Genomic DNA, 71,718 nt, shown 5'->3' with positions numbered 1-71,718 from the left:
ATGGCTCCCAAGTTTTTTTTTAGAACGAAGGCTCAAGTCCAGCCCGGCTTTGAAGGGACTCCCCAACAGATAAGAGGCTTTCTTTCTTTGCGAAACGGGAGGGCATCGGGAGTTCCATGAACTCCCACTCACTTCGGCGTCTTTCCCCTCCGAGCCGGTGAGCCCCCAGCAGAGCAGCTAAGCTGTTCAGGAAAAAGTGCTTTCGCTTCCGTGTATTATTTTTCTTCAACAAATGACCTTTTTTTAGTTGAAATCGAGAAGAAACGGAGGAGGAGCACACACTTGGCATGATGGCATCTACACAATCATGATACACACAACCAACAAGAAAAATGTAATAAACTAAAAACTAAAAACTTGTTAGTTTACATATTACACATAATACGGCAGTTACAAACTTGTTAGTTTACATATTACACATATTACGGCAGTTAGCGGACATACAAATGCACAATCGGTTCATCAAAAGATCATAGTCGGATCATGAAAGATAGCCAAAGTTCACATATTACACATAATACGGCACACAAGTTCGAACTACAACTAAAAACTTGTAATAAGGACGGATGTTCACCACTTCACCACCGGCCCTTTGCCACTCGGTCGCCGGTGCAGCCGTAGGAGTCTGTGACAGGAGTTGGGTCCACGTCGGAGCTGTCGAAGGAGGAGGAATCGAAGATGACGATGAAGCATTGCAAGTGCCGGACGACGTGGTCTTGCTGGCGCTTGAGCTTGGCCACCCTCGCCACCTCCCTCTGCCACCTCCTGCTTAGATTGCTCAATATCGAGCCGGAGCTGCTTGGCCTTGAGCCTCCGGAGCCCTCGGGCATTTGTCTCCGCCTCAGTCAGTGACCGGCGGCACGCCCACTCGAAGAGGCAGTCCTCCTCGTCGGGCACCAGGCGGCGGCGGGCAAACTACGCAAACCCGTCGGATGCGCCCGCCATCTCCTTAGCCATTTGCCTCTCGCGGGAGAGGGGGGGGGGGCAGCTCGTGCCTCCGATTCCGGAGTCCGCATCCGCGACGTCAGTTGACCGGGCACTAGAACCCATGGCTGCCCGTGCGAAGCAATGACCGGAGGTGGAGGAGGGCGTCGGGCGGGAGGAGCAGATCTGGAAGGACTCACTGATCCGCACGAGGCGTGAAGGGCCGGTGCGGGCACGACGAGCGACATGGGGCGTCGCACCGGACCCGGAGCTGCCACCCGTATCGACTCGGGAGCGCTCGAGCGCGATACGGAGCGCCGGCTCCTCCTCTTCTCCGCAGTTGCCATCAGAGTGGCTGCCGATGCTGGACATGGTCGCCGACGCTAGGAATTTGGCAGATTGGGGAAATGGGACCGTCGAGAAGGGGAGGGAAGGGGAGTGGAGTGAGCTAGGGTTTCTGCCGGACCGGGGTTTTTGTGGGGTCGGAGCGGGCGAATGGTTGCCTGGGCTAATGTGGCGCCCAGACCGCCTCATATCCGCTCTACATTTGGAATGGATATGAGGCGTGCCGGTCAGCGCGGGCGTTTGAGGCGTGTTTAAGAGCTTCGGCTGGGTCGGTATTTTATGACCGTCAATGACCGGACGACCTGCCCAGATATATAAGACGGATATAGAGTGCCCAGTTGTATATGCTCTAAGCTCATCAGATGTCGTCGGACCTGAGATCCAATGGCCTTAGCATGTAAGCCTTGGGAGCACCTGGAACTTTACCATACCACATCGATCTTAATCTAGACCACAGACATATCCTAGTCTAGTTTTATGTCATGTCACACTTTACCACGAGTAAAGTCAGTCTATGGTTGCCCCTAGCATGGCGTTGGTGACATGCACACCACACATGAAAATGCACTCGCTAGCTCTCCCTTTCTCTCTCCACGCGGATGCATACTATTACTCCGTGCCTTTGTCCTTTTTCTTTGGACTCACGCACACACGCCACTGGGCATTAACTACGCTGGCTAGTGAGAAGTTGCTGGAGTGGTCTAATCAAACAATAATAAATGTACTCAAATACAATGCATGCATGCGTGCATGTCGTGCTGCCTAACCTGGCGTATACTTCCTCCATCTCTTTTTACTTCACATAGAAAATTTGGTCAAAGTCAAACTGTGTAGTTTGACTACATTTATATAAAAAATATAAACATTTATAATACTAAAACTATATAGTATGAAAATACACTTTATGGTGCATCTAATTATACTAATTTCACATTGTGAATGTTCATATTTTTTAATATAAAATTAGTCAAACTTTATAAAACTTGATTTTGATCAAACTTTATATACAAACTAAAAAACAAAGGGAGTACATCCTACCGCCAAAGTCCTTGCGGGTAGTGTAATTTTCATGTCGAAGAGATCATGATGGTGCAGTTAAGTTCTAGCCATTGATTTCTAGATAGAGTATGTAACCCTATCGTCAAGGACAGCGATGATAGGAAAATATTCAGACTATGATTTTTTGTTCAATCAGGGCCAAATCGTTCTTAAGACTAGCCACAATGGGAGTAACTTCAGCAGTAACATCGTGTTCAACTCAACAAATTTGCTTATGTGGCAATGAGTTAATGAGGTGAGAGGTAGTTATAGTAACTTAGCTAGTTACTGTAACATCGCATGTCCCAATACAATATGAGTCTATAACCTAATAAATGAATCTTTACATATTATCACACTGAAGTTACTACCCACTATGAAAATAGTAACATAATCTAGGAATATGTGTATGTTACTAGTATATGTCACTCTCCATTATGGTTAGTCTAATAAGTTTAGAAAAAGGGTCAAAAGAGTGAATTCGGCATCGACCGGGGCGTCGCCAAAGAAAACGTTGTGCATCTGCAGGGTTGGCATGCGGCATGTGCCTAGCCTGGCTTCGAGTGGTCCCAAAATAGCACTGGTGCAGAGATTGTGCCGTTGCACTGAATACGTCCTCCCATAGACGTTAAAGCAACTCCAACGGGCTGACCTAAATGAACGGCGATTTCGTCCGTTTTTTGTCCGTTTGGGTCGGCCGCCCGCCCGGCGTCCGTCCTATTTTTCATATGGGTCGGTAGCGCGCCCAACGCACCGACCCATATGTGCAGGTGTGGCCGGCTAGCCGCCCAATTTTGCATTGCATTCAACATATTGTGAAATGAAAATTTAACAAACAAAATAGTCCGCCCAAATAAACAGTATAGTTTACAGGCGAAATAAAAATAAAAATATTTCACATAGTTTTGCAAACGAATAAAAAAAGATACATCTATTGGTTGCCAATATGAGTCCACATATACTCAACCAAATTATTTTGTAGTTGCACGTGAGTTTCCCAATCACGCATGTCTTCATGAAACTGAGTGAACTGCTCAAATGTTGCCGCTACTCCATGCTCAGGCACAACATTCTCACCCTGAAACTGAAAGCCTTGATCGTACAGACGTTCCGGGCGCTCGTCTTCTACAATCATATTGTGCATGATCACACAAGCAGTCATCACCTCCCATAGTTTCTGTGTGCTCCAAGTATTAGCAAAATACCGAATGATGCCCCATCGAGATTGCAAAACACCAAAGGCACGCTCGACATCCTTTCTAGCACACTCTTGCTCTTGGGCAAATCTTTTCCTTTTCTCTCCGACAGGGTTGGGTATTGTCTTTACAATAGTGGTCCACTGAGAATAGATACCGTCACCCAAATAGTACCCTTTGTCGTAGTTGTGGCCGTTGACAGTAAAGTTCACCGATGGGCTGTTGCCTTCGGCAAGCCTAGCAAACACCGGCGAGCGCTGAAGCACGTTGATATCATTGTGTGATCCAGCCATGCCAAAGAAAGAGTGCCAGATCCAGAGATCTTGAGACGCCACGGCCTCTAGTATGACAGTGCAAGCCCTGACATGTCCCTTATACTGCCTTGCCAAGCAGAAGGGCAGTTCTTCCACTCCCAGTGCATGCAGTCTATACTGCCAAGCATCCCCGAGAAGCTCCTGCTAGCATTCATCGCCAAAACGGGCTGTATCTTCAGCTGTCAGCTCTCTCAAGTACTCAGGGCCAAACACAACAATCACAGCCTTGCAGAACTTATACAGGGACTCTAGGCATGTAGACTCGCTCATACGGACGTACTCGTCAATGAGATCATCAGGCACTCCGTATGCAAGCATTCGGATGGCGGCAGTGCATTTCTGATAAGAGGAGAAACCAATCTTACCAACGGCATCCTCTTTGCACTCGAAGTAGTCATCATAGCCGACCACTCCCTCTCTAATACGGTTGAAAACATGCCTACTCATACGGAACCGGCGGCGGAATTTGTGATGTTTGAACAACGGGTTTGTTGTATCAAAGTAGTCCTTCCAGAGAAGGAAATGCCCGCTCTCCCGGTTAGATTCAACGCCGGAAGGTGGCCCGGAATGGAGCCACGGAACAACGGCCGCTGGTTGTTGAGGTGGTGATGGACCAACACGGCAGCCAATATCTCCTCCTCGTCGTCGGACGACGAATCCTCGGAGTCGCAAAGGAAATTGTGGAAAAAGAAATCATCGGCGGAGTCCATTTTCGTACCTTGGCAAACTGTCGAACAGCTTGCGGGCGTCGAAGAAGGAGATGGCCGGCGAGGGGAGACGCGGCGCCCACAGACCAGCTAGCTGCCCGGCCGGCGTCCGACGAGTGTGACGGCGTCCGACGAGCGTGCCGGTCATATGTGGTGGGGGCGGCGAGGCGTCTTCTTGGTCGCGGGCGGCTGTGCGGTGGGGGAAGCGGCGGCGGGAACCAGCTTGCTCCCCGGCGGCAAAACGGCGGCGGCGGGCGACTCGGGGGCAGGGGCGGTGTTGCTGGGCGGATGTGAAGGCGGCGGCAGCTGGAAGAGTCGCCGGCAAAATGGGCGGCGGCGGCGGTGACGGATGAGGCGGGGGCGAGGGTTGCTTGTTGGCCGGGAGGAGGGGAGGCCAATGTGCCACAGACGAGCGGGGCCGGAGACAGGAGTAGGCGAGCGCGCGCGCGTCAGTCGCGTGTCCGCGCCGACGCAAATCAGGCTCAAAAATGGACCGGGAATGGGACGCCCGCGGACGAAAAACGGACGCACGTCCGTTTGGGTCGGCACGTTGGGCCGCCTTTTCTGTCCGCGCCGACCCAAACAGATGGCCACGAACGAAATGGGTCGCCCCATTAGAGTTGCTCTTAGAGATAGCATATCGCTATCTCAGAACTTCACTTTGGCCAATCCACATGGTGGGTTTGAATCATCAAGCCTGACGGGGCGTCTTTGCGAGCAGACGAGTATACTTTCCCCTGGCGGCCTGCTTTATCATAAGAAAAAGGTTACGAAAAAGGGTTTTCCCTACTTTATATTATAAAGCATATCACCAAGCATCTAAAGTCACAAAGTCAAGTACAATAAGTCATAGAATCATACTGGAGGCACAGCAAGACAAGCCCCAAATAAAGCTAAAAGGAGACTCTAATCCGGCTCAAGAGGAGGAGGTGGTGGCGGTGGAGGAGGAGCAAAAGACGCTGCCGAGGCACGAAGACCTGCCATGATGTTGTCGATGACGCCGCGGTCGCTCTGCTTACTAAGTGGTCTCTAGAACTGTAAGAAGCCACACATTTTGTAGATCACATCAGTCACGCGAGACGGAATCACTCGTTCGATGACTAATTTATTGCGGGTACACCAAAGGGACCAGGCAAGGGTACCTAGCGCGACGCAAATAGGGGCGCGCCTAGACCCGGGGAGCCTAAAAACCTCCCCGAACAAATCTGGGAGGTTGTCATGGCACCACGTGCCCCCAACCACCTCCCGGAAGCAACTCCATAAGAACTGAGCTGCCGGGCACCGGAAGAAGATGTGGTTGCAATCTTCCGGTACCAGACAAATGGTGCAAAGACCATCCCCAGGTCCATTACGCTTACGGACCTCAGTGTTTGAGGGGAGGCGTCCTCTAACCCATTGCCATAAAAATATACGGATCTTCAGGGGGAGTTTGATTTCCCAAAGCACCGCTAGCTCCACTGGACTAGAAGTGGGAACAATCGCCTGGTAAAGAGATCCAGTCGTACCGCTTGGCTCGAGGTGCCAAGAAAGTGCATCAGGCTCCAGGGAGGGGGAGTGTAGGGCAACACACTCAAGTAACTCCTCCCATTGCGCGAGTTCAACCGCCCCGAAGGTGCGGCGGAAGGCAATCGCGCGTAGATTCACTAGGGCCGCAACCACAGAGATCTGTGGGCGTACACAGACAGAGAAAAGCGCAAAAAAAAACGATCTGCAAAGGGGCGGGAACCCGCCCATCTGGCCAGCCAAAATAGGGTGGCATCATCGGAGCCTATCTAGATGGAGGTCCCAATGTGCAGGACCGATAACAGAGGGATCATCGATTTTCAGAATTGGGAACCTTCAGACCTAGACGCAAACGCAAACGATTGCCCGTGAAGGTACTTCTCATGGATAATCTGAAGCCATGACATTTGAGTCACCATCCATCATTGGAATCGATCGGGCTGGAAAAATCACCATCCAACTTACAGAAAGATAGACTACATCATGTTCCAGAGCATAAGCATACTTCATTTCTCATGATGGCTCTGTCTCTCTAATCCTACCCCCATTTCTCGATGTAATAGTGTTTTAATCTTCTGGAGGATTCTCATTGACCCGTATGGAAGCATGATACTAGGAGATGACTGGCTGCCAATCAGCACGAGCGTAGCTGGCGTTTAGAAGACGGCAACAACCGCAGTGCACAGGTTTGACTTTGACGAACAGGCCGCAGCCGCGCGGCCCCAATCACGGCCGCCCGTACATTTTGAAATCTCGGGTGTGGGATCATGGCCCGATCCAGACGCCATTGTTCCACGGATCAAAGGGGGCGTCGAGATCCGAAGAGTTAGTTGGCCGGGCCAGGTCGGAGCGGCCGTAAGATTCAAAATTGACCGAGGCAGCGCGGCGCGGCGCAGACCAGAGGACCCGGTCGGTGGAGGAGCGGCCGGCTGTGATCGGGAATCGGGCAAGGGGGGAAGAGAGAGGAAGAGACAGTAGGGCGGAGGTACCTGCGCGGACGCCGCACTTGCCGGCGCGCATGAGGCCGATCTTCTTGAGGATGAAGCCGGCGCCGATGAAGGCGCTGGAGGCGACCGCTAGCGCCAGGCGTTTGGTGTTGTCCGACGCTCCCATCTATCCCTAGAAAACTTTATGACGAGGAAGGCGGGGCGGGGAAGAAGCGAATGGCATGGACGGTAGCCTGAGCACGGGGGCGAGGCACTCGGCAAAACGGTCCCCAAAGCGGCGAGGACGGCGAGGCAGGCCCGCCGCGGCCGCCGCAGCCTCGGCCAGGTCCTCCTCAGCCGCCAGATCCGCCCAGCAAGAGCAGTCCGAGGGCGGTAGCAGGAGGAGAGGCGGCGAGCAAGGGAGGGGGGACGCGCCACGGGGGATGCACTGGCGGAGGAAGCGGGTGGGAAGGGGCCGGCGGGGTGGGGAAGGCCGGCGTCGGCGGCCAGCGCCGACGCGAGCGACAGCCGAGGCGAGCACGCAGTCCCTCGATCCGTCATTTGAGTACCGGCCCGCGGCCATCCGAGCTTGCTCACAAGAGATTGTTGATACTCTTGTGTCATAGAAAAGGTGAGTACTTGCTCCGTTTCGAATTATTTATCGCAGGTAATGGATGTATCTAAATGTATTTTAGTTCTAGATATAATTTCTACGACGAGTAATTTGGAACGGAGGAGGAGGTATATCACTACTTCACTCCTCAGTCCTCGCTCCCCAGCAAAGAAAGTAGCACTCACTAACCACTTCACTCCTCACTCCCCATCAAAGAAACCTGCAGTGGCAAACCGGAGGGGAGGGGCTGGCGGCGGCGACGGGGCTGCGAGCGGAGGGTGACGCTGTGCGGCCTGCCGCAGAGACGACCCTCAGGAGTCGATCGCGGTGTGGTGCCGACTAGATTTGGCAGAGCGGCACACCAGCGAGAGGTTGAAGACAACTCCAGAGCCGATCATTGGGTGGTTCACACAGTTATGAGGTATCTCAAAAGAGAACCTATTGATTTCCTATGTCTTGAGTTCTCATATGCTGCGATTTCTAACGAGAGAACGAAGAGCACCTAGCTAGCTTGGTCAGTGGTCACAGGGACGTCGCCATGGGAAAGAAGAGAAGGCATGAGCACAACGGGTGAGTTGTTCATCTTATTTCATAACAGAATGCACACACACGTACATCTGATTAATCTTAGTTTGGTTCTTCATTTTGTTCTTGCTTTTTTTTAGAAACACAAGCATAACAAGAGATGAGACGCCTCTGGAAGGGTCTTCGGTTGCCCTTCCTTCTTCCATCTGTGACGTGCTAATCCAGTTTAAAGACATCATACAGGTAGGCATATTGATTCAACCACAGTGACATTGGAAACCTGATTTGGTGAAATAATTAGGCATATTGATCTAGTCTTTGTTTGTTCAAATTCTTTATGGAGATGGAGCACATGCATAATTGGAATTCTCAACCTATTTGATTAGGAACTATGTGCACCGTTGCATTTGTTTCTTTTGACAGGTTAAAGTGAACACAGATGAACGAGTACAAAGCCTTGAGAAAAAGGTTAAAAAGCTTCAGGAAAAGGTGAAAAGGAACAAAAGCGAGGAAGTTCACACGAAAGAGCGGATAAACAAACAAATTAAGGAAGATCTAAAGACAGAGCTGATAAGCGAGTTCAAGGAAGCTTTCAAGAGAGCTAAGGAAGAGCTGAAGTTAGAATTCGGGCAAGATATACAAAAGCTTGAGGAAACTGTTGAGAACAAAAGTAAGCAATATTTCAGCGTGTTCAAGGAAGATTTCAAGAAAGAGCTAGAAGAAGTGAAGGAAGAGCCCGAATCAGGGATCCAAAAACAGATGCAAAAAGAAGTATATGCAAAAGTACATCCTTGCAATGAATCTCGGTCTCTCAGGTATTACATTTCCTTGACTATGATTGATTAGTTGAACTACTCTTCTCAAAAGGTCATGACGCTCACAAAACGATTTTACAGTTAATAATATATGTTCTTGAAGTGATTTAAAAATGGTGTAACCTAAAACAGTAAAATGTAGGTTTAGGCCTTGGACAGCGTAGGCGTATTGATTGGAACATATATGTTGGCTGTTTGCCAATGGGCCGCCTGGTCCAGATGAAATGGAGTACACTCTTGACGTGACAGAAAGTAGTTCCTCCATATTTAATTCATTTGTTTGTGCGTCGGCCAGTTCCTTTTCAAGTTGCGTGGTGGGTTGTGATTCTGTCTCAATCATGTGACTAATCATTCACTTGCAGACGTCGAATCTGCCGTGTGATTTAGCTTTAGTGAGAGTGTATTAGTTTCGTTAGCCTAACGAGTGGTGTGGTATTGGTCAAAAATAAATAAATCATGTTTGGTAGTATGATTGTTTAGTACTGATTGACTATTTTTAATTCAAACAACCTTGGCTGTTACCAGCACCTTGTTAGTCACTACTACTCCAGTTCTTTTTCTTTTGGCAAAAGCACCTTTTGGCATAGTTCTGACCAACGATGGCAAGTTACCGTAGAACTATTGTTCTACGGTCAAGGTGTCAAAAAAACGATGGCAAGTTACAATTCGGCTAATGGGCCACATTACATGGACCATTACTAAAGATGATTTCTTGTTCTGCCATGTGATTGCATATCAAAATGGTAAGTAGATGATTTTCTTTGGGGGAGTGAGTCTAGCTCAACTGATTGAGGGTGGATGTACAAATCCAACACCTGGCTTCAAATCCTAACGGAGACGGATTTAGATTCCTATTTATTTTTTTAGGACCAGGCTTTCCTAGTACTCACACATTTATTGAGGATTAGGCGTAAGTGAATGGAAAATCCTAATACTCATACTTAAAAGGCCGTATGCATCCTTAATTGATGCAGAGGCAAACCCAACACCTGGGTTCAATTCCTCACGGAGGCGAATTTAGATTCCTATTTATTCTTGAGGACCAGGCTTTCCTGGTACTCACGCATTTATTGTGGACTAGGCTCGCTGCATAATCAAAATTAAAAATCCTAGTACTTATATTTAAAAGGCTGTATGCATCACGTTTGACCCATCCTTCGTCCCCTCCTCCCCCGCATCCCTCTCAGAGGCGACACCTGGGTTCCTATTTATTTTTTTAGGAGGAAGAAGAAGGAAGAGAATCTGATGGCCCGTGTTCAGGGCCGTCTCCAGAAATTCGGGGCCCGGGGGCAAAAATCAAAATTGGGCCCAAAATTTCAAAAAGAGTCATATCACAGAAGAACTAATAGAGCTCATTCGTACTCTCCATTTATTACACAAATCCACCATGATTTCTTTTGCATAATATTTAGACATATATCAAATATTAATGCTAAAAAAAGTATATAAACCAAAGAAATTTAATGATTCATTATTCAAACATGAAATTTCCTAATTAGTCTGAATAAAAATATAAAGACTTGTATAACTGATCAAGAACAAACTGATCCTACTCGCTACTCCTAACTAGGGCCTGATCTTAACCTAGGTCAGGGAGATCAAATTTTGAAACATACCAAGTACAGGGATAAAATTAAGTATACCTAATGGCAGCCTGGGCGATCGCCGATGGTGGAACCGCGGATGCGGAAGGCAGCAGCGGACGACTTTCCGGGCGAGCGGCTGGCGGAACCTTGGGAAGCAGCAGCGGACGGCGTCTTGGGCGACTAGCGGAACCAGCAGGAGGGCGATTGGCGGAAGGCAGGACCGCAGGAGACGAGACGACGTCTGCTCGTGGAGGAAGCAGGCGAACCGGCGGCGTGTTAGCGATCGATGGGATTCAGGAACACTCGATAGATACGTGAATAAGCAGTTAGCAGGCCTCGTGGGCTGGATTTTTATTGCTGTGTAGTGTTTACGCTGCTTAGGCCTTGCCGCTGGATTAATGGCAAAGTGTGATTAAATATGTATACATAATACTACTAATACCTAGTAATTTGGGGGCCCCAAATTTTAGGGGGCCTGTGCGATCGCCCACCTTGGCCACCTCCAACGACGGGCCTGCCCGTGTTCTCTACTACAGAAGGATCTGTCCCTCTCCTCCGGAGCCGAACACCTCATCCTCGCCCGCTTCTCGCCGGAGCCAAGGACAAACGCCACCAACCGCTCCTGTAAACTCCCCGCGGCCATCAATACTTACAACCTCCAGCGGAAGCAGCAGCCCTGCGAGAGGGGAAGTTTAAGACCATGGTTCATCCGAACCTATGCTCGACACTGTCTGATCTAGTATTATTTTCATGTGGATCCGGGCCTTGTTAGCATTCAAATTTCCTTCATCTTGCACTGTTTGCCTTGATCCATCTCTTCATCAGGTTGCCAATAGCCCTATTGAAGGCTCTTTTAACCGTGGTGGACTGGCACACTTATCAATATACTGTAGCACATGAGCCCAATCCCTAGTGTTCAAAAAACATTATTCTGCTCATGCATGTAGTGTGCATGCAGATTTGGGTTGATGTTCTTTACCCTCACAAAAAGTTTTAGAAAATAATATTGATATTTGCATGTTGTACAAAAAACCAAGCAGAAGCGGTCAAGTCATTCAAATTTATAGAAACACAGCCGAACTTCATATTTCTGCACAGATCACATCCATTTCAATTATTTTATTTATGAAAATTTGTCAGTTCATTGAACATTTAGATTGGTACATGTGTGATTTTTTAACAAACAAAAAAAAGCTGAATTTTATTTTGGCACCAGTACTCCATGCATGTTTTCGGGCAAGCTGAATTTTATTTTGGCACCAGTACTCCATGAATGTCTTCGGGCAGAGCTAACATGTATTAAACACATTAGGCTTTGTAGGCCTCACTGGTAGAAAAAGGGACTGTTGTCCCGGTTCGTAAGGGCCTTTTGTCCCTTTTCCTGAACCGAGACTAAAGGGTCGGTACTAATGCCTTGTCCCTTTAGTCCCGGTTCAATCCAGAACCGGGACTGATGGGCCTCCACGTGGCCTGTGCGCGGAGCCCAGGCAGGAGACCCTTTGGTCCCGGTTGGTGGCACCAACCGGGACCAATAGGCATCCATGCGTCAGCATTTCTATGGCCGGGGTTTTTGTTTTTTTTTTGAAAGGGGGGGGGTTGGGGGTTTTTGGGGGTTAATTTAGGTGTTTCATATATTGTGTTAGCTAGCTATAATTAATAGAGAAGTGTCCTCTCTTATGTCCGTGCTTGGTCGACGCTACGTACTATACATACGTATAGAGAGGACTAGACACGCTAGCTAGCTAGTAAGCAAACGAAGGAAACGGAAGATCATCATGAACATATATGCATACAGAGAGAAGTGATATCGACCACCTCTCCTTCTCCGAGAGATTGGTCGAACAACAAGTTCTCGTATATCTATCCGACACTACCGGCTACATATATACAATAATTATCTCTTACAAATATAATCATACGGACTCATGGTCCACATAGTATTCTCCGTCTTCAGCGATCACGTGGTCAAGAAAGAATGTCGCCAATTCCTCTTGAATTGCTCGCATGCGAGTTGGTGCTAGGAGTTCATCCCGCTTCCGAAACATCTAATTTGAAGAAGGGGGTTAATACATATATATATGAATGAATGAAACTTAACACAAATGATGGTAATAAAATAAAATTGTGAATGTTGTTATTTACGTACTTCATATTGTTCGTCAGTGTAGCCCCGCTCACAGGTCGTGTGGCGGATGGACTCGCAAATGTAGTATCCACAGAAATCATTCCCTTGTTCCTGCCACAACCACTTTACAAGAAATAGAGGTCAATCAAACTGATAAGCAAGAATGCCAAATCAATAGGAGATGCGCGGAACATGCTACTATAGTACTTACTTTCGGGTGTCTAAATTGCAGCTTCTTCGGGAGTCCTGGAGCTTTTTTGGAGAATTTTTTCCAAACCCTGCAGACAAAAAAACAATTACTTGATATATCAGGAAATGAACAAAGTTGCTGATATGGTGGATAATGATCGATTTAACTTACTTCTCGAGCATTTGAGTCATGTCCGCATAGTCCTGGGGATCTTTTCATCTTGAGTCTAAGACGGTTACTAGTCCCTGCTCAAGCTTAATCTCTAGGAGAATATAGTGGTAACTGCACACGCATGCATAACTCATCAATTACATTACTAAAACCTTGACCAATATATAAGGGAAACCGAATATGCACAAGACAGTAACACTCACTTGAAGTTGTAAGGAAAGAGTATTATATCTTTGTTTTCATTTATTACCAACGATCGTAGCAAGTTGGCCTCGGTAGCTGCAGCATGAAATTTAACCTGAGTTGCATCTATGAGATATGTGTTAATGAACCCAATATCACCGACTTGTCTTTTCTTCAATTCGGCGATCTTCAATCTGCATAATATAGTGAGGATGATTATAAATACATGCAATGAAAGAGCTGAGCTATATAGAGAGACTTAATGACAGAAGTAGTACTACTTACAGACAGTAGCAGGTGACCGTTGTTTTATCGAGGGCCAATTGATTGAAAAACTGAAAATACTCCTCAAATGGAACAGGCAACAATTCAATTTCAACGAGGTCATGCTCCTTTTTAACTTTCACATACAAAGCACTCCTCCCCCCAGAGTCTCTGCAGATTTTCAAGTACCAATCATGCAATATTCGCATCATCGTTGATAGAGATCTTTCATCTTTGATGAGAGGCTTCCCGTACTCGTATCTTTGTATCTGCGCCTCCATGAAATCATAATGTACATTGTCGGGCAGGTAATCGCCAAGATTGCTATAACCGGGCACCATCCTCGGATCATTAGCGACGTTGTCGATTGGCACCTTGAGCGGGGGGCACGATTGCTTTGCTTGTTCGCCGAGCTGGGCAATTTTTTTCCCAGCTCGTCGTTCTTTCAGCCTTTGATCACTGACAGTACTTCCCGACCGCTCCGCTTCGGCAAATTCCTTTCCAATAATGCGCTCATAGTTTCCTTTCGGCGGAGACTTGGGTGGTTTTGTCAGGGCAGCCAGAGTGCGCTTCGCTTTCACCGGATCTACCTTCTCCTCCGGAGGTGGATGTTTCTTTGGTTTCACCCCTTCAAAGTAGTTCCTCACTTCTTCTCGTGCGATCTCGGCGTTCTCCTCTGGGGTCCTCTCGTATGGTAACTTCTCTGGAGTCTTCAGAGAAGGACCGAATCTGTATTTCCTCCCGCCTCTGGCTGTACTGCTAGACGCCGGCAGAGCAGACGGAGCGGTTGTCTTCTTTACTTGCTTACGAGGCGGAGGAGAAGGACTACGACGCACCGGAGCAGCCGGAGCGGCGGCAGGTCTCTTCCGCCCTTGCTGACGAGGCGGAGAAGGAGGAGGCTGGCTGCTCAGGCGCGTCGGCGCAGGCGGAGTGCCGCCACGCGTTAGAGAAGGAGCCGGTCGAGTGCCCTGATCGTCACTCGCTGGAGGAGGAGGCGATGGAGGAGGTGGGGTGCCCTGACTCACCGGAGGAGGAGGCGGTGGAGGAGGTGGAGTGCCCTGACTTGCCGGAGGAGGAGGAGGAGGAGGAGGCGGAGGCGTCCAGTTCGGAAGGTTGATGAGATCCTTCCGCCATAGGCATGGAGTCTTCAGAGCAGACCCCAACCTAGTCTCCCCTTCACCGGTAGGGTGGTCAAGCTGGAGGTCCTCAAATCCCTCCGTTATTTCATCCACCATCACCCTAGCATATCCTTCTGGAATCGACCGGCAGTGAAAAGTTGCACCGGGTTCAGTAGAATAAACAGAGCCAACAACCGCCTTGACCTTTAAATTCATCCATTGCGTCATAAGGTGGCAATTTTGAGACTCCGTGATAGCATCCACGGGATAGCTGGCAGGAGCCGTCAAGGCATGCTCCGGCTGAAGCAGCTCGGTGGAAGCCACGCTGCTTCTCCGCTGAGATGGCGGGGTAGCTTCGGGGGAAGCTTCGGCAGTACGTTTGCTGCGATTTGCTTCTCGTTCCTCTATCGCTTGTACCCTTGCTTGCAGCGCCTGCATTTGGGTCTGCTGCAATTTTTTCCTCCTCTCCTGGATTTGTAACCGCCTGCGTCCGGAAACCCAACCTTCCACGGAATGGAGCCTGGCGTGCCTCGTGTCCGTCCAGGGTGCTCAGGATTCCCGAGGGCCATTGTGAGCTCGTCGTTCTCTCTATATGGAAAGAACGTCCCTTGCTGCGCTGCTTCGATATACTGCTGAAGCTTCCTGACTGGTATGTCCATTTGATCGTTCGTCCAAATGCACTTCCCTGTTACAGGGTCCAAGGTTCTGCCAGCCCCGAAGGACAAAGACTTAATTAATATGTGTACATACCAAAACAATGAATGCATCAATTAGCTAGCCAGCAGAAGCTTAACTAATATATATACCTGGCCGGACTCGGTTCGGTCACCGGAGACGTCATCACGGTCTCCTTCTTGCACCGGCATTGGGTCACCGGAGCCGTCCTCACGGTCTCCTTCTTGCACCGGCATTAGGTCACCGGAGCCATCATAATCATAGCCAGCTGCTTCGAGACCATCGGTGTCGTTGAGAAACAACGAGACGACGGCATCACTTCCTCGTGCGATTATGTCCCCCAACAACTCTTCTTGTACTTCGTCTCGGGCGGTGTCCATAGTTTCTACAAATATTGACAACATGGCAATTATTATTCAAACATCACAGATGGATATATTAGTGGCAAACGTAGAACTAATATTAATTAATGGCCTCGACGCTGCTTCTCTAGGGCTTGGGGTGGCCTCGACGCTGCTTCTCTAGGGTTTGGGGTGGCCTCGACAAAGCTTCAAGGATAAAAAAAGAAGAGGAAGAAGAAAAAAAAGAGGAGAAGAAAGAATAGAGGAATAAGAACTCCTCTATTCTTTCTTCTCCTGTTTTTTCTTCTTCCTCCTCTTTTTTTATCGGAAACGAGGGTCGTCGAGGGTCACCGAGCGGTAGAGGAAACCCTAAATAGCAAGTATCGTGGGTGTGAGATACATGTGGCCGTCGGTGTCGGACACTACATCCACGTCCCACAAGTGACGTGGGCGTCGAAGCCCGCGCCACTTGTGGGACGTGGATGTAGTGTCCGACACCGACGGCCACATGTATCTCACACCGACGATACTTTCTATTTAGGGTTTCCTCTACCGTTTGGCGACCCTGACCCTCGACGACCCTCGTTTCCGATAAAATAAAGAGGAAGAAGAAGAAAAAAAGAGAAGAAGAGAAGAAGAAGAAAAAAAAGAGGAGAAGAAAACCCTAAATAGCAAGTATCATGGGTGTGAGATACATGTGGCCGTCGGTGTCGGACACTACATCCACGTCCCACAAGTGACGTGGGCATTGAAGCCCGCGTCACTTGTGGGACGTGGATGTAGTGTCCGACACCGACGGCCACATGTATCTCACACCGATGATGCTTGCTATTTAGGGTTTCCTCTACCGCTCGACGACCCTCGATGACCCTCGTTCCTGATAAAAAAAGAGGAAGAAGAAGAAAAAAAAGAGGAGAAGAAAGAATAGAGGATAAGAACTCCTCTATTCTTTCTTCTGCTCTTTTTTTCTTCTTCCTCTTCTTTTTTTATCCTCTTCTTCCTCTCATGTTCGACGACCCTCGACCCCTCGGCGACCCTAGACCCCCTCTCGACCCCCTCATGTCGAAGTTATCAGGTAGGGGGTATATCGACAACGACATACCCGATACATACATGCATACATACATATCACATGCATCCATACATATATGAACAAAATTAATATCTACTAATTAACAACCTAAATAAGAAACTAATACATATAGGAAGAAGAAGAAAAAAGAAGAGAAGAAAGAATAGAGGAGAAGACTTCCTCTTCTTCCTCTCCTCTTCTTCTCCCTGTTCTTCTCCCTCTTCTTCCCCTTCTTCCCTCGACCCCCTAAACTAGTTCTCAACCCTCGACCCCCTAAACTAGTTCTTGACCCTCCCTCATGTCAAAGTTATCAAGGAGGGGGTATATCGACCCCCCCTCATGTCGAAGTTATCGGGGAGGGTTATATCGACCCCCCTCCTGTCGAAGTTAACGGGGAGGGGGTGTATCGACAATGACATGCATACATGGAAAAAAATGCTATCCATCTAGACGTACATAGCCACATACATATATACATGGAAATAATGCTATGAAAAAAATATGAACAAAAAAATGCTATGAACAAAAAAAATACACATAAACAAAAAAATACATATATGAACAAAAAATGCTCTGAACAAAAAAAATAATACACATATATGAACATCTATACATACATATAGCCACATACATATATACATTATATATACGAACAAAAAAATGAAAAAAATGATAAACAGGTGGCGGCGGCTCACAGTAGCGAGGTTGACCGGCGAGGGCGACGGCGGGGGCGGCGGTGAGGGCGGCGGCGAGGGCGGCGGATGGCTCGGGGAGGAGGGCGGCGAGGGCGGCACGGGCTCGGGGAGGAGGGCTTGGGGACGACGGCGAGATCGGGGGCGGCGCGGGCTTAGGAACGACGGCGAGCTCGAGGGGCGGCGTGAGCTCGGGGAGGAGGGCTCGGGGACGACGGCAAGCTCCGGGGTGGCGCAGGCTCGAGGGCGGCAAGGGCTCACGGGCGGCGCGGGCTCGAGGAACGGGCGGCGGCGGCGACGAGGAGCGGGCGGTGACGGCGATGGCGACCTCGGGGCGGCGACGGCGAGCACGGGCAGCCTGGTGGCGTCGTTGGGGCAGGATCGAAGAAACTGAACCAAAATTTTCACAAGTGTGGCTTATATAGACGGAGCATTGGTCACGGTTCGTGGCACAAACCGTGACCAATGCCCCCCTTTAGTCCCGGTTGGTGCCACCAACCGAGACCAAATGCCTCTTTTCAGCGGCCTAAAGGGCGGGAAGCGGCGGCTTTTGGTCTTAGTTGGTGGCACCAACTGGGACTAAAGGGAGGCATTGGTCACGGTTTGTGCCACGAACCGTGACCAATGCCCCCCTTTAGTCCCGGTTGGTGCCACCAACCGAGACCAAAGGCCTTGTGCGGCTGCTGCGTCAAAAGTTTAGTCCCACCTCGCTAGTTGAGAGGGGTGCGCAGTGGTTTATAAGCCCCACTGCCGCACCCCTCTCGAGCTCCTCTCCATTGCAGGCTTACGGGCCTAATTGTCACTCTATGCCTGTGGCCTACTGGGCCTCCTGCGGGCCTGAACCCTGGCCCTTGGATGGGTTTCTAGTCGTATTCAGGCCGTGGGGGCCCAGTAGGTGGCATTTGTTTTTTGTTTTTTTGTTGCTTTATTTATTTTCTTTTGTTTTTGCTTTATTTTTTTAATTCTTTATGCTTTTAGTTTTAGAAAAAATATAAACTTTTTGTTAATGCCATTAGTTTTCAAATTTGAAAACACTTTTTTGTTTTTTGTTTTCTTTGTTGCTTTATTTATTTTATTTTGTTTCTACTTACAACAAAATACTTATTGTTGCTATTTTTTCCAGTTTTTTTTGTTTTGTTTTCTGCATTATTTATTTTCTTTTGTTTTTTGCTTTTAGTTTTAGGAAAATTATAAACTTTCTGTTAGTGCCATTAGTTTTCAAATTTGAAAACACTTTTTTAGGTTTTTTGTTTTCTTTGTTGCTTTATTTATTTTATTTTGTGATTAACTTTACTATAAAAATAGTTTTTTCCTGTTTTTTTGATTTGTTTTTTGCATTATTTATTTTGTTTTGTTTTTTGCTTTAATTTTTAATTCTGTTTGCTTTTAGGTTAGCAAAATTATAAACTTTCTGTTAGTGCCATTAGTTTTAGAAAAATTATAAACTTTCTGTTAGTGCCATTAATTTTCAAATTTGAATAGTTAAAATTTGAATTCTTTGAAATTTGTGTGAATCACAAGTTTGTGATTAACTTACTAAAAAATGAGAATAGATGCGCTTATAGAGAAAATTCAACCTAAATTCATAGTAAATTTCTATGAATTTCAGAGAAATTCACTATGAATTTAGGTTAAACTTTTCTCTATTAGGACATCTATTTTCACTTTGAGAGGAGCTCAACAAGGCAGAGAGGGAAGGGCTTATAAACCGGTGTGAGCCCCCTTCGGTTGGCGAGGTGGTACTAAACTCTACCCGCAACGAGGACCAACCCTTTAGTCCCGGTTTGTGGCACAAACCGGGACTAATGGTCATGGGCCAGGGGCGAGGAGCAAAATTATAAACTTTCTGTTAGTGCGATTAGTTTTAGAAAGTTGAAAGTTGGCATGGGCCAGGGACTAATGGTCATGGTATTACGAGGGCCGAACCATAAGACATTAAAGCATTTCAAATGAACTCTGAAAAAGTTGAAAGTTGGCATGGTATCATAATTTCACCCACATATCATGTGCATGTACAAAACGGACAATGGTGGCATGTTCGTGTGTTACAAAGTTGGCATGGTATCATCATAATAGTTGCGGGAGAAAGTCGTCACTTTTTCTTTGCTTGTGTCATTTGCTTATTGCGCCGTAACCATGGATAATCTTCATTGTTTATCAGGATGCTTGGGTCAGCCTTGACATTGAAGGGAGGAATTTTATGAAACTTTTTATAATCTTCAGACATGTCTGTCTTGCCGTCCACTCCCAGGATGTCCCTTTTTCCTGAAAGAACTATGTGGCGTTTTGGCTCATCGTATGATGTATTCGCTTCCTTATCTTTTCTTTTTCTCGGTTTGGTAGACATGTCCTTCACATAGATAACATGTGCCACATCATTGGCTAGGACGAACGGTTCGTCAGTGTACCCAAGATTTTTCAGATCCACTGTTGTCATTCCGTACTGTGGGTCTACCTGTACCCCGCCGCCTGACAAATTGACCCATTTGCACTTAAACTAAGGGACCTTAAAATCAGGTCCGTAGTCAAGTTCCCATATGTCCACTATGTAACCATAATATGTGTCCTTTCCGCTCTGGGTTGCTGCATCAAAGCGGACACCGCTGTTTTGGTTGGTGCTCTTTTGATCTTGGGCGATCGTGTAAAATGTATTCCCATTTATCTCGTATCCTTTGTAAGTCAATACAGTCAAAGATGGTCCCCTGGACAACAAGTACAACTCATCACAAACAGTGTTGTCACCTCTGAGACGTGTTTCCAACCAACTGCTGAAAGTCCTGATGTGTTCACATGTAATCCAGTCGTCGCACTGCTCCGGGTGTTTGGAGCGCAGACTGTTCTTGTGTTCATCGACATACGGGGTCACCAAGGTAGAGTTCTGTAGAACTGTGTAGTGTGCTTGAGACCAAGAATATCCGTCCCTGCATATTATCGAGTCTCTTCCAAGAGTGCCTTTTCCAGTCAGTCTCCCCTCATACCGCGATTTAGGGAGACCTATCTTCTTAAGGCCAGGAATGAAGTCAACACAAAACCCGATAACATCCTTTGTTTGATGGCCCATGGAGATGCTTCCTTCTGGCCTAGCGCGGTTACGGATATATTTCTTTAGGACTCCCATGAACCTCTCAAAGGGGAACATATTGTGAAGAAATACGGGCCCCAGGATGACAATCTCGTCGACTAGATGAACTAGGACGTGCGTCATGATATTGAAGAAGGATGGTGGGAACACCAGCTCGAAACTGATAAGACATTGGGCCACATCACTCCTTAGCCTTGGTACGATTTCTGGATCGATCACCTTCTGAGAGATTGCATTGAGGAATGCACATAGCTTCACAATGGCTAATCGGACGTTTTCCGGTAGAAGCCCCCTCAATGCAACCGGAAGCAGTTGCGTCATAATCACGTGGCAGTCATGGGACTTTAGGTTCTGAAACTGTTTCTCTGGCATATTTATTATTCCCTTTATATTCGACGAGAAGCCAGTCATGACCTTCATACTGAGCAGGCATTCAAAGAAGATTTCTTTCTCTTCTTTCGTAAGAGCGTAGCTGGCAGGACCTTTATACTGCTCCGGAGGCATGCCGTCTTTTTCGTGCAAACGTTGCAGGTCCTCCCGTGCCTCAGGTGTATCTTTTTTCTTCCCATACACGCCCAAGAAGCCTAGCAGGTTCACGCAAAGGTTCTTCATCATGTGCATCACATCGATTGAAGAGCGGACCTCTAGGTCTTTCCAGTAGGGTAGGTCCCAAAATATAGATTTCTTCTTCCACATGGGTGCGTGTCCCTCAGCGTCATTCGGAATAGCTAGTCCACCGGGACCCTTTCCAAAGATTACGTAGTGTAAATCATTGACCATAGCAAGTACGTGATCACCGGTACGCATGACGGGCTTCTTCCGGTGATCTGCCTCGCCTTTGAAATGCTTGCCTTTCTTTTGACATTGATGGTTGGTCGGAAGAAATCGACGATGGCCCAGGTACACATTCTTCCTGCATTTGTCCAGGTATATACTTTCAATGTCATCTAAACAGTGGGTGCATGCGTGGTATTCTTTGTTTGTCTGTCCTGAAAGGTTACTGAGAGCGGGCCAATCGTTGATGGTCACGAACAACAATGCCTTAAGGTTAAATTCCTCCTGTCTGTGCTCATCCCACGTACGTACACCGTTTTCATTCCACAGCTGTAAAAGTTCTTCAACTAATGGCCTTAGGTACACATCAATGTCGTTGCCGGGTTGCTTAGGGCCTTGGATGAGAACTGGCATCATAATGAACTTCCGCTTCATGCACATCCAAGGAGGAAGGTTATACATACATAGAGTCACGGGCCAGGTGCTGTGATTGCTGCTCTGCTCCCCGAAAGGATTAATGCCATCCGTGCTTAAAGCAAACCATACATTCCTTGGGTCCTTTGCAAACTCATCCCAGTACTTTCTCTCGATTTTTCTCCACTGCGACCCGTCAGCGGGTGCTCTCAACTTCCCATCTTTCTTTCGGTTCTCACTGTGCCATCGCATCAACTTGGCATGCTCTTCGTTTCTGAACAGATGTTTCAACCGTGGTATTATAGGAGCATACCACATCACCTTCGCAGGAACCCTCTTCCTGGGGGGCTCGCCGTCAACATCACCAGGGTCATCTCGTCTGATCTTATACCGCAATGCACCGCATACCGGGCATGCGTTTAGATCCTTGTATGCACCGCGGTAGAGGATGCAGTCATTAGGGCATGCATGTATCTTCTCCACCTCCAATCTTAGAGGGCATACGACCTTCTTTGCTGCGTATGTACTGTCGGGCAATTCGTTATCCTTTGGAAGCTTCTTCTTCAATATTTTCAGTAGCTTCTCAAATCCTTTGTTAGCCACAGCATTCTCTGCCTTCCACTGCAGCAATTCCAGTACGGTACCGAGCTTTGTGTTGCCATCTTCGCTATTGGGGTATAACCCTTTTTTTGTGATCATCTAACATGCGACCGAACTTCAGCTTCTCCTTTTGACTTTCGCATTGCGTCCTTGCATCGACAATGACCCGGCGGAGATCATCATCATCGGGCACATCGTCTGGTTCCTCTTAATCTTCAGCAGCTTCACCCGTTGCAGCATCATTGGGCACATCGTTTGGTTCCTCTTGATCTTCACCAGCTCCCCCCGTTGCAGCATCACCGTATTCAGGGGGCACATAGTTGTCATCATACTCTTCTTCTTCGCCGTCTTCCATCATAACCCCTATTTCTCCGTGCCTCGTCCAAATATTATAGTGTGGCATGAAACCCTTATAAAGCAGGTGGGAGTGAAGGATTTTCCGGTTAGAGTAAGACCTCGTATTCCCACATTCAGTGCATGGACAATACATAAAACCATTCTGCTTGTTTGCCTCAGCCGCATCGAGAAACTCATGCACGCCCTTAATGTACTCGCAGGTGTGTCTGTCACCGTACATACATTGTCGGTTCATCTGCGTGCATTATATATAATTAAGTATCCAAATTAATAGAAGTTCATCATCACATTAAAACCAAAGTGCATACATAGTTCTCATCTAACAACATATAGCTCTCCAGAGCATCTAATTAATTAAACCATACATTGAAACTATGTAAAACATTTCAATGCGAAAACAAATGCGATCATAATCGCAACCAAGGTAACAATTGATCCAACGACATAATGATACCAAGCCTCGGTATGAATGGCATATTTTTTAATCTTTCTAATCTTCAAGCGCATTGCATCCATCTTGATCTTGTGATCATCGACGACATCCGCAACATGCAACTCCAATATCATCTTCTCCTCCTCAATTTTTTTTATTTTTTCCTTCAACAAATTGTTTTCTTCTTCAACTAAATTTAACCTCTCGACAATAGGGTCGGTTGGCATTTCCGATTCACATACATCCTACATAAATAAAATCTATGTCACGCTGGTCAGCATAATTTTCATAAACAATAAATGAACCAATAGTTATAAAGATAATATATATACCACATCCGAATCATAGACAGGACGAGGGCCGACGGGGGCGGATACCAAAACCAACGCACTATATAAGATGCAATAATAAAAGTAAGAAAATAATACAAGTATCTATGTAAACATACAAGGAAGAATATTTTTCCTTTCAGAAAGAAGATAAGAACAAGAGGCTCACCATGGTGGTGCCGACGATGAGCTTGGCGCGGGTGATCGACGGCGGTGAAGACGGGGACGGGGCGTGACGGACCGCTAAATCTAGATAAATATTATGGAAAATGGAGCTTGGAGGTCGAGCTTGAAGAGGAGAAAGCTTAAGTAGTGTGGCTCGGGCATTCCATCGAACACCTTGTGTGCATAGGAGGTGAGCTAGAGCACCACCAAGCCTTCTCCCCCTCGGCCAGAGAAAAACAGAGCACTGGGGTGCTCTGCTCGCGAGCGAGGGGTATATATAGGCACCTCATTGGTCCCGGTTGGTGACATGAACCGGGACTAAAGGGGAGCCTTTGGTCCCGGTTCAAGCCACCAACCGGGACCAATGGTGGTGGGCCATGAGCGAGGCCCATTGGTCCCGGTTCATCCCACCAACCGGGACCAAAAGGTCCAGATGAACCGGGACCAATGGCCCACGTGGCCCGGCCGCCCTCCTGGGCTCACGAACCGGGACCAATGCCCCCATTGGTCCCGGTTCTGGACTGAACCGGGACTAATGGGCTGACCCGGCCTGAACAAAAGCCCTGTTTTCTACTAGTGCCTGTGCGTGCTTACCTATGCTGGCACGCGCTCCAAAGTACTATACCACACTAGACAAACTTGAGAATAAAAATATATATGTTTGGCACTGTTTATGTTCTCCCATACAAGTTGATTACATAGCAAACATATCGTTTCTTGTGTTTATCCTCTGATTTTGCCAAAACAAAAGGCTAAATTTTGTCAGAAAAATATGCGTTCATGTGTTGTCAGAACAAAAGACATGAATTTTGTCTAACTGAAACTTATCGTCTGAGGTGACACGAAAATCAGTAATAAATTATCAAGACATCAAGAAAATCACTTTACACCAAGTAAAGTGAAGAACAAAATTTTCTGCAAAAAGAAAAAAAAAGGGAAAGAACAAGTTAGATAAATATTCAGTGAGAGAGCACTATACATATTCATATTTTCTTGTATTGTGATTCATGGTTGTAATAGGATACATAAAGTTTTGATTTTCTCTGGAAGACTATTGCTGCCTTTTCTCTTTGCTGCGGTGTAAAGAAATTTGTCTAATTGAATCATTCAGAAAACAATCCAGCTCGATATAATATTTGCCAGGAGTACCCAGCCCTGCAACGCTGGATGACCCGAATTCTCCTTCATCGCCACTTCCCGATCCCGACCACGGACTGTGTTACGAATCAGACATCGACCGGTACAGTCCGGATACCCCGGAGCAAGACTGGGACTCCTTCGACTTTGATTACGCCGACGACGCAAATTTCGAAGCTTTTGTTTGTCTGCGGGGCTGCGACGAGTTCGCAATCAGCGCGCTGGAGCACTACAACAAGGAGCAGATCATCAAGGACGGGATCAAGTACGACATGCATAGTCTCCATGGACGAAGACGAAGGAGTTGGTGGGATTCAGTACTGCTTGCATGAAAGTGCTGATCCTCAGCGCTGCTATTATTGTGGAGAAGAAGTGAAGCACCCCGTGGATGGATCGCTGTTCGAGGCTGGCCATATTGCAAGTGGTTGATAGTAGTTATACCGAAGCAATTGGAGCAACCCGGTGATGTGCTTACAAATTCACCAACTTACGAAAGGAAAGTTCTATCGCTACTCCCATCACAATGTAGTGAGTGGCATTTATTTAGGGTTATTGTTGGAAAAGAAGTTTTTGTTTGTGTTCGTGACAAGGGTCTACTTTTGGAGATTGAACTTCCCATCATGTCCAATTTTTGTCTCTCTGATACTTCAAATCATTTCAAATAAGCGTTAATCATAATGTCAGAGGCGCATACGAGGGCACTCACAAGTCGCAATTCATTGTATCTTAGGCCATATTGTACTCATTAAATCTATGCTTAGATTAATCTAAATGGATTTTCACAAAAAAGTATCATATTGTTGCAAAAGAACTATGGTAACTCTGTTTTCTCAAAAAAAGAAGGATGTCAGATCATATTTTTGCTTAGTTGCATGGACGCAGGCGGGCTGGAAATTACTCTAAATACATGATGTTCAGTTCATCACCATCACAAAAATACATGAGCTTTTAGACGAGTCAAGTTACTATCCTGATGTTCAGCTCATCATCATCACAATAATAGCATAAGTTACTATCCTGAATATCTTCTTTTGAAACAAGTATCCTGAATATCTTTGGCTTCCAAGCATTCCGGACTAGTCAAGGCTCGCCCACATGGATCTCACCATGAAGATGCCAACCCGCAGAAGGCATCAAAAGGAATGTAAGCGTCAAATGCTCAAACATAGAGGTAATTCCGCCATCCACTATTGTGAGCTCCCTTCAGTCTACACAGAATCTGCTAACCTTGCATATACAGAAATTGGCCTATATAACAATGAATCAGGATGCCGTGGAAATCATACGAAGCACACACACAAATGGATTCCAGTTGTTGGCAATTGGCCTCTATAACATGCAGAGTGTTAGATCGGATTTTCTGAATTTTATTTCCAATTTCAACGGCAAGGTGTTCATAAGGACTCCGAGTATACTCAGAGTGAAACACACAACACTTGTGTGGCAGCAGCTAGATGAGACAATATCACTCTGCCAGCTCACAATCATGTCAGTGTCACCTTATCAATGCTTTCCAGCAACGAGCACAAATCCACAGTAGACCATTTAGCACAAAATTACATCAAAGGAAGTGGAAATGTAAGCAAATTGATACCCAGAGCATATAGAAATGTACACTGGCAGGTTTTAAATTTTATTGAAAGACACGCATATGGTAGTACTAGACTTCAAACAGATACAATACCATGGATCATCAAACCTTGGCCCCGCGACGCCAAGATATGCTTCAAGTTTTTCTCCCACGCGCGAACTTGAGAAGGTCAATCACCATCAGTGCGCAGCTTCTGTTGACATGATTGGACTTCCGGGACCTTGGATATAAATCGATTTCCCACTCGTACCCATCGACTTTCCATCAGGATTTAAAGCAATGGTCGCTGCTGATGTCCATGGTCAAGCTATAGCCCTTGAACTTGAGCAGATGCACTGAGCGCACAACATCGGTCAGGTTTGTGCAGGCCTTTTCCATGGCGAAGGCCTGAGAGTGGTCACAGTTGAAGCTTCTTTTTGTGGATCAGTACAATTTAGCACTTCTCTTCCAATATCAATGTAAAAAAAGAATCATGACAGCTCTCAATAAAAGAAGAAGGTGGTGACACACAAAACAATGAATCTGTAACATTTTGTCAGAAAATACGTTTCTAGTTTGCAAGAATTAAAAAGAATGAGGAGCTAAAAAGATTGAAAGAATACAAAACTTTGCACAGGACAAAAGAAAGCAAAACTTTGCACAAAAGTGAATTTCATATAATACTCTGTCATCTACATGTGTGATATTTTGATTTGGAAGAAAGAAAAATATTCGTCTGAGCTGGGAGCATGTGCTCTGGAGCTCATATTCGGCAGCGAGGGAGAGGGACGGCCCCGCCGCAAAGAGTCAAAGAGGGAGAGGAGGTGGTGGAGGCCGACGCGGCGAAAGAGAGGGAGGCTGCCGACGATGAGAGATTGCACAAGACTGGCGCCGGGGAATGGCGTTGACGGCAGGAGACCGGGAAATTGATTTACTCAAGCGGGCCCCATTGTTTTTTTGCGGGCAAATCAGAGAGCTTTATTCAACAAAAGTGTTCCCCGGGCGGTCAGCCAAGAGGCTGGTTACCAAGAAACTAGGAGTCTCCTCGAGTCAACATTCTGTCACATTCAGAGTGCATGCACGTTTCTCACAGAGATGTGTCGGTAAGTTTGCTGGCCTGTTTACATGTTGAATCTCAAAAACTGAAAAATCAAAAACTAGCTCTCCTATTTCATCTAGGTCTGTTTACATGTTGAATCTCAAAAACTGAAAAATCAAAAACTAGCTCTTCTATTTTGTCTAGGATAGGAGCCACAATTGAACGTGAATTGTGGCGAATATACCAGAGTTGCACCAACTCCTGGCAATCAGTCTCCATTATCACATGCGATAGGCCTCGAAGTTTTGCAAAAAGTGCTCCTTCTCGCATTGATAAGGCTTCCATGGTCAGTGGATCTGAAATATCGCCGAACGGTTTGCACCACGCTCTCAGTAGCGCAGACGTGGAGCGGGCTATGCCAGCCGCACCACCTCGACCCTCCGCGACGTTGAGTGCTCCATCCGTCGTTATCTTGATCATACCTGGTTCAGGCGGCCGCCAGCCATGGCATGGTAGAACACTAGGTACATTCCAAGGTAACTCCAATAGCGCAAGGGCCTCCCTGGTCGACCTAATAGCGGCTGTTGGGTCCCTCCCCTCTTCCCCATGCTTGATCCGGTTGCGAGAATGCCAGATCGTCCACATGATGGTGATTATTTTTGCTCGATCTTCATCCCTGAACCGATCTCCGCATAGTATATTTCTGGCCCACGAACGTGGGTGTAGTCGAGGAAGCCGCAAACCAAACCAAGCGCAAGCTTCATTCCAGAAGCGTCGTGCATGGGAGCATTGAATGAGAGCATGCATGAGATCCTCCTCCTTTGCCAGAAATACTTTACAAGTCTCTAAGAATGAAATATGGCGATACTTAAGAGTGCATTCATCCGGTAGGATCCCTCGCAGTACCCTCCACCAGAACACTCGTACCTTTGGGATCACTTTGAGTTTCCACAAGGCAGTCCACATCCGTTTATCATCTCTTGAAGGACCGGTAGCCGTCCCTTCCTCTAGAGCATTGCGCTCGTTCTGAGTCACTAGAGCACGGTACGCCGATTTAACAGTGTAGTTGCCTAATCTTTCAAAGGCCCAAGCATACAAATCCTCACCTCCCCCTCCCGATTGGGATATTTAGGATGGCATCAGCATTAAGGGCGATGAAGGTTGTTCGTATCAGTTCCTGCCACCACGACCAGTTCTCGGGATCAATGAGATCCGAGACTGTCTGAACATTAGTGTTCGGTGGCTTCAGGAAAGGTGTCATAGAGATGGTCCCGGGAATCCACTTATCAGTCCACACATCAATGGAATTCCCGTCTCCCACTCTTTTGATAAGACCCACTTGCAAAACTCTCCTGCCAGCAATGATAGCATGCCAAGTAGCTGACGCCGATTCGGGAACAGAAGTATGCAAAAAAATCTGTGTCAGGATAGTAGCGGCCCTTCATTACCCTTGCGCATAGAGAATTAGGGTTAGTCATAAAGCGCCAACCATGCTTTCTGAGTAGCGCAAGATTAAACTGATGGGGGTCTCGGAATCCCATACCACCTTTGCACTTTGGTGTTGCCAAATTCTTCCAGGATACCAAATGCAACGCATTTTGTCAATAGAGGTGCTCCAGAAATATTTGAGAATTGGTGAAGTGAAACTCTTGCACACCTTTGTCAATAAGAATGTACTCATAGAGTACGTGGGAATTGCCTGGACCACTGATTTCAACAATGTTTCGCGCCCTGCACATGCAAGTAATTTTTCAGACCATCCTTGTATCTTCCTGCGAGCTCTCTCCCCGATGTGATCGAATGTTCCGCTAGTGATGCGGCCGACCGCCGTGGGCAGCCCCAGGTAGCGCTCGCTGAAGGCCTCAACATCAATGGTGAGGACCGCTTTTAGCTGCTGCTTAAGCTGGGTCGGTGTGTTGGAGCTGAAATAAATGGAGCTCTTGGCACGGTCAACACGTTGACCCGATGATTCGCCATAAATTCTCAGAATGTCATTCAATCTCTCTGCACTCTGGGTGTTTGCACTAACGAAGATCAGGCTGTCATCAGTAAACAACAAGTGTGTAACCCAAGGTGATCTGTAGCTTACTCTTATGCCTCTATCAATGCACTACAAGAAATATGTCAACTTATGACCTTCTGTCAGTGACCCTCGAAGAATTGGTCATAAATTTATGACCATTTTAGACCAATTAGTCAAAAGCTGTTCAGGGGGCTCCAAACCCTAAACCATTGCGACCATTTTGGTCAGAAAGGTCATAATTTCTTTACACGAAATGGTCACAAAGCAAACAGCGCTAGTCCGCTGCCTTATTTCTAATTGTTAATGACCAATATAGATGGTCATAGCCTTGTAGATTGTGGTGGGTTGTGATGACTAGGCGCCATCTCATCAATTTTGCCTATGTGTCATGTCTATGTGGCAGTTTTTGCCCTAGGTTGTGAAGCAACCTATATTTCTATCATTCCCAAAATTCCCAAAAAAATCTCATAAATTCTTTGGGTCATATCTTCATCAAATATGTAAAAATCCTTCCTTGCCTAGTTCAAAACTAATTCAACAATATTCATTTTCCTATTATGTTCACAACAACACTTTATGAAGGAAGTGCTATTTATATATTCTTGATTGCCCTCGGAATTTTTGGGCACTCTTTCCTATCCAAATCATTACCGCATGACAAAATTCAGCTCCATTTGCCTAGCAAATCTTCCTCGGCAAATTTCCAAAGTTTTTGTCCACCTAGAAGCATTGTGAAGGAAGTACCTTTTTTATATCTCTAAATGACATGAAATTTATACAGTTCCTTCATATGCCCAAATTATCACCCTCCTCCAAATTGCAGCTCAGTCAAATCATCTATGTGAGCCCAGGTTCAATTTATATTTTATGGCCAAATTGGCACGTTGCAAAGCAAGTGTTATATAGACCCCTCCTATTACCCTCAAACTTTTCGGGTACTCTTCCATACCCAAATCATTGCCACATGATAATATTCAGCTCAATTTTCCTAGTAAATCTTTCTCAGGAAATTTCCAAAGTTTCTACCTCGAGAGAAGCTTTGTGAAGTAAGTACTAGCTAGGCTTACCCAAATGATCTGAAAATTTACCAGCACATGACCATACCTATGTAACTTACCTACACCAATTTTTAGCTCATTTCATTCATCCAATCTATCTCACTAGTTTTCCCAAGTTTTTGTCCATAGAAGAGCATTGTGAAGGAAGTACTACTTTGGCATGTCAAAATGATATCAATTTTCTACAATGCTTTCCTATGCCCAAATAACCATCCTCCATCAAATTTCAGCTCAATCCATTCATTATTTTGAGCCCAGCTTCAATATTCATATTTTTTTCCAGTGTGGTACTTTGCAAAGCAAGTACCACCTAGGATCCTCCTTTTGAGCTGAAAATTTGTGAATACATTCTCCTTAGTAGATGATCATCCTTGGCCAAAACTCACGCCCATTGGCCATGTGCATTTCCCGTACCGCTAATCAAACACTTGGCTGCTTATTCATGTTTGAGCATCGATCGGTCTCCTCGTGAGAATCTTATGTTGTGATTTTCTTCCTAGCACCTACCTGGGGAGTGCCCAACCCACTAGACATGCCTAGGCCGCCCAGAACACATGGCAACGCCACGGCCACGCGGTGACCACGCGGCGGGCATGCGAGTTTACGCGCTCTAGAGTTGGGGGCCTCGGCCACCGCCCAAACCTCGACGTATCGCCACCAAACCATGTATTTATGATTAAATAGTTACTTATGTAACTAGAAATGATTTTTGGAAAAAATAAATAGCAAACTATGAGGCAGCTGTAGTTCAAATTTGACCTGCTTCCTACTGAATCGGCGTGAATTTGTCTTTTTCACCAGAGGTGGATCAAAATTTTTGACACCCAACCATTTTGTCAATTGTGCATTAAATATGGCCTAGTATTTTATAAAATTGATTAGGTCCAATTTTGCAACAAATATATGGTAGGTCCTTCACAAAAAAAACTCATTTCAGGCACTCGGAAAATGGAAAATGGTTTTTTCGTCCAAAGAAAATGAAAACTTCCTTGGGCAACATTGTTTGCCATTTTAATATGCAGCCTTGTGCACAATATGATATCATTTGAACAAACTATGCCATGAATGTGGCCATAAGATTGATCATTTGGCTTGGAAGCCATGAATCTTCACATTGATAGCTCATTTCTGAGAACACTTTTTTAAAATAATTACTGTATTACAATTTTTTTTTTCCTGGAAACTTGTTCACATATAATGACACAAATGCGAAGGTTTTCCAATTTTTTGACTTTTTTGAATTTTTTATGCCTGTTTCAAAATGCGGTCAAAACGGCGGGCTTGACCGTTCCTAGCTAGTGGTTGAATATTGGAATTTTTTTGGTGTTTCTCTGATTAAATAGATACTTATGTACCTAGAAATGATTTTTGGAAAAAATAAATAGCAAACTATGAGGCAGCTGCAGTTCAAATTTGACCCGCTTCCAACTGAATCGACGGGAATTTGTCTTTTTCACCAGAGGTGGATCAAAACTTTTGACACCCAACCATTTTGTCAATTGTGCATTAAATATGGCCTAGTATTTTATAAAAATGATTTGGTACAATTTTGCAACAAATATATGGTAGGTCCTTCACAAAAAAACCTCATTTCGGGCACTCGAAAAATGGAAAATGAATTTTCCGTGCAAAGAAAATGAAAACTCCCTTTGGCAACATTGTTTGGAATTCCAAGATGCACCCTTGTGCACAATATGAGATCATTTGAACAAACTATGCCATTAATGTGGCCATAAGATTGATCGTTTGGGTTGAAATACATGAATCTTCACACATGATAGCTTATTTCTGAGAATATTTTTTTAAAATAATTACCGTATTACAAGTTTATTATTTTTCCTGGAAACTTGATCACATATAATGACACAATGCGAAGGTTTTCCAATTTTTTGATTTTTTTTTTGAATTTTTATGCCCGTTTCAAAATGCGGTCAAAACGGCGGGCTTGGCCGTTCCTAGCTAGTGGTTGAATCTTGGAATTTTTTTGGTGTTTCTCTGATTAAATAGATACTTATGTACCTAGAAATGATTTTTGGAAAAAATAAAGAGCAAACTATGAGGCAGCTACAGTTCAAATTTGACTTGTTTCGAGCTGAATCGACGGCAATTTGTCTTTTTCACCAGAGGTGGATCAAAATTTTTTCACCCAACCATTTGGTCAATTGTGCATTATATATGTCCTAGTATTTTATAAAATTGATTTGGTCCATTTTTGCAACAATTATTTGGTAGGTCCTTCACAAAAAACCTCCTTTTGGGCACTCGAAAAACGGAAAATGAATTTTCCGTGCAAAGAAAATGAAAACTTCCTTAGGCAACATTGTTTGGAATTCCAAGATGCACCCTTGTGCACAATATGCGATCATTTGAACAAACTATGCCATGAATGTGGCCATAAGATTGATCATTTGCCTTGAAAGCCATGAATCTTCACGCATGATAGCTCATTTCTGAGAACACTTTTTAAAAAGAATTGCCGTATTACAAGTTTATTATTTTTCCTGGGAACTTGGCCATATATAATGACACAATGCGAAGGTTTCCCAATTTTTTGATTTTTTTGAACTTTTTATGCCCGTTTCAAAATGCGGTCAGAACAGTGGGAATGACCGTTCCTAGCTAGTGGTTGAATCTTGAATTTTTTTGGTGTTTCTCTAATTAAATAGATACTTATGTACCTGGAAATGATTTTTGGAAAAAAATAAAGAGCAAACTATGAGGCATCTGCAGTTCAAATTTGACCTGCTTCCTACTGAATCGGCAGGAATTTGTCTTTTTATGAGAGGTGGATCAAAACTTTTTACACCCAACCATTTGGTCAATTGTGCATTAAATATGGCCTAGTATTTTATAAAAATGATTTGGTCCAATTTTGCAACAATTATTTGGGAGGTCCTTCACAAAAAAACCTCCTTTCGGGCACTCGAAAAATGGAAAATGGTTTTTTCATCCAAAGAAAATGAAAACTTCCTTAGGCAACATTGTTTGCCATTCCAATATGCACCCTTGTGAGAAATATGAGATCATTTGAACAAACTATGCCATGAATGTGGCCATAAGATTGATCATTTGGCTTGAAAGCCATCGATCTCCACACGTGATAGCTCGTTTCTGAAAACACTTTTTAAAAATAATTGCCGTATTACAAGTTTGTTATTTTTCCTGGGAACTTGGCCACATATGATGACACAATGCGAAGGTTTCCAAATTTTTTGATTTTTTTTGAATTTTTTATGCCTGTTTCAAAATGCGGTCAAAACGACGGGAATGACCGTTCCTAGCTAGTGGTTGAATCTTGGAATTTTTTTGGTGTTTCTCTGATTAAATCTTGGAAAACTTTTGGCCTTTCTCTAATTAAATAGATACTTATGTACCCAAAAATAAATTTTGGAAAAATTAAAGAGTAAACTATGTGGCACGTATAGTTCAAATTTGACTCAGTTCCTATTGAATCGACGAAAATTTGTCTTTTTATAAGAGCTGGACCGAAACCTTTTGGCACACAACCATTTGGTTAATTCCACATAAAATGTGGTCTAATATTTTTGAAAAATGGGTTGTGCCTTTTTGCAACAAGTATCTAGTAGTTTATTCACAAAAGACCCAACTTTGCACTTGAGAAATGAAGAAGGAAAACAAAATTGCATGTGCTTTATTCTTATTGGTAGAACTAGCTGTGACACGGATCGATGACATGGCGCCCATCCATCCATCCATCCATCCATTCGATCCACATCCATCCATCCACATCCATCCGTTCGATCCCACATCCATCCACACCCCGCTCGCCCACGTCGCTGCCCACCCAACCGACAGCCTCGTCCCCCTCCTCCCTCGTCCCCATCTCAGATCCCCTCCACCGACGGCGCCCTCGATCTCAGATCCCATCGACTACCACAGCCCACCTCGCGTCGCCCCCGTCTCCGCCATCCCCCTCCCCTCGCCCCTGGCCGCCCCCCATCCGCTCCGCTCCGTTCCGCTCTGGGATCCATCCACCCACCCAGGCCGTCGTCATCCTAGGGTTCCACCGCCCGCACCTCGCCCCCTGCCTCTCCACCCAGACGGCCACGCCCTACCTCTCCTTCCTCGCAGCTACTTTGTCTCCAACAACGGCAGAGGCGGCCTCGACCGGATCTACGGCCTAGCCCTGGCCAGCCGCAACCGTTCGCCGCCGTGGATCCCGTGAGCCCCGTCCTCTTCTACTCCGTTCCGCGACTCGGAGCTGCGGCTGGACGGAGCTGTAGCTGGCGCCTACGGCAATGACCACGACGACGGGGGAGCAGCAGCAGCACCCGAGGAAGGCGCCTGGTCCGGGTGGAAGTTCTCGCGCTCACGCTCCTCCGCCGCCGCTGCCGTGTGCGTGGGCGGAGGGGGATGTATCCGGGGCCCTCAAATCTCCGGCGGCAGAGCTCGTGCTGTTCCGGAGGTCGTTGGTGAAAAATGGATGATGCTGGCATGGTGTTCCTTCTCGATGCTATTTACAGGTTAGTGCCCTTAGATCTGCAAATTAATTTGACCATTTGTTTTCCATGCTAACTTCCGGGGCTTGGTCACCGGCAAGGCCATCCTTTTCCAGGTTCCTACTGCAAGAGGAGTTAGTCGACAACCATGAGCACCTAGATCCGGTTCGTATGGTCTTGCTGGCGAACAGCAGAGGCGGAGTTGGCACTGATATGGCACAAGCTAGAGTGCGCCGTTGCCCGGATACATCCCCGACGAGGTCGGGCAGAGTCTATCCACAGGCCCCTGGGTGGACAAAAAGGTATGAAGCCAAATCGTGTCGTTAGACTGTATCTTCTGCATTGTTAGTGCACATTCATCTGCAGTGCACATATTCAGACATGATTGAGATTAATTTGGAGGTCGTTAACAAAAGTGAATGTACGAACTATCAAACTGAACCTGTTGTAGCCCATCATTGCTACACTTCCTGATTGTTCCTGAATACCCAAGTGCATCACTATGTATGATGAGTTTGAAACGACTATGGGGCATTGCTGTTAGATAAGTACAATTTGAGAAACGGCCGTGGGGCATTGCATAAAGTAGTTGACATATGTGCAGTCGCCATATATGACCGGTGCTTTTTGCATAAAGCAGTAGTCTGTGCTGTGCATCCATGCAAGCTCAATCAGATAAGCCGCTGAAGGCGCTAATTTTCTTTATCTTCACTTATATGTGCAAAACTATAGCGCGTAGCAGGGATGTTCTCATGTGGATGGATGCCCGTCGCTTCTCCTCCTGCGTGCGTCCACTAGTTATCGGTGGTTGCTTAGGTGCTAGACGCCCGTGGTTTCCGTTGTGGTCGACGCCGATCTAAGTTTTTTGTGTTCTTCCAGAGAGAAGTTTGCGTGCTCTTATCTTGTACTTTTGGCTGCTTGGCTCGGCTGTTCGGCCACTGGATTCGCTAGAAACTTTGCTTGCTCGCTTGCTTACTTTGCTGCCTGTCTGTAACCTGGTCGATTTTGTTTTCTGCTACCATTCTCAGTGTTGTGAAAATGGAGAAGCATGTCTAACTGCTTCACATGCTTAATCTAATTTAATGTGTAAAATGGCAGGCAAATGCTGCTGCAAAGATATCAGTGGTATATGTGCATGCATTTGGCAATATGATTTCTTATCTGTGTTTGAACATTAACCATACAGATTATGGTACTATTAATTTGGTGCACTTGAATGAGTGCTTCGTGTTGATATTTTGTTAAATGAGCATTAACCCCTATAGGATGCATTAACTATTTTAAAGTGGAATGTGGCATACATAATCTGGCAAAGTAAAACTGACCTGTAGTGTGACTAGCTGTCTAAGTGCACTTACACTTAATTAGGCCGTAACATGGATACTATGTGTAATTTACTGATGCGAATGCTACTGTATTTTTTTCGTATCTATGAAATGTGAATGTGATATCTGCATTCTGTGTATCAAGTTTAATGGATGTCAAGTCACGTGTGTTGCTCATTGTATATGCTTTTGTATTTATGGAATTCTTTGTGGTGCACTAGATGAAGTCAAGGGAACACCTGATGAGACTTCGGCTATTGCAACAACAGAATGCCCACTTGTAGAGAAGGGATCCAAATCAAGCGGCTCTTAATGGTGCTATGAACTTTGATGTATCAGTCAACATGGCAGCCCTACAACAGTAGTTTCAGTCAAGAAACCAGCAAGTTGTAATGCATACTGTCTTCTGTAACTCATTTCTATTCACAGTTTCTCTGCACCTTTTTGCTGTTTCCTAATAATCCTAATATTCTACTCATATTGGCTGCTGTTTAAGGTCAAATTGTTGTACTGTTAAGTGTTAGTTGATGGTTGATTAACTCCTAGTAGCAACCAAACAATTTGGAATTTGAACCGCAATGCGATTTGAATTCTTCAATCTTGATTTTTTCAATTGATGATAGCCATCTTGCACCATACTATAAAATGATGGACCAGCAACTAGCTGATTGTCAATCCATTCTTGCTAGATGTGTTGTTGTTTTTCTTGTTGTAAGATAAGATGGTACCATCACATATCATCCTATGTTGCTGTACTAGTTCCTGAAGTGGAATAGGGGAATGAGATATGTGTTGTGACTTGTGACTGCTTACTACTAGATGTATACGTGCAGCTAGCTAGCAACCTAGCAGTACTAGTAAAAATATACATGAGGGAATAATATACATGACTAATTCCCTCCCTATCCCTTGTGATTAATTCTAGGTCCATCTCTGTCTGGCAAAATATGCACCATATCTCATTCGTAGTGTGATGTTTCCAGCAGGTCCCTGTTTTCATTTGCTAGTGAATATCTCATTTTTTCTAGCTCTGGCAACATATGAGATTCTAGGTCTATACAAATGCCATCTCGTTTACATTTAGAATTGTCTGATGTTAATGATGGGGATATACTTGAAACCTGGCTGTCATTTTTAGTAAAAATTACATCATCAAAGTTGTTTTATGCATGCTGTTGGTAACTGTATACTCTCTCCTAATAATTTTATTACTTGTTGTATGCAGGCTGATTGGAGCCAATTTTTTTACTCTAAAAGCCTATCTTTTGATACCACTGTCTAAGAACAATCAGATCATCATTTCACCATCTTCGGTCGCCCAAGGATATTTCAAACTACTTTTGCTGATATCAGGTACTGCTGCTATCATCAAACTGTTGTTGCTCCTACTATGTCAAACTGCTCTTGTTGCTATCCTAATGAGCAGAAAGTACTTGCCGTTGTTGCTGCTCCTCCTTCAAATCAAATTGTTGTTGCTGCTTCTCATTCAAATTGCTACTTCTATGTCAAACTTACTATGAGTGTGCTTCTGAATTGGATGCGCAGGAGAAGGACCATGACCAGACAAGCAAAAATATGCGACTGCCTGGGGCTGGGGCTGGTGCACCTTGGGCTGGGGCTGGTGCTGGATCAGCAACGCTTGGGGATGTGCACAGTAGTTTTAGTTGATGTTGCCACCATGTTTTGGTGCCTGTGTATTTGTTTCCGATTATATGTACACTTGATGGATCGTGCAGATGTGTATGTGCTGTTGTGAGTTTCATTGAGTGATTTCTGGATTTGATCATTTAATTTTGAGAATTATTGATTGTTTGCTGTTGAAATGTGTAAAATTGAAATCTGTGATTGAAAAATACTGAATGTTCTATTGGATCAAATAATATTTGGGCTCTAAAAAGGCTATGGCCCGAACAATAGTGGACTGGAATATTGTGCATTTATGAAAAACAAAAACAAAAGGCTAAATGAAACAGAATGCAAAATGGCCTAAGCCCAGAAAATAAAAAGGCTGAATTGTAGGGCTTGGCCCATGAATCTGACCAAAAATTGATAGAAAAAAACACAAATAGGTTGAATTATTGGGCTCGGCCCATGTAAAACACCTAATCGGACCAGGCTGAATCTTGTGCCACATCAAATTGCCACGCTGGATGCCTACGTGGCCTGGGGAGGTTGCTAGTGACCAAAACGCCATAGTAGACGTATTTTGGTCGTAAACATTTATGACCATTCTAGAAAAAAGGTCGCTAATGTCAGTTTATGACGGCCAGCTTTTGACCTTATGTTTTTGGTCACAAAAAGGTCACAAATGGAAATTTGTGACCATTCAATGACCAATAGTGGTGGTCACAAGTTGACATATTTCTTGTAGTGATGTGCCCTACATTGTAGTACTTCAGCAAAGAAGAGAAGCCCTCCGTGCATAGCAGGAAAAGGAATGGTGACGCCGCGTCACCTTGTCTCAGTCCACGCGAGGGTGTAAAGAAGGGCAACCGTTCACCATTTACTCGAACCGAGAAGCATACCGAAGATACGCATTTCATGATCAGCCGAACGAAGACAATGTTGAAGCCCAACTTTGTCATAATAGCCTCAAGAAAGTGCCACTTGACTCGATCGTAAGCTTTCATCATGTCTAGTTTAATTGCACAAGCATAGTTTTTTCCTTTCTTCCGCCCTCTCATTGTGTGCACACTTTCATATGCAACTAAGACATTATCAGTTATAAGCTGTCCTGGAACAAACGCGCTTTGCTCTTCACTGATGATTTCATCCATGTATGCCCTCATTCGGTTTGTCACACACTTTGAAGCGATCTTGTAAAGAACCAAACAGAATGCAATAGGTCTGTATTGTTAAATAGACTGAGGATGTCGTACCTTAGGGATCAAAGTGATAGAGGTGTCGTTCAAACCTGCTGGTAGTTCTCCTCCGTTAAGAAAATCCAACACTTCCGCGGTTACAGCCTCACCTAATAATCTCCAGTGACGCTGATAGAACCCCGCAGTAAAACCGTCTCCCCCCGGTGCTTTGGAGGGAGCCATTTGAAACAAAGTTGTCCCGACTTCCGCTGCAGTATAGGGTTTTGTAAGCTCCACGTTCATGTCATTCGTGACCTTTACTGGAACATGATTGAGCAGCTCTGCTGAATCCATAAAACCCTGGGATTCATACAAATTTTGATAGAACGTCTGAACCTCGTTCTTATCTTCATCTTCATTTGCGCAAACCAAGCCATCCGCTAGACATAAACCTTGTATCCTGTTGATGCGTTTCCTTTGCGCCGCATGAGCTTGAAAGTAAGCGGTGTTGCGATCGCCTTCTCTCAGCTAGGGGACACGTGACCGCTCCCATAGCCAGATCTCCTCCTGATGGAGGGACTCGCGCAGCTGACGGACCACTGTTTTTTCTTCCTCCATTGGCCCTCGCCCCACAGAGCGACACCTTAAATTGTCGAGTCTTTTCTGCAGTTGTCTGACTCGGCGAGTTAAGCAGCCAAACTCGTGAGTCCCCTAAGGTTCAAGCGTCGCCTTCAGATGATTCACTGAGTTCGCTATACCTTGGAGACCCGGTCCTCTATTTGCCTCCTGCCATGCAGTACCAACAATGCGATCATAATCCACATGTGATGACCACACATTCTCGTATCTGAATTGTCTCTTTGTTCGTGACATGTTCATAAGCTTTTCCCTTATTTCCCAAACAAAATTACCTAACATACGACTAAATCTTCTCCGACTTCTGTACGACAGACAATGAATGATAGGAGCATCTACGCCGGAACCCGTATCCGCCTCGAACATCCGGGCAGCCTGCCAGATCAATGCCCGAACAAAAGGCTGCCACCCAACCGAAGCTAGTCCAAACGTCTGGTCTGACTGGCACTCCCCATACCTTGTCCATATCTGGGGCGCATACGGGGATGCCGTGAGGCGTCCGGACGCTTCCATTTTGTTAGTTCCGACAAGGCGAACCTGTCCCATCTATCGTCCATTTTCGACCGCACACCTCTCGCATCTATCAGTTCGACCGTACTCCTCTCGCATCTATCAGTTCGATTGCACTACTCTCGCATCTATCGCCCATTTTCCCACCTACGTGTAGCCGCCCATCTCCTTCCTTGCTTGCTGCCGATGTCTTTGCCAACAACCCTGTCCGCCACGATCGGCATGGATGATGCGGCGGCAGAATTGTTCGGGCACCCAACCGTGGCTGTCAGTGGAAGGCGCGTCGCCGGAAGCAACGCGAGTGTGAAGCAGAGAGAAAGGTAGCTACGGAGAGGACCAGTGCGGACATGGACGTTGATCTCGTCAATTCATCTGTTGCATGTACTATCCGATGAAACTTGTAGGACGATAGTTTAATTGTGATGCATATTGTAGGATCAAAGAATGTGTGGCATTATAAAAGATGGTAAACATACTTTGCAATTTGACATGGGGGATACCAATTTCCCATTGTTTGAAGTTGGGCAAACATCACAGACTAAAAAAAAGAAGATACTGAAGCCAAGTGGTCCGACGTTCACACGGTTTGAAGATGGTTTGTAGCTTGAAAGTTTGTTGAACACTATCATGGGGATCTGGTATGTGGAAATGAGCAAAAGGGCATCAAATATTGGGAAAAAAATTCAAAAATTTTATCTTGAGCAAAAACACTATATGGTACCACACCAATCGTAGCGACCATGACGCGTGCTCTCTCCAACATAGATGGTCCGCCATCCAAGAGAACGTAAGGGCATCTCCAAGGCTGACCCGCAAAAGTCTCTGGTATATGTCTATATTTGTTTCTGGACATGGTCCGCGGACATGATACGGGAGGGAGCCATCCAATGCTTTACAAAGTATCAGGCTGGGGAGGAGAAAAAATAGGTAGGAGCATGCATGTGGTGGGCTATTTATAGTGTGGTGTCCCATTTGGATGAGAGAGAGGAGTGGGGGACCATGCATGTGAAGAGAAAGAAAAGAGAGGAGGACCATGCGGAGGTTTTGGTTGGTCAAGTGTATCACTGGACTTCGGTATATCTCCCCCATATTTGTCTCCACTTTGCTAGAAAACGGACGTCTGGTGAAGGACCGCGTTGGATTGTAAAAGTGAACAAAAGTGTCTGGTTGGACATGTACCGAAGTTTTATGTGTTTACCTTGGATATGCTCTAAGCAAGTTTCTTGGTTCTCTAAACCAACTCGTTAGCCGGGATCAAAGCGGCGTCGGAGTACAATCTCATGCAACTTCAGGGGCGGCTTTGTGTCTTCAAGTCAAAGCCGTTTGGTTTTTTTTTTCTTGTTGGATGAAATTACAGGGGACACCAAATGGCAAACCATCCTTGAGGACATCGAAAGTGGTACCAAGAAGATGAAGAAAAACAATAGGTACAACTCCAACCAATTAATTGGATTGGATGACAAAGTAGAAAATCATAATGTCATAGGCCTATACGAGGGCACTCACAAGTCACAATTCATTGTATCTCCAGCCATATCATAATCATTAAACCTATGCTTAGATTAATCTAAATGAATTTTCACCAAAAAAATCTAATTGATTGCATTTTGCAATTGTATCTACAAAGAGCACGAATTTAATGTGTTTTCTTAGAGAGAAAAATTGACCTTTCTTGGGTTCGGCAGTAAAAGCCGCCTGTATCTGGATTAAACTACGGTAATCCTGTTTTCTCAATAAATAGGAAGCCGGATCATATTTTTGCTTAGTTGCATGAAAACACCTGGGCTGGAAACTACTCAAATAAATACATAATGTTCAGTCCATCACGATCACAAAATTACTATCCTGAAGATCTTTGGCTTTGCAAGCATTCTGGACTAACATGTTTGATGGGATTCTAACAATTTTATTCCCAATTTTAATGACAAGGTGTTCATAAGAACTTTCAGCCCGTCTGTCCTGAAGATTTTCGGATCGTCCACATAAATCTCACCACGAAGACACCAACGTGCACAAACCATCCACAGTTGCCAGCTCTCTTCAAACGAACCGTAGCATACCCCTTACTTATTTGTTAAATATTTTTATTTAAGCATCATACTCCCTCCGTTCTTGAATATAAGTCTTTCGAGGGATTTCACTATGGACTATATACGGAGCAAAATGAGTGAATGTACACTTTAAAATTCATCCATATACATCTGTACATAGTTTATAGTGGTATCTCTACAAAGGCTTAACGGAAGAGTAGATCGGATGATAGTAGTTTTAGGTTGTTAAATGTCTTTTTTTGAACCCTTGTCAAATGCGTCTTGCTTTCCGTACTTTCACTGAATTTTTTTTTACGATATCCGTATTTTTCACTTTGAAGGAGACCGGCTTTAGCGCAACCTTTTTTTTTTCGACTCTCACCTAATCCCACCCCACTTGCACGGTCGCCGCCGGGAGTCTTCTTTCTCCTCGTCGCCCCCGGGATTCACCATCGCTCCCTCTCCTTGCCGCGCGGCCGACCTCCACCTCCCCGCCGCCGCTCCCTACTAGACAAGGCAGGTGCGGCTTGCCTGGCCCCCAAATCCGGCCGCAACCTGTCCGGATTGATCCTCTCAAGCGGACGGACGCCGGGAGATCAGCCGCTGTCCTGGTGGTCTCCTCCGCCGGTACGATTCGCAGGTGAGTCGTCCTTTGCCTCCTCGATTACCCGGCCTTGTCCGCGCCGATGCTCTCAGGCTAACCCTGTAAAATCATCACCTGTACTACTAATTCAAGATCGTCCACGCGCAGAAACTTCAGAATCCAAGCTAGTCTCGGCCCAAATCTGTCCAGATTGACCCTGCTGACGCCGGAAGACCAACCAATCGACCTCACCCTAGCCGCGGCCCTCGTCGCCTCCTGTGCCGGCGAAGCTCGCAAGCAAAGCCGCGACCAGCAGCACGTCCACGGCGGGGCACGGGGAGTCTGACTGTCTGAGTCGTCAGGTGCCTCCTCCATTAGGCGTCAGCCTAGCCCCTGTATCAGCCGTGCTAATTCAGTGCATCCGACTTCAGAAACGTTCCATCTTCAAGGCTCAAGCAAAGAACAAGCTTCAGCTGCGGCCACTCTCCATGGAAAATGCCTGCACGAACCTCAACCAAGTCGTACGCTCGGTGCGGCTGCTCAAGATCGACGGGTTTAGCTTGACCCTGAGCCTGAGCTCTGAATATCGCTTCACATCCAGATGGAATGTCGATGGGTATGATTTGGAAGTTGGTATCTATCCTGCAGCCAACCCCTTATATCCAGATGGCAACAAGTTTGTGTCTGTGAGACTAATGTTTCTCAGTAAAGCCCGCACAGAGTGTGGTGTGCCAGTGAGCCTAGCCTGTCAGCTGGTAGATCGCAGTGGGGAGCTTGAACCATTTAAAGAGGACAGTGTGTCGGAGACCTTCTTTGCACCCCACTACTTCAAAGAACTCTTATTGGTGAATAGGAAGTCAATACCATCTGCTTATCTCCGGGATGATTCTCTGACCCTGCGATGCGCCATCACAATGCTCAAGGAATTACCAGTACAAACCATCCCAGCTGAAGAGGTGATCGCTGTACCATCCACCAATTTGCACCAGCACCTCGGCGAGCTCCTGGAGAGCGAGACGGGAGCTGATGTCACCTTTCTCGTGTGCGATGAGTCGTTTGCTGCACACAAGGACATACTTGCCGCAAGGTCTCCGGTTTTCAAGGCCCAGTTCTTTGGAGACATGAAGGAGAAGTGCTCGCAACGTGTGGAGGTGAAGGACATGGAGGTGGCTGCATTCAGGGCCATGCTGCACTTCATCTACACCGACACGGTGCCCGAGCTTGATCAACCGCTCGAGTTGGTGGCGACGCTCGCTCAGCATCTGCTTGCGGCTGCTGACTGGTACGGTCTCGATAGGCTCAAGCTGATTTGTGAAATGAAGCTCTCTGGTGGCATCACCGTCGACACCGCAGCAACAACTCTTGCTTTGGCGGAGCAGCACAATTGCTCGAAGCTCAAGGCCAAATGTGTTGAGTTCATCGTCAGCACTCCTGCAGTTCTTGATGATGTGTTGGCGACGGAGGGGTATAGGCACCTGGAGGCAAGCTGCCCTTCGGTCCTGACTGAGCTTCTCAAGTCTGTCCATGGGAGTAAGTGCTGAAGTGTAGCCATATTGCTAGACTTCCAGGATCTGACAATGCGTGTAGTCTCTGTTTGTGCTTGTGAGAAATGATTAATGCATACTAGAAACTTGTGTTTTTTAGGGAATTACTAGAAACTTGTGTTTGTATTTACCTAATATGGAAAACTTATGTCCTGTTATTAGCAACGTAATGCTTTCATCCGCCTACAGTAGTTGTAATTTAGTGACTTTCAATGTTGTACACAAGGTTTTACACAGTCCAGGGTTCGTGTATATGCTCGTTAGTCTTTTGAACTGAGTGTGCAACTGTGCATATAGATACATGATTTGATCAGCTGCAGCCACACCAATCCTGGTGTTGGGAAAACTTTTGTAGACCTTCTCACAACAAAATTAGGGACAATACTAGGACAATGCTCACTTGGGAGTTCTGATTGTGTCAGTTACAAAATTAAGATGATCTCTGTTTTGTAGGCCAAGAGTCAACTTCTGGACCAACCTATTGTTGTCTGATTTGTATAACTGTATGCTTTCCAAGGCACCCTGCAGTATCCTTGAGAATATTTGTGCAGATAACAGAGTTAGGAGATTTGAATATTCGACGATTTAGTTTTTTATTAACACAGTACTGAAGCAAGCGCTCATACATATGTGCATACAGTCACCCCTATGAACACACACACGCAGACCCTACCCCTATGAGCACCTTCGAGAGACTGAGCCGGCATATCATTTTGAGATTTATGAAGTCACCGTAGGCGCCTAGTCAGCGACGGGGACGTCTCCTCCCACTGAAAGGGCATCGTCAGAAATCTTAAAATAAATCCAAAAATAATGCGTGCACCAGGACTTGAATAATCGACGATGTAGTTTTCTGGTACTTTTAAGCACACGCGATTTGTGCCTCTTTTGTTGCCTTCTCAATGTTTTGGTGTATCTTTAGTGATCATGTCGATCTATGCAAGCCTTGACTGCTCTGTTTTTCTTGTAAAGCTTCAGGCTGCTCCAGACTGCTTCAAATTCTAAAATCTTTCTTACCAGATGTCCCTGAAGGGGCTTCAAAGCCTAAAATCATCGGGAGTGTGATCCTTTTATATCATTTTACACCTCCTGGTTGTCATGTAGAAATTTCTTCACTAATAGTTCACCTTTGATGATAATATTCTTCATATATTCCTCTTGGACATGCATCAACTTGTGGTACTATAAGCTACAAGTAACCAGCAACGTGACTGCTAAATGGGATTACGGAGTATTATATCTATATATAACACGTAAACTTGTAGTACTATATGCGACAGCTCAGGAAATCTATTTCATTCTTCCAAAATGTCTAAAAATCCACACACATGTAGCTGGTGGTGTATTTCATGCAAAGTTTTGCATTCTTGTTTAATTTTTTTTGTCTGTTACTGGTCTCCTTGTATATGCTTATCAGTTTTCTCACCTTCAGCCACATAATCCCTGTGCGTGTTTAGGTCTTTGTACTATAAGCTTTGATGAATGCATTGTCATCTAATTTAGGAACAACATTCAGCTAAACAGGAATTATCCCTTTCTTTTCTCTTTACTTTTTCTTTCAAAAAAGTCCCGTTCTCCTCACACTTTCACTTTCCAACCATGGCCTGCCTCACGGAATCTTTCATTTTTTTCACTCCTCCCACCCAAGGATCTGGATTCCGGGTGCACTTTTTTTCTCGCGGGGCACCGAAATTCCCAGTAACCGTGAAATCCCGGGAAAATTTCAGACGAAATTTAAATCTAAATTTTGAATTCAAAACTTTGAATGCATTGTCATCTAATTTAGGAACAACATTCAGCTAAACAGGAATTATCCCTTTCTTTTCTCTTTACTTTTTCTTTCAAAAAAGTCCCGTTCTCCTCACACTTTCACTTTCCAACCATGGCCTGCCTCACGGAATCTTTCATTTTTTTCACTCCTCCCACCCAAGGATCTGGATTCCGGGTGCACTTTTTTTCTCGCGGGGCACCGAAATTCCCAGTAACCGTGAAATCCCGGGAAAATTTCAGACAAAATTTAAATCCAAATTTTGAATTCAAAACTTTGAATGCTCTATAGATCGGATCTGGACTTGGTTTTACCAGCGACTCGAACCCGAGACCACAGGGAAGAATAAGGACGGCCGCGATTACCACCAGGCCACTGCTGTTTGCTTGTTTTGTAATCAGTTCCTAACCTATTTAACCTAACTATGAGGGTTTAAATTCAAAACTTTTGAAAAAAATCGATTTTTTTTGGTCAGTACGTAGGTTTCTCGTGGGGTGGCGAGAAACGCGGATACCGGGCGGTATCCGAATATTCCGCCCGGTACCCAAAACCATGCTCCCACCTAGCTAGTCACCTCCCACTCGTCTCGGTCTGCCACTTTCCTCTTCTCCCTCTTTGAGGAAAGCGGCGGCGATCTCGGCTGTGGCTGCCTCACAGGGTGTTGGATTTGAGGAAAATAACCCCAAACAAGTCCCGCCAGAATAGCTTTAGTATTACACAAAGTTAGCATCGTTTCATGTACCAACCGCTGCAACTGATGACAAACTAGCAGCATTTCGTGATACCAAAACGCTGCTAATACTAACTATGGACTAGCAGCGCTCTATTTCGTCGAACGCGGCTAGTGTTGTCAAACTAGTGTTAGAATATATAACCGTATTGTTTTCTGTATAGTTATACGGTTGTATATATGTAGTCCTTGTATAGGTGTCCACATATTGTACGATACGAACTCTGTCTTGTAACCTATATATATTGATCAATACAAGGCACCAAAACGTGTGGTTTCCCTAATCTTACATGGTATCAGAGCCTAAAAGCCTAACCCTAGCCTGTGCCGTCCTCCTTCTCCTTTCGCTGCCGCCAGAGCCACCACCTCCTCTCTCGCCGCCGTGCCCGCACCGCCGCATCCATGTCGCAGCCTGACGCCGACGCGACGAACCAGGCGCTGGCCGCCGCCAAGGAGCGCCAGGACGCCGAGGCCGCCGAGGCGGCCAAGGCCAAGCCGCCTCTCGCGACCGCCGCCGATGGATCCGGGACGAGCGCGGGGTCTTTCTCCATGACCTCGCTGCACGCCCAGGCCGTCGGCCTCCACTCCATCAAAGGCCACGTTCCCGTCGAGCTCGCGCTCGACACCGGCGTTCACCGGCAGTGGCGCACCTTCTTCCGCGCCGCCTGTCGCAAGTACGCCCTCCTGGATCACCTCGACTTCGATGCTCCTGATGCGCCGAACCCGGAGTGGTCTCTCCTCGACGCCACCGTCGTCTCTTGGCTCTATGGGTCTGTCTCACTCAGTATCCTCGACGCCGTCATGACGCTCGGCGACGATCCCCTCGCCGTCGATCTCTGGAACAGCATCAACGGTCTCTTCAACGACCACATGATCAATCGTCAACTCCACCTCACGGCCGAGCTCGGCGATGTCAAGATGGGAGAGAGAGTATGGCCGACTATCTTCAGAAGGTCAAGTCCCTCTCCGACGGGCTTGCGGATCTTGGTGCCCCCGTTGATGATGCCGAGATGGTGGTCCACTGCCTCAACGGCCTCTCCGAGCAATACGAGTCCGCCGCTGATCTGATCTCCCTCATGCCCGGTATGACCTTCGCGCAGTGTCGCTCGTTGCTTGCGCTCCAAGACATGAAGCGCAAAAACCACCGTGCCCGCAACTCGGACACGGCCCTCTTCACCAACACCGGCAACCCTGGCAAGGCTCCTGGAAAAGGAAAGAAGAAGAAGAAGGCCGCCGCTGGAGTCGCCAAGGAGATCATCCCGGCGCCCGTGACCCCACAGGCTGCCACTCCTTCCTGGCCCTCACCGCAGCATCCCTGGAACAGCGCCATCCAGATGTGGCCCTATGGCCAAGGGGGGCTGCTCGGTCGCGCGCCGCCCGGCTACGCCCCTGCTCCCAGCTATGCGCCCCGGCACACCCTGTCGCCGCATGCGTTCTACGCCCAGAACCCGTATGACCTTGCTCCCTACGGCTACGGCTACGCCTCTGGACAGCCCTCCTACGGTCTCACCGGCACGGCTCCATCATCACCGGCATCAACTTCAGCTTCATGGGACCAGGCCACGCTCATGCATCAGTTCCAAACCATGAGGCTGCAAGCACCCTCCAGGGAGTGGGTGATGGACACCGGCGCCTCCTCCCACTTCGCGTTCGATCCCGGTATGCTCACCTTCGTGTCTCCCCCCTCCTCCTCTCGTCGTGCTGTCGTTGTCGGTAACGGTTCCACTGTTCCAATCACCGGTACTGGGCATGCACGTCTTCCTATTTCCACCACCTCTCGTCCTCTTTACCTTCGTAATGTCTTAGTAGTTCCTAACATAGTCAAAAACCTTTTGTGTTCATTAGTTCACCATTGATAATCGTGTCTCCGTCGAATTTGACCCTCCTGGTTTTTCTGTGAAGGATCTTCTATCCAGGACCGAGATTCTCAGATGCAATAGCTTCGGAGCTCTCTACTCCATCCACCCTTCCTCTACCAGCCAGCCACACGCCTTCCTCATCGTCGATGCAACACTCTGGCACCGTCGGCTTGGGCATCTTGGGCGGCCCGTCATGGAGTCATTAGCTCATTCTTCGATTATCCCTAGGGAAAAGAATAAAAGTAGTTTGTGTCATGCTTGTCAGTTAGGTCGTCATGTTCGTCTTCCCTTTTCTTCCACCAATCGTGTAACCACTACTCCGTTTCAAATAATTCACTGTGATTTGTGGACATATCCTGTTGAGACTATTTCTGGCTTTAAGTATTATCTCGTTTGTCTCGATGATTTTACTCAGTATGCATGGGTTTACCCTCTACGGACTAAGTGCGAAGCTTTCTCGCACTTGTCGTCCCTTCATGCTTTAACGCTCACCCAGTTTAGTGCACGCTTGCAGGCTATTCAGTGTGATAATGGTCGTGAGTTCGATAATTCACTCCTCCATTCGTTTGCCCAGCACCATGGAATTGCACTCCGCTTTTCATGTCCATACACTTCGCAACAGAATGGTAAAGCCGAACGCATTATTTGTACTCTTAATGACATTACTCGTACACTCCTTATCCAAGCTAGTATGCCACCTCGTTTTTGGGTCGAAGCTATTCACACCGCCGTTATGTTGCATAATCGGCTGCCTTCCAAGGCAATCTCGGATCGTATTCCTTTTCGTGCATTACTTGGCGTAGATCCTGCCTATGCTGGTCTTCGGGTTTTCGGATGTCTATGTTACCCCAACACCACAGCCGTTGCTCCACACAAACTTGCGCCTCGCTCCGTGCCATGCGTGTTTCTAGGGTACCCATCATGGCATCATGGCTATCGTTGCCTTGATCGTTCCACCCAAAAGATCATCATCTCTCGTCATGTAGTGTTCGATGAGTCAACCTTTCCCTTTGCCTCCACTCCATCTTCGTCAACTCCTACTCCTTCCCTGCACACTTATGGTTTTTTGCAGGGTACTGAGCAGCCGGTCTCATTGATGCCGTTCACCGTGCCAGGCACGGTGACACCGGACGTGACCCCACGGTCGCCGCCACGATCGCCGTCGCCGCCGCCACGGTCCCCTTCATGGTCGCCGCCACCGACTTCGCCTCGGTCGCCGCCACCGACCTCGCCCCGGTCGCCGCCACCGAGCTCGCCCCGGTCGCCTGGGGCACGGGCTTCTGCCGAGCGCCCTGCCGGGAGCCCCGATGGCGGCCCTGATGGGAGTCCTTCTCCTACTGCAGCAGCGTCACCGCCGGCAACGCCGTCGCCAGCTCCTGCTGCTGTGGATCCACCCCGGACCCGCCGGCCGCGGGCCCCTCCACCGCCACCATCCCACGCCATGGCCACTCGTACTAAACAGGGCATTGTGCAGCCGAAAAAGATATTTGATCTTCATGTTGAGGGTTTATCTCCAATACCGAAGACTTATCGTGGTGCTCTCAAGGATCCAAATTAGCATTCCGCTATGGTTGAGGAGTATGGTGCTCTTCTCTCCAACAATACTTGGGACCTCGTTGATCCACCTCGCAATGCTAACATTGGTATTGGTAAGTGGATCTACCGTCACAAGATGAAGTCTGATGGTTCTTTGGATCGCTACAAAGCTCGTTAGGTGCTTCGTGGATTTACTCAGCGAGAAGGTATCGATTTTGATGAAACTTTTAGCCCGGTCGTTAAGCCAGCCACTATTTGAACAGTGCTCTCTCTTGCTCTCTCTAGTGATTGGTCCATTCATCAGCTTGACGTCAAGAATGCGTTCCTCAATGGCACTCTCATCGAGACTGTTTATGCTCGTCAGCCTTCTGGGTTCACCGATCCTAATTTCCCTGATAAGGTTTGTCGTCTCAACAAATCACTCTATGGTTTGAAACAGGCGCCTCGAGCATGGTTTTAGCGGTTTGCTTCGTTCATTGCATCGGTTGGTTTCATTGGCTCCAAGTCCGACAGCTCGTTGTTTGTCTATCGGCGTGGTGCTGACATGGCCTATCTCCTGCTCTATGTGGATAATATTATCCTGACCGCATCTTCCTAGACATTGTTGCACAGTTTGATTGCCTCTCTTCGTACCGAATTCAGTATGACAGATATGGGTGATCTTCATCATTTTCTGGGCATCTCTGTCACACGCAGCAAGGACAATTTGTTCCTCTCACAGGGGAAGTATGCATTGGATCTTCTTGACAGAGCTAGCATGTTGCAGTGCAAACCCATCTCTACTCCCGTTGATACTACCTCCAAACTTTCAGCCAAGTCCAGTGATCCAGTTACAGATCCCATCGAGTATCGTAGTATTGCAGGCGGTCTTCAGTACCTCAAGTTCACTCGGTCGGACATCTCTTATGCTGTGCAGCAGATTTGTCTTCATATGCATGATCCTCGGGCTAATCATTTGCTCCTTGTGAAGCGTGTGCTTCGCTATATCCGCGGCACCGCCAGCCATGGCCTCACTTTGTTTCGACGCAGCTCCAACAAATTGCTGGCCTATTTGGACACTGATTGGGTAGGTTGCCCTGACACTCGCCAGTCTACCTCAGGTTATTGTGTCTTTCTTGGCACTAACCTGGTGTCGTGGTCTGCTAAGCGGCAGCACACGGTCTCTCGCTCCAGCCGAGGCCGAATACAGGGCAGTTGCAAATGTCGTGGCTGAAACATGTTGGTTACGGCAGCTTCTTCAGGAGCTTCACCGACTGGTGACTGGTGCCATTGTGGTGTTTTGTGACAATGTGAGCTCTGTTTACATGACACAGAATCCCGTTCATCATCAGTGCACCAAGCATGTGGAGATCGATTTACACTTTGTGCGCGACCGTGTCACCACAGGCGAGGTCCGGGTTCTTCACGTTCCGAGTTCTTCTCAATTTGCAAACATTTTCACCAAAGGATTGCCATCTCCTCTCTTTTTGGATTTTCGGGACAGTCTTAACATTCGCCGACGCCCGTTTACGACTGAGGGAGGGTGTTAGAATATATAACCGTATTGTTTTCTGTATAGTTATACGGTTGTATATGTGTAGTCCTTGTATAGGTGTCCGTATATTGTACAATACAAACTCTGCCTTGTAACCTATATATATTGATCAATACAAGGCACCACAACGTGTGGTTTCCCTAATCTTACAACTAGAAGCGTTCAGTTTCCTTAAACGCTTCTACTAAATACAGACTAGTAGCGTCTGCTTATTACCGAACACTGCTACGTTGAAATTATGGTTTTAAGAATTTTTCAAAAATGTAAACGTGGTAGGTAATTTTTGACACTAGGTATGTTGTTATGAAATGACCACTTAAAACTATAGTAAAATTATTGAAGTGTCACACACTGATTATGATACGCGTTGAATACACAGTCGGCCTTATTATCTAAAAAATATAGCGTGAAGAAGATACAAAGCATAATAAGTAACATCGTTCTGTGCATAACTAAGATGCACACAAACAATCATCCTAATAAGTCTGACAAAAAAAATCAAACAAAACCGTTCTGTGGACCCACACTATGCCTATGCCAAAAGTGGGGGTGGATCTATCTAGAGGTTATGCTGCCACCCATGCATGCATGTCAGGAAAAAACCTCCGTAATCACCTGCTCCAATCATGTACGCACCACCTTGAACAATAATTGGTACTCTTGTACCGTAGGCCACGTATGAAGCGAGTGCTTATATCGAAAAATAACATGTAGAGGAGAAGCATTTTTGTCATAAAAACCAAATCATTTCTAATAGCCATAGCAACCACATTAAGGCATACACTCCCACCCTTGTTAGCCTTTTCAAACTATTTTAAATACATGCACCTAGGATAACCATCTCAAATAATTGTACTAAATGAGAGCTTATTTTCTTCACCTACACCTTCACACCATTGGGAAGGACTACACAATCTCCTTGTTGCTCACGTATTCCTTGCTTACAATGCTAGTACCTGCCTGTAAATCGATTAAATACAACAGTAATAAAGCAGGTATCGGCTGGATGATTCATTCCCAAGTCGTCTGGATTCATCAATTCACAAGTAAAAGTCGTCTGTATTCCTCCAATCACAAACCAGAAGCTAGGTGTCTTTCTTAGAAAATTGTCTTGGATCGAACTAAAGCCGCCGGTGGTCCAAAGAAAAACAAGACTTCATGGTTTATAGTTATATACTTCCTTCGTCCCATAATATAAAAACGTTTTTGACACAAGCCTGGAAATTATATCATTAGACCTTACATGAAGAGAAGCACAAATTAGATCATTAGACTGCATGGATTTTCGTATCTCCCATGTTGAAAGACTTCTAGAAGTCGTCTGTATTCCTCCAATCACAAACCAAAAGCTGTCTGTCCTAAAAAAATGGTGTTGCTTAAACAAAAGCCGCCGGTGGTAGAATGATAACTTAAAGAAATACAGGGTTCCGTTGAGTTCCGTTTATCATGAAAGTAAACGCCAAGGTTAGCTCATACGAGTATCATGGTTCTCATAAAGCCTGGTAGAGCATGGGGTGTTTCCACTCTCCCTCTCGATCTGATCCTCTGATTTAAAACTAAAAACAGGCCATGGAAGCCACATCAGAAACCTTAGTACATATCCAAGAGCTGGTCAGGAAGACGACTGAGAGACTTGAAACCGATTTCTCCAGGATTGGAACCAAGATTCATAGGTTCCCGCGTGGCCTGAAGGGAGTCGGCGGCAAAGGCGGCCGCTACATCATCCCGAGCTTCGTGGCCCTCGGCCCGTACCACCATGGCTCACCCCAGCTGCAAGAAATGGAGGAGGTCAAGCACGCGGCGGCGCACTACTTTTGCGCAGAGTCGGGCCACTCGGTTGAGGAAATGTACGACAAGATCCTCTCCATCATCGGCCAAGTCCGCTGCTGCTACGCGGAAGATGCGATCGCGGGTTTCAGTAACGCCGAATTTGCGGCAATGATGTTCCTCGATGGTTGCTTCCTGCTGCGCTATATTACCTTTGATATGGAATGTGCTCTTCTGACAAATCGGATGACCCTGTCCACCGGGCCTTGCATGCTGAGGGACATCTTTCTGCTGGAGAACCAACTACCTTGGTTGGTGCTGGAGGCTCTCATGGCTTTCACCAATAATATTGTTCCAGTGTACAGGTTTGTTTATAACCTATCGTTCGATTTTGAGGCCATCTCAGTTTCAGACTTGAAGTTGAGACTCTCCGAAGATGAGTTCCAGAGGTACAGGCCGCCACATCTCCTTGGGCTGTTCAGATACTATCAGATAGGTGCCATGCCCCCCGAGGATCCTAGCTACAAGCGCCGATGCCGTGCGCTAGCTAGTGGTGCGACCGAGCTGTCGGAAATCGGTGTCAAGTTGACCGCCAGCGACAAGAGATGGTTCGCAGACATGAGCATCCGTAAAGGACCCCTCGCCGGTGCGTTGTCGCTGACGCCATTGTTCCTCAGCGATTGCACTGCTTGCTGGCTCGTCAACATGGCGGCCTTTGAGGCCTGCACGTCCACCAGCTATCCCTCGGATGGTTTCGTGGTTAGCTCGTACCTCTCACTCCTGGCGATGCTCATGGACAAGGAGGAGGACGTGCACCAGCTGCGAGCAAAGCACCTCCTGCGCAGCTTCTTCAGCAACCAAGAGGTGCTAGGCTTCTTCAAGGGCCTCACTCGCCACATGCGCCTCGGCCGACGCTACTACTCCATCTTGGAGGAAGTTGAACATTACAGGCGTGAAAGGCCTGTGAGGATTGCTGTCCATAAGTTTCTCTACAGAAACTTCAAGACCATAGCCGCCGTGCTCTCCATCGCCGGCGTGCTTGTAGGCATCTTCAAAACCCTCCTTAGTCTCAAGGAGCATCCGCAGTAGGTTCATTTCACGACTTCATGTGTGTTTGTTGTAAACTTAAGTTCTCTCCAATTGATTCACCTATTGCTTGCAGTGCGAACCTGTACTGTCTACCACGTTATGTTTTGTTTGTTGACACCATTTTTGGCTTGCGTGGTAAGTGTCGTTGTCGATGTCGAAACCGGTGGATATCGGGTAGGGGGTCCCGAACTGTGCGTCTAAGGTGGATGATAACAGGAAGCAGGGGACACGATGTTACTCAGGTTCGGACCCTTTTGATGGAGGTAATACCCTACGTTTTGCTTGATTGTTCTTAATGATATGAGTATTACAAGAGTTGATCTACCACGAGATCGTAGAGGCTAAACCCTAGAAGCTAGCCTATGGTATGATTGTATGTTGTCCTACGGACTAAACCCTCCGGTTTATATAGACACCGGAGGGGGCTAGGGTTACACAAAGTCGGTTACAAGGGAGGAGATTTACATATCCATATTGTCTAGCTTGCCTTCCACGCCAAGTAGAGTCTCATCCGGACACGGGACGAAATCTTAATTCTTGTATCTTCATAGTCCAACAGTCCGGCCAAAGGATATAGTCCGGCTGTCCGGAGACCCCCTAATCCAGGACTCCCTCAGTAGCCCCCGAACCAGACTTCAATGACGTTGAGTCCGACGCGCAGTATTGTATTCGGCATTTCAAGGCAGGTTTTTCTCCAAATCTTGAATATCTATTAAGTAGTGTCCGGCTCCCATAAATGTTGGACTTCTTGGCTTCTGCGCCCAATAAGAGCTATCTTCCACGTGTCGAGCGAATGCGAGGAGCCAGGGCGTTTTTACATTCGCCCCCCCCTAGCCAAGTAAATAAATCGTCTATTAAAGGGATGGGGATTCTTAGATCCAATCCACACCATCTTCCCACAGCGAGAATCCATCGGAGCGCGCTCGGAAAAATCCATTCCATCATGGCCAGCCACCGCAGCTCCTCCTCTCGCTCCCGTAGCACGAAGCCCGGCGATCGGGAGAAGTGTTCCGTCTCGCACGACCGATTAGTAGAGTTGCAGACCCAGGGATTTCTCCCTCCGGCGTATATGGTCCCCGTCCGAGCCGGGCTCGCCACTTATAATGGCGGGGAGCAAGTAGAGAGCTTCCCCAATCCCTCCAAGGGGGAGCGGGTATGCCTTGTCTCTTACTTACTAAGGGGACTCGGATTTCCAATTCATCCGTTCCTCCGCGGACTCCTGGAATTTTACGGCCTCCAGTTGCATAATTTCACCCCTGCTTCCATATTACACATCGCCGGCTATGTTGCCATTTGCGAGTTATTTTTGGGCTGCGAGGCTCATTTCAAGCTGTGGAAAAGGCTATTCTTTCTTGTGCCCCGCACACAGAAGGGGTCACTTTATTAAGTGGGCGGAGCCGAAATATGGCGCATCGCCGAGACCGGATACCCGTCCGATACTTCAAAGAAGACGTCCGAAGACTGGCCTTCGAAGTGGTTTTACATTGAGGACGTCCCTCTTCCAGACCTGTTCGGCTAGGTCTTCCTGAGTTCGACAATGCTCCTCTGAAGAAACATTAAAGTTGGCGCCCACGGAGCCCCCAGGAGGAAGATAACAGAGAAGTCCTTTATCTGATGAACCGGATAAAAGCGTTGGCTCAATCAGGGTTGACAATAATCGAGGTTATGTCAATATGCATAATGCGGGGGGTGCAACCACTTCAATATCGAGGGCACCCCATGTGGTGTTTTAACGGGGAAGACGATGCCACCCGTTGCGGGCGCAAGGGACCGGACTCACCTGCTACTCTAGCAAAAGTTCTGTATGAGTTATTCAAGGGAGAGGAAGAGGAGTTCATCCACATTAAACCACGGGACAGATTCTCCATGTACAACCCTCCAAGCTGGGTGAGTTGTACCCTTTTCACTCTCAACCTTCCCGCACTCTTCATCGTAGGTACTCACCTTGCCATTTCATGGCAGGAACTGCGAAAAGCGATAAAGGAGGTCAACAGCCCAGCTCCACAACCCGAGGACCCTGACCGGGCCCTTGATCCCGGACTTGAAAAGGATCCGGACATATTCGTGGAGCTGATAGACAGGCAATCTATCAATTGAGCTGCGATGACGCCATGGTGGCCATAACGGCCGACTATCCGGGACTACTCCCTGCGTCGCACATAAGAAAAACCAAAGTCCCAACTCCCAAAAAAGGTTCCCCTTTTATGCACTTCACCTACCGTACACGTATGGTGTCTTACAGGGAAGGCCTTCGGGACGCCGTGCCGAACCTGCAGCAACTCGCCAACAAGAGGCACCGAAGCCAGGTAGGCAAAAAAGGAAGGCGGTCAGGACGGAGACACCAGCACTGAGCTATAACACAAAACCTCATTCCGTGGTCGTCATCTTGCTAAAAATACAACGACATCCGTGTTTCCTAGAAAAAACGCCCGCCGGACTATATCCGGAGAGGCTGCCGATCACGCCTCGACTAGTCGGGCTCCAGGGCCGGACATAGAGGCGGAAGCTAATGCAAGCCAGACGCCGGATGTTCTTCCTACTGAGGATGCGGACAGACTATCCGCTACAAATTCCAAAGTGGAGAGCGCCATGAATCACAGGCGCCGCCGGGCCGTACTCTGTGACGCTTGTTTCTCACCAGAGACATTTGATGCCTTCAATTCCGGAGACGTGTACATCCGTGCTGCTCAAAATGGTCTAGCCAGAGCCACGGATCAGTATGTAAGGGATATATGGGTAAGTAAATCTGACAATTATATATATTAGTAGCCCCTGAGACTTGAAACCGTTGACACAACTGATTTAAGGATCATTTATTTGAATAGGTTCTCACAGAGAAGAATTTCCAATTGTCTCAAGAGCTGGAAGAGTGCAAGGCCCAGCTAGGGGCCGCTGTTGCCGTGTTGAGGGAGTCCGAGAAGGGTCCCTCTGGTAACACATGTTTCCCTTGCAAAGAAGACAGGTACCAGATAGTATGCGACATGTATGCAAATCTAACAATAGATGTTGCAGGTGACCCCAGAGTGAGTCCGGAGGCCGTAGTGGTGAATGCGGCACGTGCTGATCGACCGCTAAATGCTGGTGAGCGCGTGCTTACGTGAGTCAGGCAGGAGAAAAACAATCTCCAAGACGCAAATACCCGGCCGGGCGAGGAACTGAAAGATGTCCGGGCCCAGCTGGCGGAATCCGTAAAGGAGAATAAGCGGCTTCGGCGCGGCATTTTTAGTTAGTTCTTGAACGAACTTTTAAAGGAGTTCGGCGACGAAGCCGACTAACAGAGTTGTGTCTGCAGGTATGCTGATGGGTCGTCCCGCAGAAGAGATGCCCGGGTCTTCGGGTGATCTTCTACCAGAGCTCTCACAACTGCACGAGCAAGTTCGGCAGGTGATGCAGGGTATTGCCCAAGCCTTGTGGCCGTCCGCATCCCTACCAGGAGGCATGGGAGAGCTTGTAGAGAATCTCAAGGGAGCACGGCGGCGCTTCCGATTACGAAAGATATCAGCTTGCCGACAAGGTGCGAGGGAAGCCTGGGCTATGGTGAAGACGCGATACACAAAAGCGGACCCAAACCACATGGCCGAGGTCGGACCTGTGGGGCCTGATGGGAAGGAGATCCCCGTCAGTTTAGTGTATGATCAAGTAGAATTAGCCGCAAATATTCACAACAGGATTGTAGGATAGACAGCCTATTGGATGGTATAGAAGAAGAATTGAATTAGTCTTAGTGACTGTGTACTTCAAGTGACATATGTAATGTCCCTAGCCGGATTGTAAATCATTTGTCATGGTGGACCTTTTCGCTTCGACCTCTGGACCCGATAGTCCGGAGTGTATCCGAATACCAGCTCGATTATATAAAAACCAGGGTATGTATGGAAACTAGGCATAGGGGTCATAAGTGCTTGAAAAGACAAGTACCCAACTAGCTATGTTATATTACATGGGTAGTAAGAAACATCTTCCAGGGAGAATAGTTTCGTTAAGGGTTCATTTCCCTGGGTACGCATGCCCTAATGTGCATGTCCGAACTGCGAAAAGGAACGCAGGCTGTAAACATCTGGGGGCATTTTTTCAAATTAAATAAAAGTCATCTTTTGTTCACCGACCGAATATTCCCTTAAGAATGCTAGCTTTCGGCTTCACCCAGTCTGAGGTACACATTCGGCTGACCCGGCAGTAATAATCACAGAGGTGCTCCCCTTATGCCCTAGCCGAATTAACAGGAATGTAAGGCATAAATACAAGAGCCAGGCAACCCAGCTTGGCCAAAACTTAAGTCATATTAATGCATATAATAACGAAAAAAGGTACACGGAAGAATGACACATGTGCGGGACATAAAGCCCAGAAAAATAATTATATTAAGCTTCTGTGTAAGAAGTCCCCAGGTATAATGAGCGCGGCAAGCGCGGCGCGATTGTGCAATCAAGACACAAGTTTAGTCTTTTAGGGCCGGGATGAGAAAAAAAAGAGGAAGAGGGAAAAAAACAAATATGCGAAAAATTGACGGGGGTGAGGAGACGAACATATAGTCCGGTGCTAGGCGTAGAATCTTCGGAGTCTGGCTGCGTTCCATGGGTTTGGCTCGATTTGATTATCCGATGCATCCCGCAGACGGTACGTTCCACCGGTCAGAACCTGGTCAATAAGGAAGGGACCTTCCCATTTGGGCTTGAGCTTGTTCTTTTTCTTCTCCGGCAGGCGTAGAACTAGTTCGCCAACGTTGTAGGTTTTGGCCCATACTTTTCTGTTGTGATACCTTCGAGCCTGTTGCTAATAAAATGCGGAACGGGCCTTTGCCACGTCATGCTCCTCCTCCAGGGCGTCCAAACTGTCCTACCGATCGAGCTCGGCCTCTTTTTCTTCGTACATGTGCACTCGAGGTGAGTCATGAATTATGTCGCAAGGCAGAACCGCCTCTGCGCCGTACACCATAAAGAACGGTGTGTATCCAGTAGTGCGATTCGGCATGGTCCACAACCCCCATAGTACGGAGTCAAGCTCCTCTACCCAGTGTGTGTTTGATTCCGTTAAGGACCGCACTAGCCTGGGTTTAATGCCGCTCATGATAAGACCATTTGCTCTCTCAACTTGACCGTTAGTTTGCGGGTGATAGACATAAGCATAGTCGAGCTTGATGCCCATATTGCTGCACCAGAGTTTCACCTCGTCGACTGTAAAATTTGTGCCGTTGTCAGTGATGATACTGTGGGGGACGCCATAACGGTGTACAACCCAGATATGAAGTCTATCACCGGTCCGGATTCAACCGTTTTGACAGGTTTGGCTTCTATCCATTTGGTGAATTTATCTATCATGACCAGTAAGTATTTTTTCTTATGGGTTCCCCCTTTAAGGGGTCCGACCATGTCAAGCCCCCTGACCGCGAAGGGCCAAGTGATGGGTGTCGGTGTCAAAACCGGCGGATCTCGGGTAGGGGGTCCCGAACTGTGCGTCTAGGCCGGATGGTAACAGGAGGCAAGGGACACGAAGTTTTACCCAGGTTCGGGCCCTCTTGATGGGGGTAAAACCCTACGTCCTGCTTGATTAATATTGATGATATGGGTAGTACAAGAGTAGATCTACCACGAGATTGGAGAGGCTAAACCCTAGAAGCTAGCCTATGGTATGATTGTATATTGTGTCTTCTATCGACTAGCCTGGCCCTGGTTTATATAATACACCAGAGGCCTAGGTTAACAAGAGTCCTAGCCAAATACGCCGGTGGGGAGAAGTCCTTGTCTTGATCGCCAAGTCTTTGTGGAATCTTCCTTGTATGCGGCAGCTGTCCGAACTGGCCCATGAGTATATGGCCATGGGGGGCCTCGGCCCAATCTAATAGATCGGGAGACGATGTGGTGAGTACCCCCTAGTCCAGGACACCGTCAGTAGCCCCCTGAACCGGTCTTCAAGTTAGGGACGCTCCTCGATTCTTCCGAACTGTTCTTCATCTTCGGTCGTCGGTCTTGAAAACTGGTTCAACAAATCTTCTTTATCTTTGATCTTGAGGATCGCCGAAATGCATTCGACGAGTTTACACGTCGGGTATCCGAGGAGCCCCTTTAAGTTTCCGGCCTTTACCAATGCCTTGTTATTTTTATGCCACACCTCGGGTTTGAAGTTGTTCCCGGGCGGTAGCGTCCTCTTGCGTCCGAGCTCTAACGCCGGACTGTATTCGAGGTATCTTTTGCGACCGAGCACCAACGCCGGACCGCTTCCCAGCTCTAACGCCGGAATGTATCCGAGCTCCAACGCCGGACTATGTATCCGAGATCCAACGCCGGACTATATATCCGAGCTCCAACGCCGGACTGTATCTGAGCTCCAACGCCGGACTATATCCGAGGTGCGTAAATCACCTTGGTTCAAAGAAGTTTGAAGGAGTTTAGCTGAGCTTAGTGCCGGAAATGCCCTTTATGGAGCCAGCCACTAGCGCCCGAGCTTTATGCCGGGCTGCTTCCGAGGTGGTGCACCACCCCGAATGTGGGCCGATTTTTGTGAATATTTTTTATTGGTGCAATTTATTCTCTACCGAGATATATAGCCAGTAGCCCTCAAGGTGTGTATCGGTCTAAAACCCGAGATGCACCTGAAGGACAACGTTAGACCGCTGATCCTAGTAGCCGCTGAGACTCAGGTTGATTTGCAAAATTGGCCTGAGGATCAAGTCCAAGCTCGGCAGAGTACTTCGGGACACTAAAAGCGGTGTGCTCAGTCCTCGAGACTCAGGTTGGGTGCGGCCGACCAACCTGAGGATCAAAATATCCTCGGAAACTATATTGCACATAAAATTTTCTGCATTGGACAAGCAATGCAGTAGCCCCCGAAACACTGGTCGGGTGGTAACACCAGATCAGGGGATCAATGTGCCCCTTTAATATTTGTAAATAATAAGCCCGAAGCCCAGTAGCCCCCGAGCCTTAATGCGGGCACGGGTGGCCGAATTAAGGATCAATATCCATAGTAAAATCACAAATTATGTGTAATGACTCTATGTATCCAAGTACTTTACGTCATTAATGCTCGGATCCGCATTGTACAAAACTTTGTTGACCGACCATCGGCTTCCACCTCCTCGGCCAGTAGCCGAGGAGTGTTTGTCCTACTTCATAAAGCCTTTATGAGGGCAAAGATTTACAACAAACAAGGCAATCTGGCCATACGGTTTTATAAACAAAGGTACGTAGAGAGTTATATTACTGTTTAACAGAAGAAATGTCTTCCAAAGAAAATAGTCCCGCTATCGGTTCCTTTCTTTGGGTTGTCATGCTAAGCATGATCATTAAACCTCAGCTCTAATGTAAGAGCAAAATATCGAGGATTTAGTTTGGTAGGCCAGTTAATAGCCCCCGGTAGTGTTCGGCGACAAGCCATAAACACTTCGGCCAATGTTATGAACGGCCCATCGTTTAACATAGTCATCGGATCACTGACCAGTTTACGCTTATTGTGAAAGTCAGTTTTTGGCTTTCTCCACTGAGGTGCTTAACCATGTGAGCTGGAAGCACAATCGCAGTGGTTCTCCCTTTGCACGCCTAGCCGAACAAAACGGAACGTAGGAAGCAAGTGCAGGAGCCGGGCAACCCAACTATTGACCGAAGACACAATTCGAAACCGATGCATATATAGCAATATCTAAGAATGTTTTTGCCGAATCCCTAAAGGTGTCCGGCGTTGCACTGCGAGACTAATGCTGGAAAAGCACAAATAGTTTAAAAGTGCCAAAAAGCTTGGAAAACCAAGAAACGTCAGTAAAAACATGACGTCCGAAAAATATCAAGTGTTCGGTGCCAATCCGAAAGTTGGTCTTAGAAAAAAGAAGTGCTTCTGTCGTGCTTTAACATGATACATCCTATCTCAAGACTTCGAGCGGGTCAGCCTACGGCTTCAACCTCCTATCCCGAGGGCGGAGTACTTCTCATCAGGCCGGTTTAGCAAACTAAACTCTAGCGGCTTTGAGAGAGAAATTAGGCTCCCCGGCTAGTGACCGCACACTCGTGTCGAAAAAAGGAGTGATAAATAATAATAATAATAAAACTTTGCAACGACTAAGAAGAATAACACTTATTATAAAACGGCTCAAATAAACTTAAGAGCCCCCAAGTGACTTGGGTAGAAGAATGATTTCATGTACCGAAGTACTTATATCATATCTATGTTCAACCGAACTTTAAACGCGTCTTAACTGACCGTCAGCTTCTCCCTCTTCGGTTAAGGACTGAAAAGTGTTATGTACTCCATCGGTCGAGAATATCGACGGTGTTTCCAATAACCCGGCAATCAGGCCATAAGGCTGTAACAGACAAAGTGCGCTCAGGGAACTTATGCTATATTACCGTGAAGTGTAAGAAGCATCTTCGAAGAAAATAGTACCCCCACCGATACCTTTCTTCGGTGCTCATTGTTATTATGAGACTTGTGCAATAGATTTTTTGTACTCATGAGTTCCGTTGTGTGCCGACCATCATTGAAAACTATAAGAGCGCTAGCTTTCGGCTTCACCCAGTCTGAGGTCCGGCTCGGGCGACCTGATCATGACAATCGCAGAGGTGCTCCCTTTACTCCCTAGCCGAAGAATCGGGAGCGTAGGGGTAAACACAGGAGCGAGGCAACCCAGCTTGCAAATCGCTTAAGTCAATATGGTGCATATTGTGGCGTAATACACGAACAAGGAACGAAGCCGTACAAGTATAATCATATGCAACTAGAAAAGCTTCATGAAGGAAGCCCCCAAATGAATTGGGTATTTGAATTTATGCGTCACAAACAAAGTTTGGACAAGGAAATTTTTTACAAGCAAATTTTTTCCAAAAAAGTATAATGCTTGGTCGAACCGAACACAAGTTAGAAATTAAAGCTTTGAGCATGAAAGCGACTTAGCTGGTTAATGTGTTCGGTATTGATGACGCGGTCCGAGCTTGGTGCGGGGCAAGGTCCCGAGGTGGCGGAGCGGAGAGCTCGACACGCCGAAGTCGTGACATAGCACGGTCAATGCAGACCGGCAGAGTGACGCCGAAGTCCCCGGATCATTTTCCTGTGCACAAAAAATAGTGCAAACCGGAGATAATAGTAATAATGATAATTTAAAAAAATGTTGCATAATAAATAATTTATGCAAAGTGAGGAATAGAAGAAATATGGCCTGGCGTCGAAGTCAATGTCGGTGCAGGGCGTGGGCGTGATGTAGTAAAGGCGTGGCAAAGCCTAAATTCACAGGTCGGTCCGAGCTCCGGATGCGGCGTTCGCCGGACTATGTACGGAAACTGATCGAACCACCACGCGACCGTCATTAATGCGGTCACCATTTGATAGACCTGTGTACATATCATGGACAAACCAGAGTAATAATTCCTTGGAAAAAATGAACCCAAACAAGCAAAAAATACTGGGATTAATAGCACATGGTTTATTTGTTGTAGCAATCCGAAGGAAGGTGATTCCCAAAATTGGGACTCGCTCCGCACACCCATTGCCTGATGGTCGATAAAACAACGGCATGGCAATGCTGGTAAAGGTTGACTCGCCGAGGCAAAGCCCTCGGCTCAGCTAACGTGACGGAGCTGGTCGGCTAGTGACACCGAAGTGTCCGGAGTAGGTTGATGAAGAGATAGCGAAGCCCCCGGTCCAGCCGAGATGTTGAAGCCTCGACGTCAGCCGATGAGTCGAAGTAGGTCGGCGTGATGGACACCAGCTTGAAGAGGCAATAGTGCGGCCCTGTCGACGCAGGTCGTGACGTGGTCGATGCCGGCTTGATGAAGTGACCGTGCGGCGATGCCGGTATGCCCGCTCCGTGTAATCCGTGGGGCGGCAATGTTGATGATGATTTATCCTTCGCGATGCTGGACTCTCGCTCGGCTTGCCGAGATGATGATCCGAAGAAGTTGAGCTCGGCTAAAGTGACGACGTGTCTAGCGCAGGTCGGCAGCCGTGGAGTAATATTACCGGACTGCTTTGACACCAGCATTGATGTTGAAGATCATGTTCAAAAGATCTTAAATTAGTGGGATGTGTTCGGGAACAAAATACAATACCCTATACAAAACTTCCTTCAAAAGGGATGTCCGAAATCCCGTACATAAAAAAGATGAACTCGGGTTGGATTCGTTTTCGCGCAGAAAACAGATCCGAAAAGTGATGCACTAATTGGAAGGTTCCTGGAGTTTGGACGGTCGGATCGAGGTGAAATTTCGAGAGGTGGTAGATATAGGAATTCCACAGCCGATCAACGGTTGGATCTTCCAAAGGACGTCCGAGCTAGAAGCTGGACAGCACGCCCTAAACTCATCCAAATTCCGACCCAGATTTGACAGGGCTTCGGTATATCGTGGATTGCTAGAGATTCCTCCATCGGAACTCGACGAAATTTTCCAGGGCTTTTATAGACTCAATTCCACCAAAGCGATCGTCAAAGCGATACTCGAGGAGGTGGCAGCGGCAGATACGAGTTCACTGTCCAAAAAAAAAACAGCACGGTCGCATGAGGGCAATGTTGACGTTTAGCCCCCGAGCTCCATAGATGATTCCTCCGTGATCTTGATAGAGATTGGAGTTGATGTTTGATGAAGGCCCTCGTCCGAACATGGTGATCCGAACACGGGGCGCAATTCTTGGTCGAACCAAGGTGACCAGGCGAACTGGTGACGAAGACGCCGAAGTCGTAGTTGATCTGCACGCGAGCCATCGATCCTTTTGTCGATCACACAACGGAACTCTCAATGAAAGCACCAATGTCAGTGTCAAAACTGGCGGATCTCGGGTAGGGGGTCCCGAACTGTGCGTCTAGACCGGATGGTAACAGGAGGCAAGGGACACGAAGTTTTACCCAGATTCGGGCCCTCTTGATGGAGGTAAAACCCTACGTCCTGCTTGATTAATATTGATGATATGGGTAGTACAAGAGTAGATCTACCACGAGATCGGAGAGGCTAAACCCTAGAAGCTAGACTATGGTATGATTGTATGTTGTGTCTTCTATCGACTAGCCTGGCCCTGGTTTATATAATGCACCAGAGGCCTAGGTTAACACGAGTCCTAGCCGAATACGCCGGTGGGGAGAAGTCCTTGTCCTGATCGCCAAGTCTTTGTGGAATCTTCCTTGTATGCGGCAGCTGTCCGAACTGGCCCATGAGTATACGGCCATGGGGGGCCTTGGCCCAATCTAATAGATCGGGGGACGACGTGGTGAGTACCCCCTAGTCCAGGACACCGTCAATGGGGATTGTTTGGAGGGTGGTGGGCGGCATATGGCTTTGATTTGCAAAGAGCTGGCAACCGACGCAATGTTGGACCAGATGCTGCGCATCTGCCCGGGCCGTCGGCTAATAAAAACCTGTACGGAAGGCCTTGCTTACAAGGGCCCGGGCTGCGGCGTGGTGGCCGCCGAGTCTGGCATGGATTTCTGCCAAAAGCTTCCGCCCTTCCTCTTCGGAGATGCACCTTTGAAGGACTCCGGTAGTGCTTTTCTTATAAAGCTCTCCCTCGTGGACCTTGTAGGATTTAGATCGCCACACTATGCAGCGTGCCTCATTTTGGTCTTCGGGTAGTTCCTGCCTGGTTAGGTAGGCCAGGAATGGCTCTATCCAGGGGGCGATGACGGCCATTATTACATGGGCTGAAGTTGTTATTTCAATGGCAGAGCCTCCGATTGTGACAAAGTGTTTGGTATCCAGTGTTGTGACCGGGTCCGGGCTCTTATTGCCGGTGTCCCCTTCCCATACCAGGGATGGCTTAAACAGTTTTTCCAGGAAGATGTTAGGTGGGACAGGGTCGTGCTTAGCGCCGAGACGGGCGAGGATATCCGCCGCCTGATTATTTTCCCGGGCCACATGGTGGAATTCAAGCCCCTCGAACCGAGCTGACATTTTGAGAACGACGATGTGATATGCCGCCATTTTCGGATCCTTAGCATCGAAGTCTCCATTTATTTGGGATATTGCGAGGTTTGAATCCCCACACACCTCCAGACGGTGAATGCCCATGGAAACTGCCATCCGGAGACCGTGCAATAGGGCCTCGTATTCGGCTGCGTTATTGGAGTCTGTGTATAGTATTTGGAGTACGTATTGAACTGTATCTCCGATGGGGGACGTCAGGACGATGCCAGCCCCCAGACCAGCCATCATTTTAGAGCCGTCGAAGTGCATCATCAAATTGGAGTACGCGTCGTACTCTTTAGGGAGTTCGGCTTCTGTCCATTCGGTGATGAAATCAGCCAACACTTGCGACTTGATGGCTCGCCGTGGTTTGTATGTTATGTCGAATGGGAGGTGCTCGATGGCCCATTTGGTGGGCCTGCCCGTGGCATCGCGGTTGTTTATTATGTCGTTGAGTGGTGCTTCAGAGGCCACCGTGATTGAACACTCTTGAAAGTAGTGTCGTAATTTCTGGGATGCCATGAATACCGCGTATGCTATCTTTAGGTAATGTGGGTACCGTGATTTGCATGGAGTGAGGACGGTAGATACATAGTATACTGGCTTTTGAAGCGGGAATTTATGTCCATCTGTCTCTCGTTCGACGGCGAGCACTGCACTTACAACTTGGTGCGTTGCCACTATATATAATAGCATTGGTTCGCCGACATTTGGCGCGGCCAAGATTGGGTTGGTGGCCAGGATGGCGTTTATGTCTTCCAATCCGGCCGTGGCTGCGTCCGTCCACTCGAAGTGTTCGGTGCGCCGAAGAAGGCGATAAAGGGGGAGTGCCTTTTCTCCTAATCGGGAGATAAAGCGGCTTAAGGCCGCCACACATCCAATTAACTTCTGTATTTGCTTGAGGTTGGTTGGGATAGCCAACTACGACAGGGCTCGAATTTTAGCCGGATTTGCTTAAATTCCTCTACTGGAGACGATGAAGCCCAGGAGCTTTCCGGCGGGTACGCCGAAAACGCATTTTTCCGGATTGAGCTTAATGTCGTATGTTCGGAGATTGGCGAACGTGAGCCTCAAGTCGCCTATTAAGGAGTCGACGTGTCTGGTCTTAATGACTACACCGTCTATGTATGCCTCCACTGTCTTGCCGATCTGTTTTTCCAGACATGTCTGAATCATGCGCTGATATGTTGCGCCGGCGTTTTTGAGCCCGAAGGGCATTGTGTTAAAATAGAAGGGGCTGTATGGAGTGATAAATGCCGTTGCGGCTTGATCGGACTCTGCCATCTTAATCTAGTGGTAACCGCAGTATGCGTCGAGGAAGCACAATGATTCGTGTCCTGCAGTAGCGTCGATGATTTGATCGATGCGTGGGAGGGGGAAGTGATCCTTTGGGCAAGCCTTATTAAGGTCTTTGAAGTCGACGCATAGGCGCCAGGATTTGTCCTTCTTTGGTACCATATCCAGGTTTGCTAGCCAGTCCGGATGTTTTATTTCTCTAATGAATCCGGCCTCCAGTAGCTTGGCTAGCTCCTCTCCCATGGCTTGTCGCTTAGGTTCAGAGAAACGCCGAAGAGTCTGCTTGACCGGATTGAATCCTTTTAGAACATTAAGGCTATGCTCGGCCAATCTGCGTGGGATTCCTGGCATGTCTGAAGGATGCCAGGCGAATATGTCCCAATTCTCGCGCAGAAACTCCCGTAGTGCAGCGTCTATAGAGGGGTTTAATTGTGCCCTGATGGATGCTGTTTTTGTGTGATCCATTGGATGGACTTGGAATTTGATTATTTCGTCCGCTGGTTTAAAGGAGGTGGACTTGGATCTTTTGTCTAGTAACACGTCGTCCCTGTCGACTGTGGAGCGCAGTGCGGTTAACTCCTCCGCCACAAGGGCTTCGGATAATGCCTCGAGGGCCCGTGCGGCTATTTTGTTCTCGGCGCGGAGTGCTATATCCGGATCACTAGCTAGAGTGATGATTCCATTGGGTCCGGGCATTTTGAGCTTCATGTACCCGTAATGGGGTATGGCTTGGAAAATCGTGAATGCCTCCCGCCCTTCTAGGGTGTCGTATCCGCTACTGAACAGAGCCACTTGGAATGTGATTTCTTCGGACCTATAATTCTCCAGAGTGCTGAACACCACATCTAGTGTGATTTTCCCAGCGCAATGTGCCTCCCGACTAGGGATAATTCCTCAGAAGGTCGTGCTGCTTTGCTCTATATGGTTGCTGTCTATTCCCATTTTTTGAAGGGTCTCCTCGTAAATGAGGTTTAATCCGCCGCCGCCGTCCATGAATACTTTAGTGAGCCGAAAACCGTCCACAATTGGACTGAGGACCAAAGCAGCTGGTGCTCGGGTTCTTCGGAATTGAGGTTCGTCACTGGCATTGAAGGTTATATGATACGAACACGGATGATGCTACTAATATGGTTGTTCACGATACTTTATCGCATGTCAATGGATTAAAGATGAAGGATATTTGTGTTCCAAACTATTTCCAGTCCAGTGAAGATGATGAAGAGGTGCAAGCATTGGTTGATGTTATGTGCATGCATGCTAATGTATTGCACAAGATGGACGTACGCCAAGAAAATAAACATTCACTGGCTCAGGACCAGATCAGAATTGTTTCAGGATTTGACATGCATGCAACCATGCAAGAAATAAAGGTAAACAAACGTGCAATGGAAACCGGCCTAGGATGCTATTCCGTTTGTGTTCCAGGAGGCGAGATCCATTCGGTGCATGCAACCAAGAACTATGGATATTTAATTGGAGATATTATAGAAGTTAAAGGAGGGATTAAGGAACGATTCATGCTTTTGTTTCTACCACGCAAGGAGTACCAGGCAATTACAAACATGATGCGCAACGTGTGGAGTTTTCTATGCTTAAAAGAAGTAGGCTGGGGGACACCGAAACAAGTTAAGAGAGATAGCGCACCATAATTAAAGGTTAGGAATAGTTATTAGATATAAAATCCAATCTGAGATGTAAAAGGATTGGACTCTTTTATTTTAAGGTTTATTTCCTTTTCGAAGTTGTGTGCGTGCGTGAGGGGCCTTAGGCCAGGATCAAGTCAGGTTATTATAAATAGTCATGGTGTGTACAATGTAGGGGAGGTTAATTTTTATATGAAATAGACACGATGTGTTTTTCAGGGTAAATACCCGTATCAAGTTTTGGAGGGATCTTTAGAAAACCTCTGTGTTGCGATTTCTCTTCGTGGAAATTGTTTTGCGCGTGAGTACCTTCGTCGAGATTGGTTTGCTCGTGCTGGGCCGCAAGGTTCAAACCCTCTACTTTGTGTACATCGCGTGCGCAGGCGAGAGGTTGCTACTGCTGGTGGTGGAGTGTCGTGAAAGATCAGGTCGCAACAACAGATCGAATCTCACCACGAGGTTCGGTCCTTATTAGGTGGTACTCAGAGCAAGGTTGTTCACGACACAACAGACAAGATGACTGGATTATCATGGAAGCTAAGCTATGGATTACAGTTGGAGGAAGAAGGTCGATGGGGTGGGCTTTTTCATACCCGTGTTGTGGTACAGGAGAGGTCGTGTGCCATGACAATCGACCACGTGAGTTTAATCAATGCTGCAAGCATGGAGATGGTGGAGAAGCTAGCCCTACCGATGATGCCACGAGCACAACCATACTTGTTCCGTTGGGGTCATGAAGTGCTCAATGTCACACATCAAACCAAGGTACCGTTTTTGTTGGGAAAATATTTTTGCATGGTTTTGTGTGATGTGATTCCGGCACCGATGATTTCATCTCACTTATTGTTAGGTGAGCCATGGTACAAAGAGCATGATGTTGCATATGATTGTCAAACACACATATATACCATCAAGAAGGGTAAGAAGTACGACCTCGTGCCCATGGGTGAGGATCGTTTTATTTCTTGGAGAAGAGAACATCAGAAGAAGATAAAAGAAGAGGAAGATGCAAAAAAGAATATGGTCGAAGCTACTGAAATTTCTACGGTCGCCGTTCAGTCTAGAGATAAAAATATTGGTCAAGAGATCAACTTGAAACCGAGGACGGTTTCTTTTCTAGGGGGAGAGAATGATACGAACACGGATGATGCTACTAATATGGTTGTTCACGATACTTTGTCGCATGTCAATGGAGTAAAGATGAAGGATATTTGTGTTTCAAACTATTTCCAGTCCAGTGAAGATGATGAAGAGGTGCAAGCATTGGTCGATGTTATGTGCATGCATGCTAATGTATTGCACAAGATGGGCGTAAGCCAAGAAAATAAACATTCACTGGCTCAGGACCAGATCAGAATTGTTTCAGGATTTGACATGCATGCAACCATGCAAGAAATAAAGGTAAACAAACGTGCAATGGAAACTGGCCTAGGATGCTATTCCGTTTGTGTTCCAGAAGGTGAGATCCACTTGGTGCATGCAACCAAGAACTATGGATATTTAATTGGAGATATTATAGAAGTTAAAGGAGGGATTAATGAACGATTCATGCTTTTGTTTCTACCACACAAGGAGTACCAGGCAATTACAAACATGATGCGCAACGTGTGGAGTTTTCTATGCTTAAAAGAAGTAGGCTGGGGGCCACCGAAACAAGTCAAGAGAGATAGCGCACCATAATTAAAGGTTAGGAATAGTTATTAGATATAAAATCCAATCTGAGATGTAAAAGGATTGGACTCTTTTATTTTAAGGTTTATTTCCTTTTTGAAGTTGTGTGCGTGCGTGAGGGGCCTTAGGCCAGGATCAAGCCAGGTTATTATAAATAGTCATGGTGCGTACAATGTAGGGAGGTTAATTTTTATATGAAATAGACACGATGTGTTTTTCAGGGTAAATACCCGTATCAAGTTTTGGAGGGATCTTTAGAAAACCTCTGTGTTGTGATTTCTCTTCGTGAAAATTGTTTTGCGCGTGAGTACCTTCGTCGAGATTGGTTTTCTCGTGCTGGGCCGCAAGGTTCAAACCCTCTACTTTGTGTACATCGCGTGCGCGGGTGAGAGGTTGCTACTGCTGGTGGTGGAGTGTCGTGAAAGATCAGGCCGCAACAACAGATCGGATCTCACCACGAGGTTCGGTCCTTATCATTATAGCCGTGTCGCTCCATGGATTTGTTGCTTCTACGTGGCAGACTTCGGCAAGGCTGCGGAGTACTCGCTTACGCCTATTATTTGAGGCGAAGGTCTCGAAGATTGTCAGTACTGTATTGTGATCCCCGGGGAGGTGTTCTGGGGTGTTTTGGATGAGGAGATCCTCACCGCTTTTGGCCAGCTGCCGGAGTACCCAACATTCTCTAAGACTATGTGTTGGTATGGCATCCGCTATACTATGAATTTTGCAGGGCCCGTTAATCCATCCCTCCAATACGGT

At 46.8% G+C, this 71,718-nt stretch overlaps 3 protein-coding genes and 1 long non-coding RNA gene across 7 annotated transcripts; all 4 read left to right on the top strand.

The window, feature by feature from the left end:
• Positions 1-7,739: 7,739 nt before the first annotated feature.
• LOC125525949 (uncharacterized) lies at positions 7,740-19,613 on the top strand. 3 transcript variants are annotated; one of them, XM_087537236.1, is made up of 5 exons: positions 7,740-7,987; positions 8,077-8,136; positions 8,232-8,334; positions 8,515-8,906; positions 19,485-19,613. In XM_087537236.1, exons 1-5 carry the CDS (start codon positions 7,983-7,985, stop codon positions 19,525-19,527), a joined length of 603 nt encoding a protein of 200 aa, XP_087393362.1. In that variant the 5' UTR covers positions 7,740-7,982; the 3' UTR covers positions 19,528-19,613. The 3 variants fall into 3 exon arrangements, with proteins under 3 accessions (XP_087393362.1, XP_087393361.1, XP_087393360.1); XM_087537235.1 differs by lacking the exon at positions 19,485-19,613 and adding an exon at positions 10,495-11,405; XM_087537234.1 differs by lacking the exon at positions 19,485-19,613 and adding an exon at positions 10,560-11,392.
• Positions 19,614-34,060: 14,447 nt separating this feature from the next.
• On the top strand, positions 34,061-37,880 carry LOC125525951 (uncharacterized). Of its 2 annotated transcripts, XR_015611767.1 has the most exons (5): positions 34,074-34,788; positions 34,866-35,066; positions 36,311-36,478; positions 37,315-37,442; positions 37,635-37,880. It is a non-coding gene; the product is annotated as an uncharacterized LOC125525951 (long non-coding RNA). The 2 variants fall into 2 exon arrangements; XR_007291481.2 differs by having other exon boundaries at positions 34,061-34,788; positions 36,311-37,442.
• A 4,547-nt stretch (positions 37,881-42,427) lies between these two features.
• LOC125525948 (BTB/POZ and MATH domain-containing protein 1) lies at positions 42,428-44,371 on the top strand. The gene is made up of 2 exons (XM_048690948.2): positions 42,428-42,706; positions 42,818-44,371. The coding sequence occupies exon 2, from the start codon at positions 43,138-43,140 to the stop codon at positions 44,188-44,190; it is 1,053 nt and encodes a 350-aa protein (XP_048546905.2). The 5' UTR covers positions 42,428-42,706; positions 42,818-43,137; the 3' UTR covers positions 44,191-44,371.
• An 8,730-nt stretch (positions 44,372-53,101) lies between these two features.
• LOC125524587 (UPF0481 protein At3g47200) lies at positions 53,102-54,600 on the top strand. Its single transcript, XM_048689623.2, has one exon. It carries the CDS (start codon positions 53,190-53,192, stop codon positions 54,474-54,476), a length of 1,287 nt encoding a protein of 428 aa, XP_048545580.2. The 5' UTR covers positions 53,102-53,189; the 3' UTR covers positions 54,477-54,600.
• The last annotated feature ends 17,118 nt before the right edge of the window (positions 54,601-71,718 follow it).

The sequence above is a fragment of the Triticum urartu genome, chromosome 7A, assembly GCF_056163025.1.
Source record: "Triticum urartu cultivar PI428250 chromosome 7A, HENAU_Tu73, whole genome shotgun sequence".
Taxonomy (NCBI): Eukaryota; Viridiplantae; Streptophyta; class Magnoliopsida; order Poales; family Poaceae; genus Triticum; species Triticum urartu.
Note: the sequence above shows the minus strand (reverse complement) of the source record. Positions and strands in the feature narration are given on the sequence as shown.

Coding starts and splice junctions, on each gene's coding strand:
- LOC125525949 (XM_087537234.1), top strand. Junction 8,137..8,231: donor AGAAGGCATGAGCACAACGG/GTGAGTTGTTCA, acceptor GCTTTTTTTTAG/AAACACAAGCATAACAAGAG. Junction 8,907..10,559: donor AATGAATCTCGGTCTCTCAG/GTATTACATTTC, acceptor ACCTAATGGCAG/CCTGGGCGATCGCCGATGGT.
- LOC125525948 (XM_048690948.2), top strand. CDS start 43,138: ATGGAAAATGCCTGCACGAACCTCAACCAAGTCGTACGCTCGGTGCGG.
- LOC125524587 (XM_048689623.2), top strand. CDS start 53,190: ATGGAAGCCACATCAGAAACCTTAGTACATATCCAAGAGCTGGTCAGG.